The 52,973-nt window shown below is 45.3% G+C and overlaps 1 protein-coding gene across 1 annotated transcript; it reads right to left on the bottom strand.

Moving 5' to 3' along the window:
* Window positions 1-22,156: 22,156 nt before the first annotated feature.
* CALM1 (calmodulin 1) lies at window positions 22,157-32,122 on the bottom strand. Its single transcript, XM_080920515.1, has 6 exons — window positions 31,951-32,122; window positions 29,303-29,333; window positions 28,081-28,224; window positions 26,196-26,302; window positions 25,716-25,851; window positions 22,157-25,556 (listed from the first exon to the last, which is right to left on the bottom strand). The coding sequence occupies exons 1-6, from the start codon at window positions 31,951-31,953 to the stop codon at window positions 25,528-25,530; spliced, it is 450 nt and encodes a 149-aa protein (XP_080776641.1). The 5' UTR covers window positions 31,954-32,122; the 3' UTR covers window positions 22,157-25,527.
* Between the last annotated feature and the right edge of the window lie 20,851 nt (window positions 32,123-52,973).

The raw sequence follows: 52,973 nt of genomic DNA, 5'->3' as shown, positions 1-52,973 counted from the left end.
CTCACAGTGATCACAGGTGTGGGGCTCCCGGGGGAAGCTACTTGCCTAGAGTCTATGAGCTTGGCTCAACTACATGGACTGTCTCTTCTGTCCTCAGCCCACAAGGGTGGCCATACTGCTGGAAATGGAGCTTGTCACCTTCAGTTCACCACTGGGTAGTGCAGTGAGAGTGTAGCATCACACGCCAATTTGCAGTAACTGGCTACACGATTCCCGACATATCATCCAAGCTCCCTGGGATTCCATTTTTTTTTTTTTTTAAACTCTGGGAAGATAACCAAGCGTTACAACCTTGACTTTGAATAAATGGTACTGATATAAACAACACATACTTTAGGAATTCATGGACAGAGCCGTCAGAAACAGTCCGTGCCTTTATGACTTCGGGTAAATATGTGCTGGCGTAATTTGGTTTTTGGAAGGAAATGAGACCCAGCACAGTGAATACACACCAGCAGTCCTCAGCTACTTAAGAGGTGGGAGGACCAGAACTACCACTTGAGCCCAAGATTTTGAGGCCAGCCTGTGTGACAACATAGTAAGACTCCCCCCCACCTTGAAAAATTAAATAAAAATGAGGGATAAAAAAATTATCTTCATAAAAACCTGGAGTAAGCCGAGTTTGGTGGCACATGCCTTTAATCTCAGCACTTGGAAGGCAGAAGCAGGCAGATCTCTGTGAGTTTGAGGCCAGCCTGGTCTACAGAGCGAGTTCCAGTACAGCCAGGTCTACACAGAAAAACCCTGCAATGGAAAAAGAAAACAAAAACAAAACGAAATAAGAACCTGGAGTAGTTAGTAGGGAGTATGGATGGGAAGGGCTAAGAGCTGATACCGCTCCATCATTCCACACTGATCTAAGTGGTTGGTCACATGGAAGTCTAGGATTGCCACACTTACTGATAACTCTGTGTGAATGTACACATATATATGTTTAGGGGCCAGAGATCATTCCTCAATGGTATTCTACTTTGATTGCTTAAATTTTCTTCTTATGAAGCAGAGTTGGGATTTAATAAATATATATTTAAAAATTTAGTTAATTTATTTTATGTGTATGTGTGTAAGAGACTTATGTATCATATACACATGCATATGTGCCTGAGCTCACAAACATCAGAAGAGGGTGTTGGATTATTTAGATCTGGATTTTTGGCAGCTGTGAACTACTGAGTAGGTGCTGTGAACTGAGCCAGGGTTCTTACTGCAGGAGCACCAAGAGCTCTTAGCTGCTGAGCCATCTCTCTGGTCCCTCATATAGGCTGAAGCACAAGAGCTAAGAGAAACAGAGGTGCTCGGAAGGAAGCAAAACACACCCCAGAACACAGTGTGGGGTTCTCCAGCTAGAGTCTCAGAAAGGAAGATACACCCAAGTGTGGGTGCAGGTTTAAGGGGAATCACCCCATATTGTTTTCTGGAGACTGGGTCTCTTACTAAATTAAGGCTTGTATTCTAGTCTGGCTAGCCAGTGCACTCTAGGGGTCCTCCTGTCTCTGCCTCCCCAGTGCTGGTATTATATGTTACGAGGACCAGATTCAAACCCACGTGCTTGCTTGCCAAAGCCTTCCCTGACCTTCGCCTCAGCCCATTGCTCACTCTCGTCCTTCTGTTTGTCTTTCCCAGGTGTCTACTCTAAGGATAATGAATGGAAACGGACAGTTGGTTTAAAGAGTCTTGAGAACTGTAAACTGTTGCTCGATGTTTAAAAACAACCATAATGAAAAGCTTCATCAGTCTGCAGGGGACACGGACTCGCATTTCCCTTCAGAGGAGTGGATTATAATCAAAGGCCTTAAGGTCATGAATGCCTAGGCCTCTTGGGGAGGGAGAAAGCAATAGACAGAAACCGTACAATATACAGTCACATCCAAAGACTATGGGGCCCTAAAGTGAAGGAGAGCCTTCCTTTTAAGTCTAAGATGAGCCTCTTTAGGGAACAGCCACCACGTCTGGACCAACCCCAAGCTGCCTCTGTCCGAAGTCTCCACCAATCCCCAGAACAACAGAAAAGTTTGACTTTCATAACTCTTTTAGGACAGGAAGTTATGCATCAGGTAACAAGGAGCATGCAGGAGCCAGGTACCATAAATGAGGGTGGTGTGACCTGAGTCAGGTTATGGGATCTGGCCTGTGTTCTAACAGCCACCAGTTAGGGTTCAGGACCAACCTCTCCCCCATCTGATTTTTTTTTTCCTTTAGGATCATAATCCAAAGTGTACAAGCTAGAAAAGACCCATCTGGTCCTGCCTCCCATGTCCCATCTTATAAAGGAGCAAACTGAGGCCCAAGAAAGCAGTACCTAGTCTTCCTTCTCTCCTTCTACCCACCCATTAACCTCTGCTTTCCCTACCCCACCCCCATACACACATACAACTATCCCAAAGGTTGAAGCCCTGGAGTACGTGTTCTCTAGGACCTGAGGCTGGCTCTCTTCTTGCCTTCAGTTTCTGGGGTGTGTGAGGGAACCAAGAGCCCACAGACCATTTCCTCTGCTTCTCAACTCCATCTCAGGCTGGGGGGGGGGGGGGCTGTCAGTTTCCTCCCTCCCGCCTACAGCTCCATTTAGACGCGCTCAGCCTCAAAGCAGTGCAAGCTTTCTGGTATTTTTAAAGAATGCGTGCAGCCTTCCCCAGCTCACATCCCTGCTCCTTGAACATCCTCTGCCAGCCTGGATGCGGAAGAACACAGGCCTGCTGCAGGGAGAGAAAAGATTCTGGCTCAGACAGTGCAACTCAAAAACAGATCGGCGTCTGCTCCTCACGTCAGCAAACGCAGCCGTATTTCCCTCTGCATAACCAACAGGAACTTTGCAAGCAGTCTTGTTCCCGAGGCCGAGGCCGGTAATTTGCCAGACATCAGCAGTGACTAAGCCACACCAGCCTCCCTTTGTTCTAGGAGAGGGGACCAGCTTGTCTGGCTCAAGGCAACCAGGGTGAGGGGCTGATGATCTCTGCTGACTGCCAGTATCCTCTTGTCACACTCAGCCTAATGACAGCGCTGGCTTTCCATGAGGACGGTGTTCTCTGTCCTTTTGCCGTGTCCCTCTCTCTTGTCTTCCAGAACAAAAAAGAATCACAGTAGGAAGACTGAAGTCCAAATGGTCAGGTTTCTTAGAACCTGACCCTTTACCTCTAAGAACTGAAGGGAAAGACCGCTGAAGTTTGTAGACCTGTAATAGTCCCCAGCCCAGGCGTGAGACCACAAAGTGATGGATCCCACCTTGGGAAGGACCAGGCCCCAGATGTAGTTTAAGAATGGGTAACTTTGTTTCCATTTTCCAGGTATGATGGTTTGCATAGGCTCAGCCCAGGGAGTGGCACTATTAGAAGGTGTGGCTTTGTTTGAGTGGGTGTGTCACTGTGGGCGTGGGCTTTAAGACCTTCATCCTAGCTGCCTGGACGTCAGTCTTCCACTAGCCGACTTCAGGTAAAGATGTAGAACTCTCAGCTCCTCCTGCACCATGCCTGCCTGGATGCTGCCATGTTCCCACCTTGATGATAAGAGTTGCATTTGTCATGGTGTCTGTTCACAGCAGTATATCCCTAACTAAGACACCAGGGTTCATTGTTTGTCCGTGCAGATAGATGCAGTCCAAGCTGGGACCAGAAGAAACAGGACCAGGTGCAAAAAATGTCTGACAGGCAGATGTGAGTGCCTTGACCAAAAGTTATCATGAACTTCAAAGGACATTATGCTAAGTGTGGGTCCTTCTGAGTTGGATATTCAGGTTGTACACCTGTGAAATCTGCCCTGGGAGAAGGCATTCACTCATTCATTTCATTCATTAAGCAAACAGTTGTGGACCTACTTTGTGCCAGGTTCAAGTCACACAGCTGCCAAATAAATGCCAAGTGTGTCACAGACCTGGCAAAAAGTGGGTGCTCGATAAATGCTGCCATGTATATATGCGTATGTGTGTGAGTATAATGTATGCATGCATGTGTGAGGATATATGTTCATGTACAGGCATATATGCCCATGTACATGCACATGGAAGCCAGAGGAGGCACAACCCTCCTGTACTGTCCCCTGATTCACCCTTCTGAACCAGGACGCCAGAGTCGTGTAGAATGGAAAAATCTGCACAATGAGAAAGATGCTCCCTGAGTCCCCATGAGATAAAGAAAGCAGAGACTGGCAAGCCAGCTAACCAAGCTTCATGCTCAGTTCTTAAGGACTTGTCCCCTTACCACTCCGGCAGGTTCCCAGAATGGAAGATAATGGGGTTGGAGACATGTGACGCTGCCTCAACTCCCAAATCCATCAAGTCCAGCTTAAACCAACCCTGAAAGCCTGGCACGAAGGTAAGTCTTCATGTGGACCAATGTCTGGTCCCCTGAGCTGTAATTGTGGAGATGCCCAGTCAACACTAGGGTTTCTCACTACCATCATGTATACAACATTATGCAATGCTGTGGGGCAGAGATGGGATGGCGGCTTCCCTTCGGTTCCTTTGGCCTGTCCAAGATCAGACTTAAACCAAAACCTCATTAGAAGTCCTGAGTGACAAGAGGACAACATATAGTCCCAGCTTGCTAGCCTCAGCTGACTCCAGCCCACAGGGAGACATGGGAGGAGTCCATTCCCAGCTCTCCCCCATGCCCACCCTTCGGATCCTCCAAGGAGCAGAGAGCACCATCAGCTTTTCCCAAAGAAAAGAAGGTTACTTGTTGGGGGAGTCTAAATCCCAAGCCTTCTGTCCCTCCTGTTCTCTATTCACCAGCATTCTCTGGTTCTCCTGAAGCTTCCATCTTACTCAATCTCAGAGAAGCATGAGGGCTTTGGGTCAAAAGACTGCAGTCCTGGGCTAAGAAATGGCTCAGTGGAGAAAGTTCTTGTGCCTTACAAGCAAAAGTACCTGAGCTTGACCCTCATATGAGAAATCCGAATGTGGTGGTATGTCTTTATAATCCAAGGGTTGGGTGGGAGGAGCCCAGCAGATGCCTGGGCTCTCTGGCTAGCCTATTTAGCATATGTGCTGAAAAGGCTGAGGAGAAATCTTGTGTCAAAAATCAAGGTGGAGGGACTGGAAAGATGGCTCAGCGTTTAAAAGTGTACATTGTCCTTGCAAAGGACCTGACTTTGATTCCAAGCACCCACTTGGGAAGGCTCGCAACCACTTGTAACTTCATTTCCAAGGGATTCAATGCCTCTGGCCTTCAAGGGCATCCGCAGTCAATATGCGCACACCTACACACAGACCTACACATAATTAAAGATAAATTTAACAAAATAAATAGATGAAGTGTCTGAGAAACAATATGTGAGGTCGTCCTCCAACTTCAATATCCAAGGTACACACAGCACACACATATACAACTCTACAAACATACACAAGCATACACAAGCACACATGCCCACAACGCTCTTGCCTGTGCGGTTCATTATCCACCTGGGTGGCCTATGGTGAGTCACTTTATTTGACCCTCAGACCCTCTGTTCCCATCTGTAACATGGAGACGGTGCCAGCCTTCCTCACAGTCACCTGGGAGGTCTGTGGACACTCGGGGGAAACAACTTTCCATCTCTGTGTTCATCACAGAGGTGCCCTACTGTAGCCTGTGGGAACTCTCTGTGTCATTGGCTGCTATCCACAGCAGGGATGGAGGCACAAAGGTCTCCAGTGGCTGTTCCCCACAGAGAAGCCAGCCACTAATGGCTGCCACCTCCTGTTCCGGGGGAGAGGAAAGAAGAAAATGAGATGGACTGACCTACAGCTTGCACACGTGACCTGCCTCCTTCCCATGTGAGCATTCAGAACAGCCAGCTCTGTTTTTCCTCATTAAAGCAGAGTGAGAGGGGAGAATGGACAAGGGATGGTGGCACAGACAGGCAGGCAGGCAGGCAGGCAGGCAGGCAGAATCTACAGTGAAAGAGGGAGTTTCCAGGAAGGCATAGGAAGAGACATATGGTGGTCCCACAGAGCCTGGAGTAATTATAAAAATGGAGATGAAGCTGAGGCAGACGGGTTGGAGAGACAGTGTCTAGAATAAGAACAGGAAAAGAAAACAAATCTCAAAACTCCCTCTCATCAGTCCGACCAGCTTCCTCTCCAGAGCCACAAAATTACCGTGAGGAGGGTGACAGGTAATTTGCGTGGTGAAAAGGTGCAAATTAATATCAATTCAATGTATAAAAAGGACTCAGGCTACCCCTTAGATAGGACTCATCCCATATGCTGCCTTCCACAGTGGCTTTTTTTTTCTTTTGGTGATTCATTTATTCAGTGTGGAAAGGGGTCATGCCATGTCCTGACACACATGTAGAAGTCAGGGGACAGCTTATAGGAGTTGGTTCTCTTCTTCCACAAATGTGGGTCCCAAGGATGGACCTCAGGTTGTAAGGCTTGGTGGCTATTAAATGTAGTTACCGCCTGTTCCATCTCAGCAGCCTTCCTTGATGTTTGCGGAACAGGATTAAGACCTAGAGAATAGCAAGTGGGTGCCCTCAGACAGAGCTAAGTGAAACTCTGATCCTTCCTGTCTGTGCTGTTTAGTGGCTTCTGAGGGGTAGACCCAAGGCTGCATACCTTGCTGGAACAAGGGGTAGGCTCAGAAATCTAGAAACCCAGTTTTGAGCTTGTACAACTCAGAACATTTCCCTAAGGCTCTTTGAGGTTCCTGTCACGCTCACCGCTATACAATGAGTACCAGGTCAGTACCTCATTGGCCCCTGACTCCCCAACAGCCTCGACTCAAAGGTTCTGCCTGCAAATGGGAACAAGGCAGGTTCTCCTACCGAACCTGCCAACCTGCCTTTGCCTGCTCAACCCTGGCTGGACTGAGGTCATCAGCCCAGTCACCAAGCACTCACGAACCCCATGACTTCACCAGGCCACATGCTCCTTGAGAGCAGGGTCTGGATCTTCAGAGCCAGATGATCTGGAACAGGTCATTGACATCCTCAAAGCTTTGTTTTCTTCAGTTTCTTCATGGGGATGTTGTGAAAATAAACGGAAGATATAAAGGGTTAAGCACAATTTCTGGAACCAAAAAGTGCTAAATTATTATTATTATTATTATTATTATTATTATATTACTGATTTCTGTTATTTTTTATATCCTTAACACTCAACATAGTATCAGACTCAAAAATAAAAGGAAATCTAAAGAAACAAAATTGGAGAAATAGTGCCATCATCAATCATCCTGCCTCCCAAACTCCAGCTAAGTATTTGTATCAGTCAACCAATATCACAATGGACTGAGTAACAAGCTGCCTCCCAACAAAGAATTCACAAAGCCAACATCCATTCATACTCCAAGGGTTAAAGGTCAGCAGAAGTAAGTCTCTTTCCCAAACTCCCAAACTAAGGTCCAGGATAAAGAACTATACTGCCCCAAACTAACCTGTAAGCCCTACCAGACCAGGGTAACTACCTGGAATGCTGGGAATTGTAGTTTTTGGAAAAATAGCAAAGCCTTATGGGGAAGTACGGTGGCCTATAGGTTTGTTCTTATAAACCCCTACAACACTTAGCGCCATTCTGCTGGAAAATTCTAGGGAATGGTCCTGAACAAAGTCCATCTCTTCATCAGTATTTAACGTTTAATCAAGCTTGCTTTAAATTTGGCCAGAAATGATGGAGTTGGTTTTTCTCCCGCAAATCTCAGGATTAACAGGACTTCCAGAGAAAATAGCTATCATAGAGACAGCTGTAGAATGAAGGCAAAGAACCAGTATATCATCACTTTTAAGTTGTCGCTGTCGCTCAAAGCAGGTCACGTTGTTGGCAGGGGCACAAAATCTCTGCACCTGGGAGGCTGCGGCAAGAGCATGAACTACCAAAACTTCAGTCTCTCAGGTCTAGGCATAGGTCTCGCCACTTCTGCCTTCTTCCGGTCGATCCCCTCCCCCTCCCTCTCCCCAAAGAGCAGTGTTTCCAGTAGGATCTTAAGGGCGTGCGGATCTCTGACATACAAAAATATATTTTGAAGGATTCTGCAAGTATAAAACATAAAGTGCACACAAACAGAAGCCCCTCTGACTCGGCTCCCTGCAGTCGGAAATTTGCAAATCTGTCCTAACAGAGCATTTTGTTTCGAGAAGCAGAAAATTGAACTGACAATGTGTTGTTTACGAGCGAATTCCAAGATCTGGAGGTAAAAGGAAAGCAGTGTTGAAGCCCACGGACTATTTCCCCTCTGTAGCTGGAGCCTCAGTTTCAGGCTAACAGCAGCTGTTTCTATCAGCAAAGCCCCTCCCCAACTCCGCTTCTTCTGGACAGATCGGGCAGGAGACCTGGAAGCTCTTGAGGTTCCAGATGTCCTTGGGGCATCCATCATCCATCTTTGGAGCTTGGGCCCCCAGGAACCCTGCGTGTTGCAGGGAGGAAGGGCAGAGGAAACAGAGCTGTGGACTGGGGGCGTGGAGGGAAATCGGTCCTCACTCCCTTTTTGCAGCAAAGACTGTTTACCTCCAAGTCTGTGTTTTTCACGGAAATGGAGACCGGCAGAGGAAAAACGCCCTCGTGAAACATTTCCATGAATTTATGTTGTTCATCTGGAGCGTCAGAGCACTTCAAAGAGGTCTCTGGGGTTTGACATGGTCAGGGACACAAGGCTGGCCTACTATGGGCTGTTTAAGATCCCTAGCCACCTGGGAACTGGCCTGCTGGTACCTCACGGGAAACAGCAGGCAAGCAGAGTCACAGCCACCCTGGGCTTGCAGAGCCTAGGGCAAATGCACACGCTCACTCTACACACATTCAGACTCATCTTCATCAAGACGAACAAATAGAGGAAAACACAGTGGGGTGCGGGGCCAGGAGACCTTGGGCAAGCCATTGAAAATCTCTGAGGTTCAGGCTCATGCTTGTACAGTAATAAAGCCTTAGACCTTGCTGGATTGTTGTGGGGACTCTGAGAAAAGAAGGATCATTTTATTTTCTTTATACATGAGGCAAGACTGGGTCCATTGGTATGGCTTCCTGGCTGAAATGTTCCGCGGAATAAGAATAGTGCCAGGTATGGTGGTACTCAGGTAGCGGAGCTGGAGAGACCTCTGTGAGTTCAGTGCCAGCTGCGTACATGGACCACTAATGAGGTGAGGGACAGTAAGACCTGGATAGTTAGGACACATATATGATATAAGATGTCCACGAAAGAGGGAGGGGCTTGGAAGAAAAAAAAACAGTGCAGATATATGCTTACAGTACAAGTCAGTTTCCAGGAGACTGGTTCCAGGATGACCCCTCCACCCTGGTGCGTTCAGGGAGATGCTCAAATCCCCAGTATTCAACTCTCCTGAGAAGTGGTTAGTCATGGTACATGACACGCATGTGCTTGAACCATCTCAAGATGCTTTAATACAATATAAGTACGTTGTTGTTTAGGGAGTAGCAACAAAAGAATATGTGTTTGGTTCATGTGCGGTTTGTTGCACCCCTAATCCCACCCAGTTCCAAATTGGGTGGGTAATGCTGTTCACGTAGAAAGTTCAGGCCACCGCAGCCATCCTTGCAGAAGTACAACGAACATCTTATTACTAGTCGCTTGCTCTGATTGGGTCTCCTACTCAAGCAGTAAAATAGCTCCAGTCCCACCATCTGCAGCAGCCTCGGAGACTGAGACACTAGACGGGGCGGGGCTGGAATGACAGCTGAGCTCAAGAGATTGGCTCCCAGCCTTCCTCATCCCACCCCCACCCCACCCCCACGTCTTCTTTCCTTTTAATCTAGCAAAGAGCTTTCACCTTTTTTATCTTTGTTTTTTATCTTCAGTGGCAGAGAGGATTTAGTTATTTTTGCGTTCCAAATGTTTCTTCCTGCTTTAGTTTAAGCCCATAAAATGAATTCATAGGGCTTGGTGTTCTACAGAAAGCCCCAAATCCTGAATCCTCTCGGCCGCCAGGCCAAGGTCTCATCAGAATAATGCATCACAATAGGATTTGGGTGTGGGAGTGTGGAGTGAAGCAGAGAGGGGAGGGGTGTGCGTGTGAGATATTAAACTCGTAGTCTTGTAAATTTTGGATGGTTTCCATGGAAACTGACAAGTCTTTCTTCTCTTCAATTTTCTGGAGACACTGAGGCAGCCATCCTAGCTTACCGAGTAAATTTGGATCAGAGTTCCAAGGCCCGGGCTTGGAGAGGGAGCAAGCCTCATCTGGAGCTGCTTTCCCGGACTCCGCCCCGATCCCAAGGAGACATAAGCTAGAGACTGAACAAGCCCCTCGTTGGGTCCAGTCCCCTTCCTTCCCACGCCTGCCTGCGGACCCTCGGGTGGAGCTGCGGGATGGCAGGAAGTGTGCTGGAGGCTGAAGTGGACTTGCCGAGTGCTGCAGGAGGCATGAGGGCAGGAGTGGAGAACAGGCTGCCCGCCTGTGGTCTACTGCTTTCTAGGATGCCCGTCTAGGATGCTTGACGCCCCACTGCTTGCACGTTCAAAGGGTCTTGTTGGACAGCTCCCCCTGGGACGTTCTACCTTCGGGGATCGCTCTGGATTTACCTACTGTGAATCTTTCACAACGATAGAATCCTGCAGAGTGTATTTGTATGTGTGTCTGGCTTTCTTCACTATTTTTAAGGTTGTACCTATTGTTAAGTAACGTCGGATCTCTTCAGGACTAAGCGATCATCCATTGAGGGATGAACTTGTTTCCTTCATCCTCCCATCATCAGATGGGCTTCCACCTTGTGGTTTCCCCTACTTTGTGGTCAGTGAAGCATGAGCCTTAGATCCACGGGAACGGTGCACACACCAAGGGAGAAAAACTCGCTTTCCAGTACACTAAGGTCCCTGTACCTATTTCTTTGGTTTTGGGGGCAAATCCAGAGTTCAGACACAAGCCCTGTGTACCTGCTGGGAGCCCCTCAACGTAACCATCTATGGAGAACCTCATGACTCAAGCTGTTGTGCTTTTACTTGTAATGTGCAGCACTGAAAGCCCTTGCTGGGTGAAGGAAGCCATGAACAGAAGCACAGACTGTTACATTTTCCGGCAATAAAATGTTCTTAATAGGTTAGTCCACAGCAAAGAGCAGATCACGGTGTCCGCAAGGGGAGGAGTTAGGGACCAACTTCTGATGACTACAAGGTTTCCTACTGGCTGATGACAATGTTTGGAACTCGACAGAGATAGTGGCTGCTCGGCATGTGATACTAAATGCCACCGAGTTACACATGTGCTTTTCGAGACAGGGCTTTTCTATGTATTTCTGGCTGTCCTAGGGACTCCTCTAACTCACAGAGATCCTCTTGTTTCTGCTTCCCAAGTGCTAGGACTAAAGGAGTATGCTGCTGCCACCAACACCCTGAAAGTCATACACTCCTTAAAGATTTGTTTATTTATATTCCTGGGTATTAGTGTCTACACTCACAGACACACACACAGACACACACACACACACACATACACACTCACATGTCACAGACATGCCTGTTGCTCATAGAGGCCAGAAGAGGTCGAAGAACATCAGACATCTTGGAACTGGAGTTACAGATGATTGTGAGCTTCTGGGTGGGTGCTGGGAACTGAACCCAGGTCCTCTGCAAGAGGAGTAAGTGCTCCTAACTGCTGACTCATCTCTCCAGCCCCTTACTTACACATTCTATGTCTGAGCCCTGTATAAATGCAGCCAAAACAAGGGGAGAATGTCTTTGGTTCTGGTAGCTTCATCTATCACTTCAAAACAGGATGACCCTGAATGTTTAGTAGCTTAGAACAATCAGGACTTATTCACCTCATGACTTTGTGGGTGAATAATTCATACCTTGTCTAGCTAGACTTCTAAATTAGTCTAGAACCCAGCCACTTAAACTGTGGACTGTGTAACAGAATGTGGGAGTCATGAAAAAATGTCAACAACAACAAAAAAGGTTTGTAAACACACAACTACCAAAAATTAATTCAAAGTCAAAAGTTTGATGAGGGATACTGAGATGGCTCATTGGGTAAAAATAAGTGAACATTTTGTATTTTCTTACAACAAAAGGATTCCATTGCAGCCTTGGCTTTGAATATCCCACATGTGCAGTTTACGTTGTGTGTGCCATTGTACCATGCAACACTAAACCAACACATCCCAAAATGCTTCAGCTTAGGATCCTGATTATTACATGTCATAGATTGCATCATTTTTGACTGCACAGAGAGGGAGAGAGAAAGAGAGAGTTTTCTGCTCTCTTAAAAACATAACGACTCCATTATGAAAAACAAAGACAGACATGATTTTCTCGCTGTCATTCCTCAGCACATAGCACAGTTGAATATCTTTTGATTGGATTGTGTGAGGATGTTTCATTTTAAAAACATTTTTAAATTGCTGTGTGAGGCATTACAAAGACGGTTAAATGACTCTTGGCTTGGGATTAGGACAAGGTTTCCAACAGCTTCTGAAATGATTCTACATAGGCTTCTTCTATTTTGTACCATGTATTTATATGGTAGTAGAGTTTCTCAGCATTGGCAATTCTAAAATCAAACGTTACCCAATCCTGAGAAGCACGAAGATGCTTCCAAAGATAGTAGAAAAATGGGGCTGGTAATGGCAAACAGTGGTACATGCCTTCAACTCCATCACTTGGGAGGTAGAGACAGACAGATCTCTAAGCTCTAGGCCAGCCTGGTCTACAAAGTGAGTTCTGGGATAACCAATGCTATATAGAGAAATGCTGTCTCAATAGCACCCCCCAAAAGGGGAAAAATCTAACTTCTTAAGACTGGAGCATGGACCCATCCCTTCTTATAATGGATCCCAGGGGCTGAGATGAACATCCCACCTTTCAGTGGGAAACAAAAGTTTCCATTGTCATCCAAAACAAGTAGATTAATGCTTAACTCCTCATCTGTTTCTTTGAACACTGTCTTAGTCAATGTTTCATTGCTGTAAAGAGACCCGATGATCATGGCAACTCTTAGAAAGCATTTAACTGGGGCTGGCTTACAGTTTCAGAGGTTCAGTCCATTGTCCACCATGGCAGGGAGCATGGCAGCAGGCGGGCAGACATGGTGCTGGAGAAGTAACTGAGAGTTCTGCATCTGGATCCACAGGTAGCAGTTAGGAAAAAGGCACCAGGCCTCGATTGGGCTTCTTAAATCTCAAAATATACTCCTAATGATACAGCAAAGCCACAAGTACTCCAACAAGACCACACCAAGTAGAACCTCCGAATCTTTCCCAAGTAGTACCACACCCCAGTGACTAAGCATTCAAATACATGAGCCTATTGGGGGCTGTTGGTTCTCATACAACCACAAACAGCTTGCCATAACATTTCTATTTCTTTCTGGATCAGTTCTCTGGGATTTATGTACTGTCCATAGCTACTAGCATCTATCTTCTTACACTTTATTAGGAGTGGTTTATTATTATTACTATTATTATTATTATTATTATTATTATTATTATTATTGTTATTATTATTACTTTGTGTGTACTTGTACTTGTGTGTGTGTGCATGTGTGTGCCCTTGCATACATGTATGGGTCCTTATGTGCCACAGCATCACAATTTACAAGAGTCAATTCTCTCCTAGCTCGTGGGTCCTGGGGTTCAAACTCAGGTCACTGGGCTTGACAGCAAGTACCTTTATCTGCTGAGTATGAGATGAGTCAGTATATATTTCTTAGATTGCCTTTCTTGACATAGTCCATGTATCACAACATTTCAAAACTCATCCATGTCAGATCATGTGACAGGACATCTTTTCTTTTAAAGGTTGAATAACACTCAAGTGTGTACATGCTCACCCACACCTTCATCCCCAACCCCAATACATGTACAACACACATACACCACATCAGTGGACACTTGAATCCATAAAAATTGGGTTTTGGCTACTTTAAATAATATTCCTATGAACATGGGTATGCAAATATCTAAAAGTACCCACTTTTGATTCTTGGAGGCATTTACTTAGGAAAGAAATTGCTAGATAATATTGTAATTCCATTTTCAATATTTGACAAAACAATGCCCTGTTTTTTACCATTTTGAATTGTCTTTGTTGACTGTTTATTTGTATCTGGTTTTTGATCTACAGGTTTTTGTCATTTAATCTTAAACATCTTGTAGGCTTTCATTAGAATTTCTTATTGACCCATTCACTTGAGTTGAATAATTTTGTTTCTACCAAACCAAAAAACAAAGCTCCTCAAACAAAAGAAATGAGCCTTCCAGGATTTTGAAATCTGGTAATTCAGACCTTTGAACATTGTAGACTTCAGATCTGAGGACAAATCACGAGAATACAACTCCCTCCCTGCCCTCACTGTTATAGTTATTTTTTATTGCCATGACTTAGACAACCTATAAAAGGAAGCATTTAATTGGGGCTCACAGCTCCAGAGGGTAGTAAAATATATGACCATTGAGGCAGGAAACATGGCAGCAGGTAGGCAGGCATGGCTCTGAAACAGTAGCTAAGAACTTACCTTTCAGTCACAAGCACCAGCAGAGAGAGAGAGAGAGAGAGAGAGAGAGAGAGAGGAGGGAGGGAGAGAGAACTGAGGATGATGTGGGTTTTTGGAACCTCAAAGCCCACCCCTAGTAGGCCTACCTACCCCAAAAGAATATGCCTTCTAATCCTTCCCAAATATTTCCACAAAACATGTGAGCCTGGGGCCACTCTTAAACTACATTCTACTTCCTGGCGCCATAGGCTTGTGGCCATATCATAATGCAGAATGAATTTAGTCCAAGTCCAAAACTCCTTACAGTCTTTCAGTTTCAAAACTATTTAAAAGTCCAAAGTCTCTTCTGGGGCTCACAGCGATCTCTTCACTGTTGCCTCCTGTAAGATAATAATAATAATAAAAGCAACTTACACACTCCCAACATACAATGGCACTGAGTATACATCACCATACCAAAAAAGGAAGAACAGGGACACAGTGAGGAAATGGTGGATCAAAGCAAGACTAAAATCCAGCAGGGCAAACTTCAAAACCTGTGACTCCATGTTTGCCATCAAAGAGCTTAGATGGCTCAACCTTCTGGCTTTGCTGACTATAACACACTTCTCTCTCATGGGCTGTTTCCACCCCCTATCTGCAGTTCTTTCTTGCAGGCATCCTCCTTGTTCTGGAAACTCCAACATCTTGGGATCTCCAATGAAGTTTAATCGTCACCTTCACTGATTGACACAATGGCCTCTCTAGAACACACACACACACACACACACACACACACACACACACACACATGCTTGGTCCCAGATTCCACAACGCCTTTGTTCTGTATTTATCCTTCATGAGTCTAAAGCCAGAGCCAAGTGGCCAATATTGTCAACTTAATGCTGCCTGCTTAGGACAGAACCTGCACAAGCTTTGATTTGCTGATGATCTCCTTTTTTGAATAAACTTTTCTTTAAGAGCAGAATATTCCTGGAGCATTTCCTTTTAACTAGTTGAAAGCTTAGCTGGGTGGGGTCTTTTCCAGAGGGCACACCCCCTCTCTCCCATTTCATTTCACACCCAGGCCTTTCTTTGAGCGCAAGTCTTGGCTCCACCCTTACATTCTCTGGTCTTTTTTTCTCCACAAGCTGATTTTGTATTTCTTCTTGTTCTGCTTACTCTTTTTTTACTATAGATCTGCATGAGACTGATCACTAATCACCAGGTGGCTTGATCAATACTAGGCTGCCTTGGAAATAAAACCAAAACTTTTCAGTTTAGCCTCAAGCAGATTGTTAGGACAAAAACAGCCAAATTATCACAGAACTGATCTCTATCCCAGTTGTTAATATTGTTTCTCTCTGGAAACTCTTGAGCTGTGCCTCCACTTCCCATATTGTTCTCAGCACTACTGTCTTCCAGGCTCTTGCTATGTATCTTGGTTGATTTCTATTGCTCAATGAAACATCATGACCAAAAAGGAAGTTGGAGAGGAAAGGGTTTATTCAACTTACAGTTCCACATTGCTGTTCATCATTGAAGGAAGTCAGGACTGGAACTCAAACAGGACAGGATCCTAGAGGAGCTGAAGCAGAGGCCATGGAGGGATGCTGCTTACTGGCTTGCTCCCTAGGGCTTGCTCAGCCTGCTTTCTTCTAGAACCCAGAACCACCAGCCTAGGAATGGCACTACCCACAAAGAGCTGAGACCTCCCACATTGATCACCAATTAAGGAAATGCCTTAAAGCTAGATCTCATGGAGGTATTTCCTCAACTGAGGCCCTTTCCTCTCTGGTGACTCTAGCTTATGTCAAGTTGATACACAAAACCAGCCAGTACACTGTGATAGCCCTCTAAGGCCCACGTGTAGCTTTCAACCACTTTTTTAGCTCAAAGTCCCAAAGTCTTCATCGTTTATCAAAAAAAAAAAAAAAAAAAAAAAAAAAACAGCATGGTAAGGCCTATTACAGCAATATGCCCTTCCCTAGTACCAGCTTCTTAGATACTTTTCTCATGTTGTGACCAAACACCATGACCAAAGCAACTTAAAAAAAAAAGAGACCATTTAATTGGTACTCTTGGTTCCAGAGGGTTGTAGAGTCTGTGAACATCACAGCAGGGTAGCATGGCAGCAGACAAGCATGGTTATGGAGTCATTGCTGGGCACTGATCTTTGGTCCATAAGCACGAGGTAGAGAGACTCACTGAGAATGGCCCAGCCTGTTGAAACCCTAAAGTCAGTCTCCAGTGATGCACCTCCTCCAACAAGGCCACACCCCCTGGTCTTTCCCAAACAGTTCTACCAAACACATGAGCCTATGGAGGAACCATTCTCACCCAAGCTGCCACGTTCACTCTCTTCCCTTCCATCAGATGGATCTTCTACTAGAACAGAAACAGATAAGGAAGTACATGATGAATTCTCACATGGTTGCAGGTGCGAGGCTGACTGCAAAGACCCAGAAGTGTTTAGAAAGCTGAGTTAAAGTATTTACCTTGTTTGAACAGCTGTGCCTAGACCACGATTCTCCCCCCTGCAAAGCATCACAGCACTGTGATTTGGCCAACTCTTGGCTCATTGCCTACTTCTAGGCTTCCCACAAGGAGTCTGACCTTGACCTTGAAGTAGAATCTGAAGAGCTTGACTATTGAAGGGTTTCAGGTGATTTTTTTTTTTTTTTTAAAGAGCTGAAGATTCAAGACTTTGGCAGAGAAGACAGGCAGTGAGACACGAGCAGATGGCTTCACTTCCCATCGTGCTAAAGAAGTTTGGGACTCATCCAGCCACACTAGAGAATCACTTCAGGCTTGAAGCTATGAGCATCTCTCAAAAATTAGTCAATGTCTGACAGAACCACAGGAGTTACCAAAGAAAAGGAGCAGGAAGGGACTGGTCTCTGCCCTGGGGTGGGACATCTTGAATGTTCACAGAGGAAGGAAGAGCCTAAACCCCAGCCTCTTCCAGGTTTAGATGACTCTGTCATCCTAAGATGCTACCAAACCCTCACATGCCCCAAATGCTGCAGACATTACAAATGGACCCGCTGAGAAAATGAGCCAGATGTTCCCAGGCCTAGCCTAGTGCTGGAGTATCAGCAACCATAAGCCTGGCAGGGTATGTATCAGAAATACTCAAGTCCGTGTTATATCCCAAGGAGCCAACAGTAGTTAGATTAAACCAGAGCAGCTGTCAAACCACTTCATTCCTTCTATGGTGATTCACTCAGTGTGTGTGGATGGGAGCATTTCACACACCTTCCATGGGCTAGCTGTTGTGCCAGAAAATTCTATCTTCTCCTGTATTCTCACGGCCACCACTTCTCAGACAGACACACTAGATCACAGAAGTGGCACTTGGCAAAGTTTATATCTGTGGAGAAAGCAGGCCACAAAGGCAGACCTGTTTGTCTGCAGGCAGAGCCCAGAATACAGGTCATTGCTCCTTAGCTCCTCTCCTGGTGAAAATGAATAAAGTGAACAATGGTGTCTGGGGCTGAGTGGGTAAGGCAGGTATTGTCAGGCTGGACAACCTGTTCGATCCTCAAAACCACACAGTGGAGGGAGAGAACCCACTCCTACAAGTTTTTCTCTCACCCCAACGTGTGCCCTCTCTGTCTCTGTCTCTCTCTCTCTGACTGACACACACACACACGAGTCAGGGTTTCTATTCCTGCACAAACATCATGACCAAGAAGCAAGTTGAGGAGGAAAGGGTTTATTCAGCTTACACTTCCACATTGCTGTTCATCACCAGAGGAAGTCAGGACTGGAACTCAGGTTAAGTCAGGAAGCAAGAGCTGATGCAGAGGCCATGGAGGGATGTTACTAACTGGCTTGCTTCCCCTGGCTTGCTCAGCCTGCTTTCTTATAGAACCCAGGTCTACCAGCCCAGGGATGGCACCACCCACAATGGGCTGGGCCCTCCCCCCTTGATCACTAGTTGAGATCCTTACAGCTGGATCTCATGGAGGCATTTCCTCAAGGAAGGCTCCTTTCACATCAGCAAGAAAAGAAACTAAGACATTCCCCAATATGTACTCTGTACCTCTGAATTTATATGTCCAAAAATCATTCTGGAAGAAACTACAATGTACTAACTACTGTTTATAAGGCAGTAGATGATTTGATGGCACATAGTTTGAAGATAAGGTCTAATGTAGCCCAAGATAGCCTCAAAGTTGATATGAAGTCAAGGATAGCCTTGGACTCCTAAACCTCTTTGTTTCTACCTCCTGAGAACTATGATTATCAGTGTGCTATCATATCCAGCGGATATTACAAATTTTACATGATAGAATTTCTCTTAGAATCAGAAGAATACTTTTAGAAAATATGGAAGGTTAAGTTCCTCGTCATTGGAAACAATCCAAAAAGTTTGAGCACCGTCAGATACAGACATTTGTGTTATCAGGAGATTTGACCTAACAAGTACCTTTAACTGCAACATCATGTGTGTAGATGGTTGTGTCATGGCTCACCTGTGGAAGTCAGAGAACAAGTCTGAGGCCAAATCTCTCTGCCATGGCTTCCAGAGGCCAAACTCAAGGTTGCCTGGTTCCATTTCACTAGGGTCCTTCTCGTTTGAGTGTTTGAAGTGTGTGTGTGTGTGTGTGTGTGTGTGTGTGTGTGTGTGTGTGTGTGTGTAAGTAGGGTCTTTCATAGATCGTGGAGGTAACCTGAGGTTACTGATTCGACTTAGCTCATTGGCCAGCAAGCTCTAGCAATCTACCTGTCTCTGCCTCTGCAGACTCTGGTTATTGCATTGCTGTGCCTGGCTTTACACATGGGCTTTATCCAAACTCAGGTCCTCATGATCGGAAGAGCCATCCCCTAAGAGTCCCTTCTATAAAGTTCTTGGTTTATTTTAAGATCTTTTTTTTTTTTTTCTCTTCTTTGGTTTTTTTGAGACAGGGTTTCACTATGTAGCCCCACCTCTCCTGGAACTCACTTTGTAGACCAGGTTGGCCTTGAACTCACAATAATCTGCCTGCCTCTGCCTCCTAAGTGCACCCCCCCACTCTATTTTTAATTATGTGTATATGGGGGTGTGAAGGGACACTATCCCACTCAAGCATGATGCAGCTCTGGCAGGCCTTGCCCTTCTCCCCAATTCCCTCTACCTTGATGAACACTGTTGGCTTATGTATTCCTGAGGCTAGCCCCCAAGCTCTATCCCTTATTTGGCCACTTCCTCCTAAGGCTGAGTGCCAAGGTCCAGCTATCAAAGTATTGAAGTCCAGCAATCAAAAGCCCACTTTGGCTCACCAAATTAACATGCCCAGTTAAAATTAAACACCTCATCCTAATGTGGGTCCCCCTTTTCCTTTATAAACCACTTGCCTATGCGCCATGGTAGTCTCCTCTCTAACCAGAGGTGATCTTCATCTTTGCCCCTTTCTCTTGTTCCCTTCCCCTCCTCCCTTGCCCTCTGTCTCCAGTCCTGTCTCTTATTCCCTGCCCTTTGTCCCTCTGGAGTAAATAAATCTCCTCTGTACCGAGGACTTCGTCTTGAGCGTCCTGAGCGAGACTTCCTTTCAGTGGGTATGAGCATCTGAGTCTGCAGAGACATCGGATCTCCCACAGCTGCGGTGATGTGGATGCTGAGAACCAAACTCAGGTCCTCTGCAAGAGCAATGTGTGTTCACGGCCATTTCTCCTGCAGTCCCACTGGTCACTGCTTTGTGTTCGTCCAACAGGGTCCCACTGTAACCCAAGCTGTCCTCAAACTAGCTCTGTGTGGCCTGCAGCTCCTGAACCTCCTGCCTCCTCCCTCTGCATTTCGTATGCTACCATGCCACAATGTAGTGTGGAGCCTTTTCAGGGCCTCCTCGTGTGTGCTAAGCATGTGTGCCACAATGCTACATATGTCCCCCATTTCCTTCTAATGATCCACTATCTTAAATCTTGATGCTGGGGGAAGAAAACCTACATTCATTACCGAATGAGTAACTACAGAGAAATATTGCCATTTAACTGGTATACTAAAACTTCTTGAGGGAAAGAAAAACTAGTTCAAAAGCAAACTCTGCATGTTTCTACGAAACCAAGACAGACCACATTCTAATAAAATCCTCAAGAACTCATGGGGCCTGGGGGAGGGGTTGTGAAATGGCTAAGCTGGTAACGATGCTTCCTGAGCAAGCTTGGCAATCTGTTTCCATTCCTGGGACCCACATGTAGGAAGAGAAAAAAACTCATCTGACCTCTTCTTGTATGTACTGTATGAGGCATGTGCATGTACACCCGCCCCCAACAAGCACACAGATATAAATAAAACTGTTAAGGATTATCAAAGGAGACCAGGTTTTCTCTTTGGTTCTCATAAAACTGGAGATAAAATATTAAGACATGACACACAAAACACTCTCTCAAAATGTCAATTCCCACTCGTCCCCAAGGTTGCTGACACATCCAGTGAGTAATTTTTATGAGGGGAACTGGCCTCCTTCCACCCCCAGCCCCAAGTTCAGACTGTCTTGATGGAAAACTGGCCAAGCCAGCCCCAGGACTACGCAGTTCTGAGGTGTGGCTCTGCAGCATGAGCTGGCTCTTCCCACTCCCCCAGGCAGAGTGTTGAGGGCAAAGAAAAGCAGGGAACTATAAAAAGCGTTGTTTTCTTCCCTTCTAAGGCATCCTGAGTCACTGAGTGCCCAGGACAGTTCAGTTCAGATTGGTAATGTGTGTGTGTGCTTGGGTTTTTGTTTTTTTCCCCTGCTAAAGCCACCCACAAACCAATTGCAGGGTTAGTCGGACCCAGCCTCTTACAGATTCAGTGGTGACTGTTTCTTTCCTTGAAGAATGGAAGTCACTTATCCACTTCCCTGACCTTCATGGTCCTAACTGTAAGTCTAGCCACTGAGATGGAGCTGCTGAGAATGTTGACACCCGATTGCCGTCTCAAAGGACACAGCAACTCCCATGGGACTTCTCATTCTTAGGCTTCAGTTTTGATGGATTTAGACACCAAGCAATGATGCCAAACCAGCTTGGGCAGAATCCCAGAAAGCCACAGACGCAGGTACGGATCTAACCTTTTCAGGCCGAGATGATAGAGAACCTGCCCAAGACTACCCAGTGACAAATCTGAGCACAGCCCTAACATCCCAGGGTGGACCTAGGTCTACAGCCCTGTAGCCCCAGATCGTGTGCACAGGAGGGATTCCCCAGGCCTTTCTGGCCCTCCCTGTATTCTGCATCCTTAAAGAATAGGAAACTAGGGGAGGGAGTTGGATAAGATCTCTCTACAGATTAAGGAGAGAAACAAGCTTCTGGATCTTCAATTTCTGATCCTCCTGCCTCTACCTCTCCAGTGTTCAAAGTGTGTGTCATCACATCCAGCTTATGATACCCAGTGCCGAGTACGGAATCCCAGGACGTCATGTACGGTTGACAAGATCTACCACCTGAACTACACCTCCATCCTGCCACCTAAAATGTTCATCTTAGGACTTCTTTAGTTTTGTTTGCTTGCTAGGTTTGTTCCGAGTCTCCATATGTGTAGCCTTAGCTGACTTGGAACTCAAGTGGACCAGGCTGGCCTTAGACTCAAGAGGTCCATTTGCCTCTGCTTTACCACAGCCAACTTAAAAATACATTTCTCAAAGTCAAATGATATTAATCTGCTAAGAGTTTGGGTAACCCCCAAAGTGCTTAATGCTGGAGTAGGCCGCTTAGGCCCTCTGCTGTCCCTGCCATCGCTGGCTGGACATGCTCACCTGCTGCATAGCCCTGGGGAGTCCACTTGGGGCGTCTTGTAGAGGGCAAAGGGGACTGGAAGCTATGAGCGCTAAAAACCTACACAGTTCACAGTTAAGAGATGAAAGGCTGCAGAAATGTTTATTGAATACAGTGCCAGGTTTATAAATAAAACTTATTTACAATTTCCATAGAGTTGGTCCCCCATCAGAGAGGTGTTTAAATCTCCAAAACAGTTTATCTCAAGATTTACACAACGTCCAAGAACACATCCTTTTCATACAGCCACAGTGAAGGGTGACTTCAGTCACAGAAGGACCACCACCATCCTTGCTATAGGTGTTTAGTGAACATTGTAGGTCTAAGGGAAGAGCACACATCCCTGATTTCTAACTCAAGGGGATAGATAGCAAATGTCTCCTATGGACAACTTCAAGGGGCATTAAAAAAAAAAAAAAAAAAAAAAAAAAAAGTAGGTGACTGTCAGCAGAGTGGGGGTCAGTTGAGACACATCAATATAACTCCGGTCGCTGCCAAAGGGAAAGACATGTAGGACACACAATAGATCATTCAGATGGTTAAGATAACTACCAGTTGACTTGACCAAATTTACAGTCTCCATTCAAGAAGAAGTGCCCAGGACGCTGAGGGGTGAATGACAGACACTATCCCTCTTGTGTGACAGAAGCACTAGACCTACTGGGCAGCCATTCCTTACAATACAGTTACACGTTGGACATGCACTTATAAAGAGAATATAAAAATATGTACAATAGCTCATCTTCAGTGTGTTTAAGTTGCTCAAAGACACCAATTAAAGTGTGCAAAAATTTGTCAAAAAACCAGAAAAAGCCTTCCCTGGCAATAGTACATTAAAGCCTATCTGAACTATCAAGATGTTTGCCTTGTTCGACAGCTCCCCCCAACAGACAGAAAACACACGATGTAAGGTGTGCCAAGGGCTCAGCAATTTCTTACGGCAAGTCTCAGGCTAAAGCAGGATGCCAGTTAACTAGTCACTTTATATATATATATTTATATAAATATATGTATATATTTATAGAGTAGTTATAAGTGAGGGACAGTTTACAGAAAAGTGCTATCCGACTTCAAGGGTACTGCTTTGACACCCCACTCTTTCTACCTCACACTCAAACTGCCAACACCAAGTCCTGGGCTGCTTGTGCCCCAGGATGCCAGAAAGCTGAGGTGGGGGGACTCTGCCTCCTACAGTTCCAAACCCCAGCTTCACATTCCTGGGGGGTTAGAGTTTCTGGTTCCCATGCAGGATTCCTGGCCACACAAGAATCCTGTTTAGAAGGTAACCTTTTCGGACAGGCTATATTAGGCTGCTAAAGTATTGTCTACCCAGCTTCTACAGACTTGGTAAAAGGTTGAAGATAGGAGGTAAATTGTTAAAAAGCCACCTCCGACCCCCTTTGAAACTACCAAGAGGTTACAGACCACAAGCCTGAGACTGGGTCATTGACTGGGCAATTTAATCCTCTTACAAGACATATCCACCACCATTCACTTCACACCTGGAACCCTCAGTCCTCTCTGCCAGAAGGGAATACCTAATGACTCAGACACTAAAGTTAACGTACAGAGCATCAGCCTGTCTGCCAACCACCCAGTCCAAGGATGAGCAGAAGCGCTCAGACAATGTCTTCCTCTCTACTGCTCTGACCCATCCCTCTGGCAGAAAAAAAAAAAAAAAAAAAAAATCTAAGGAGCTACAAAATGCCAGAAAGACAGGGAGCAGGAGAGGGGGCAACCAGGGGCCTACAGGTTAGCCCCAAGTGCGCCCGTGTGGTTGCCAAGGGCTTCTCATTGCCTTGCTAGAAGCCTGCCAGCTCCCTACCACCCCAGATTTGGAAGCAAAACTCCTTGCTAATCAGATACAACCAGTTAACACCCTGAAAAATGTACAAGGCCCTTTGTTTCAAACGCAGCACACTTTTAAGGGGGACGTTTTAAATAGACCAGTGCCTTGGAAGGGACCAGTACCAGCGTGTCTACATTTTGGTTACAGGTTTGTAACTAGACACAAAATCAATTCTAGGATATTGTTTTGTTTCTTTGCTTTCAAGCCAGAGTGTTAAGCATTATCTCTACTTACGGGGAGAAAAAGCAGTGAACTTAAACAATAAAGAAGGCTAAAGTTAAGTATCACCAATTACAAACTGAACCAAAGGTGGTGTCTTTGACCAGCCTGCCTCCACCATACAGTGAGCACAGGATTATAGACACTAAATCATGTCTCCTGCACAGATGGCCTCATGTAGTTGAACAGGTCAGCAACCGCACAGCCAAGACATCCTAACTGCATGCTTGAGAGGGCTTCCTTCACTAGGGCTCTACTCCAAACAGCAACCCACCCTGATTTGCACATCCGTGCGTGTGCACACAGAGAACAGCTAGACTTACGTGGTCATAGATGACAAAGAATCCCGCTATCTGGTCTCAGGAGCTGATGCTAGAGAACCTGGGTGGAAAATGCAGCTTGCATTGGATGTTGGGTGTTTCTATATACGCTCATCTCCCCTCCAACGGCCTTGGCCTTGTCCCCCTTCCAACCTCAGCTTTACAAAGCATTTAACACCACTTTTAAGTTAATGGTCTTTTTATTGGAAAAAAAAAAATAAAAGACTAGCATTTACAACTTGGAATGGACGTAAATTATAATTTCCTGAACAGCAATGTTGACGGTGAGCTCAAGTCCACAGACACAGCCTACTCTGCTGGCTCCGAGTCATGGTTCACAAGGTTTTAAAACAAGAGAGTCCAAAGATGCTCCCTCAGTAAACATTTCTTATTAAAATGTGTGTGATTTGGTGACAGCCTGCTCACGTCACTCCAATGCAATGCGCACAGCGGTGAACCATCATACTCGGGCTCGCCACCAGGGTGTCACTGTCACCATGGGATTGGGGCACTTGAAGAGGACTATCCTACTTCTAGGGCTGTGTCTCAAAGTTTAGCCTTCACCCATTTCCTGCACACCATCCTGAGGTAAACCAAATTTAAATGTTTGTTTGCAGTAAACTGGCTGCTGACAAATTTATCTGAACAGATTGAACTAGAAGCCATCTGAGATTTTAAATTTGTTTTTTCCGTTTTTCAGTTTTAATACAAATGCCTGACTGTGCTCAATCATCAAGCTGCATGCATGAGAAACTGGCCAGCCCAAACAGTGTATTAATCATTAGCAAATGGAACTTTAAGGAGTCCACTAAGTGCTTCCTTATAAGGTAGTCCGAGTATTTACTGTAAAACTGATGTAGGGCCTTGATCTTTAGGGGGCAGGACCACCAGCCAATACATGCAGATTTGTGTGTGGACAGAAGGTACTTTTGACATTCAGTTTTGCTAGATACAAACAGAATGAAGAAATGAACTTTTTTCTTTTTCTTTTTTTTTTTTTTTTTGTAAGAGGTAAGTAAAAGATTTCAATTTGATTCTTCTAGAGGGGGGAAAGTAGTTGAAAGTAGGTCTTCATTTTGCAGTCATCATCTGTACGAATTCTGAAAAGACAAATAATCATAACGTTTCAGTATCTTCAAAAGAAGCTGCAATGAACACAGCTGTGTACAGCACAACCGGTGAGCATCCACAGCAGCTGCTAACCTGCTGTAACCGGCCTGACACTACTGAAAACCAGGCTCAAGAAACTTGGCCTTTACCTTCATAGTTGACCTGTCCGTCTCCATCAATATCTGCTTCTCTGATCATTTCATCTACTTCTTCATCTGTTAGCTTTTCTCCTAAGTTTGTCATGACGTGGCGGAGCTCTGCTGCGCTGATGTAACCATTTCCATCCTATGAACAGCAGTGGCGTTACCAGGGAATGGTAGACAGAGGTTTGAGGAGAGCAACTCAATCACAGCTTCCAGAGTTACTGCCGACTCTGCACATCCACCCTCCTTCCAGCCCCAGACCCCAACGGTTGTCAAACACAGAAAGCAGACAGACACCGAACATCACAAAGACAGGGACAGTCAATTCAGTGTTCTCTCTGCTGGGCCTATACTGTCACTTACAGGAGTCAGATTAAAGGGTCAGACACTCAGGCCAACTCCAACCAACCAACAGGTACAACTTCCAGCAGCGACAGCACAGGGCACCATGACTCGTGCCTCTCCAAAGCAAGTGTGCAAGATTACCTTGTCAAAGACTCGGAATGCCTCACGGATTTCTTCTTCGCTATCTGTGTCTTTCATTTTTCTAGCCATCATAGTCAAGAACTCTGGGAAGTCGATAGTGCCGTTCCCTTTAGTTAAAAAAGAAAAAGTTCATGCTGGATAAGCATCACACTGATACTCCTGTGCAATAATGATCTGAGAACCACTCACTGTATGGAATGTTCAAGTGGTAACCAGAATGATAAACTACTACTGTTTTTCTTAGGTTGATCTTCTGTAGTCAAAATGCTCAAACACTGCACAGAGCAATGGCACGTGACTCCGCTACTAGGCGGAGCCCACAGCACCTACAGGTGCAAAGGAAGCTGCACCTCTGGAAACAGACTAGGCAGGTCTAAAGAGAAAGGAAGCATCCTCGGGCCTAGCCAACAATGCTCTAATGATGCACAAATGCTTTAGGCGGAAGACGGGAGAAAACGCCCTGCTGCCCCCTGGCCAGTCTCCCTGGTCTTCTCCAGGAGCACTTCCACCTATTCTACAGGCTTTCTAGCCATGTCCCTACCCAACATGGCCTTTTTTGGTACTGGGGATCCAACCCAGGGCCTCCCAGACACTAAGCACTCATTCTTACTCCTGAACCCCTAAAGTTGGCATCTTCAGAAGCTCAGAAGCCATTTTCAGTTTAGGATCATTAGTGTTCAAGACACTGTCAGAGGGATTCACTCAACAGTCAATGTCTCCAGTGACTCCTCTAAAGCTAAGGCATAAGTATCCCCAAAGATAAATCCCAGATTAACACCAGCTTCAAATAAATGAAAATAAAATTAGGAAAAATTAGTAGTTCATTACAATTCATTTTCACTGGAACATTTAAAACAGTAACTTCCAAGGCTGGTGTATGTGGAGGGATGGCTTAGTGCCCTAGGTTCAATCCCCACATGGTATATGACATAAGCAAATACAACATCATTCTCTAAATTCTTTGACATTATTTATATGAGACAAAATCGACTAAGCGCTACCTATAAGCACCAAAGATATTCTTTGGTATCAAAACAAGGCTTTATACAACCCAACCTCTCCCACTGTGCCATATGATATGATAGTCAAATACACTCTCCCTACTGAGCCTGGCCTCCCAGGATTTACATACAACAGGAAATGCCCAACCCATGCTGCCGTTCGGTTGATTGACCAGACACTAAAAGCAGCATCGAGGGTAACAATAATCTTTCAATGCGCACGGAAAACCCGTTTTCACACTTTATGGCGCCATACTTTTCCAATGGCTCCTCTCACAGCATCTGCCTGGAAAGTACAGCTTAGATCCATATTGTACCTCCTTAGCTCCTTTAAAACTTAGCATTCCTAGATATATTTGACTTTTCAATTAGGGGAGAGGGAGCCTCCAAACCAGTCCTTGACAAAAAGTAGCAATAAGTTTGTAATCTATAGGATGAACCGCCAACTGTCATGGGGAAGCTGCTGGTTCTTGATGGCCCTGAGCCTTACACAGCTTCCCTTCTCAGACTCCACAAATTCCTTATAGTCTTCGGACACCACTGCTCCCTCTACCCACTGCCCTTGGGCTTGTCTCTGAGAAACAACAGCTCTTTACGAAGCAGGTTCTCTGGCTACTTGTTCTTACTTCTCCACAGGACTTGGGGCAGCTGATAAAGACTGGAGCCGAAAGCCCCAGTAAGCAGAAAATAGTGATCCAATCCAGAAAATGCTCTACACAGCAGCAGAGCGACCTACGTAGGCCACAATCTAATGTCAGGAGGCCGGGGCAACCAGAGAAAGCAACTCTGCACACTGCTTTGCTCTAGGGACCTTAGAAACATTCTTCAACAAGTCTGAACTTGAGTTACACAACACCAGCGCCCACTCAGTTCTAAACTCTTACCATCGGCATCCACTTCGTTGATCATATCCTGCAGTTCTGCTTCTGTTGGATTCTGACCCAGTGACCGCATGACGGTCCCCAGCTCCTTTGTTGTGATGGTGCCATCACCATCTTTATCAAATAGGGAGAAAGCTTCCTTGAATTCTGAAAAGAGAAGTTTGCTCTTTAGAATCAGGGTTTCTACCCAACACTGTTGTGACACACACTTCCCTAGGGCTTGCCAAAACAAGCTGTCCAAGTTACCAGAAGCCATCTGGTCTCTATCCAATAAAATAATGATCACAATAGAGCTGGGCCTGGTTCACACACAGGAGCCCAGGAAGCAAACACTGTCCTAGTGACCGGGCTCAATAAAGTCACAATATCTTACCTTTTAAGAAAACTAGCTTGAACATACTTAAATTGGCCATTAGGTGTAATCTGAAACCTTCGGTTTACCAGTTACAGTAAAGTCCCTTCAAACAAAGTCCTTTCATGTTGCACTTTTAGAGCCACAATGGACCTTGTCTCATAGCAACATGGTTACTAGAAACGTCATTCCCAGGCAGTCACTGCGTTCTTCTCTTCACACCCAGGGCATCTTTTAGAAGTCTAAATAGAAATGTGTTTGCTTGCATCCCCTGCGCGTGTGTCTACATGTATGCCACATTCGTACCTGCTGTCTGCAGAGGGCAGCGCTGGACCCCTTGGAACTAATTATAACCCACTGCAAATTTCTATATGGTTCCTGGGAACCCATGAGTCCTCGGCAAAGAGCAGCAACATTAAGGTGGAAACATGAAAAGGGTAATGTTGCGGGGCATAATGGCATTCTAGAGGCAAACTACAGATCTCTGTGAGTTCAATGCTAGCCTGGTCGGGACTTACATGGTAAGATATCCATTACCCAAGTTGATGTCTCATTTTCCAATTATTACAGCACTAATTTTTTACCTATTCCATATGTAGATTACTAGGAGATGTGTGCCCTAAGAACTACAATCCATTTCAGGGTAGCAGCTGCACTGGGTCTTGTTCATAGTGCAGCTCTGCACACCCGACTGTGACAGGCAGAGGGAAGTCCCTTCCATAGCATCTGTAAAATACCTGACCTCACTGCTGCTGCTTAAGAATTCTTAGAAAAACCACACAGATCGTAAATGGAGGGACGAGAGAGAAGACACAAGACCAAAGCAGAGCCCAGGTCCAGTTTCCTGGGGTCTCTCCAGAGTCTTCAACTTACCAGCAATCTGTTCTTCGGTCAGCTGATCAGCCTACACAGAGAAAGAAAAGATCTTAATTCAATCTTGACAAATTTGGTTGATAATAACTAGCTTTCCTAATTATACTTTAAAATTGTGGGTTTTTTTTCAAATCAGTATTTTTAAAAAGTGTTCTGAATTCATTAGCACTGGAATTTAGTGGCAGTTACTACAATAAAGGAAAACTGTTCAGTCTAGCTTAACAATAAAGGGTGACAAAGAAGTGACAGCCTCTGCTGGCTTTATTTCCTTGGCCTGCGGCTTGCACTAAGCTTGGCAAAGAAACCAGTCAGTCGCAATGTGGGAAATGGCGCCTCTAGTGGCTAAAGCACTCACAGCAGCAGCTGCAGCAGCAGGCAGAGAAGGAAGGGCGCCACCTACTGCGCCATAAACACTGCAGTTGCTGATTCCATCCAAGAGACCCAGCCCTGCCGCTGACAAGGCAGCCAGGACCAGGATCCTGTCCAGGGGCAGGCTTTTTAATGCACCTTGCGCTTTGGGTCCTCCAAAATCTCCACGCTGGAGTTACATAATGGCATTGGGTTGGATTAACAGGCTTTTATACCCATTTTATGAGAAACAATTAAGTGGAAAAAACATAGTAATAGGTTACCCACCCAGGTTTCATTTCAGTATAATAAATGCTTTTTAATCATTTAAATTAGGCAGTTATTTGCTAAAAAGCCTACCATTCACAATGGCTTAATGCCTTTCGGTCAAATCATCCTATGATTCTGAAGCTAGAAAAAGACTGAATCCTAGGACTGTTACAAAACTGCAAAAATGAAGCACCCAGAAAACACCTCAATTGTGAGGCGATAGGTTATCCCTTTCCTCCTGTACAGGAGTAACTATTATCATTTCCTGGTATTAATCCTGCCCACCATAAGATTGACAAAAACGCTGCTTATTGCCAATACTTGGAATGTCCATGTTCTGTGCACTAAATGGCGACAAAAGGTGATTTTCATTTGCACTACTACTTAGCTTCTGCACCTCTGAACCTGTGCCTCTAGCCAGAATGTATGTCTTAATAAAGCTAGTTACAAAATAAACCTCAAGAGATATCCGATGGTACTGAGTTCATCTCTTTTCCGTGGCAACTAGCCTTATATATCGATTTGGGAAAGAACTACTTTTTACATTTTACGTGGGTCTTTCCTTCTATCCATGACTGGAAGCTACTTTTAAGGCAAATGGAGACACGATTTATGTAATGCTCGCCTTGTCAGTCTTGCACGACAGGAAGCACTGCCACACCTCGTAGGAGAGGACCAGGGACAGGAGTTCCACCTCCTCGGGAAAAATTCTCTGACTAGAGTCCTGTCAAGTCCATCTACCTTCGGGACAACGACTCCCCCCATCTCACCCCCAAGTCATTCTGGCCTTGGGTCAAAGGCGTTCCAGAACCTGCCAGGAACGATCTAGCCGCCGTGCCAGGGCAGAAGGTGCTGCTGGTGATGTCAGCTCTGCCTGGCGAGGGAGAAGGGGGCCGCGGCACACGCACAGGGCCAACCGCACAGTCGCATCTGGCCATCCAGAGGCGGCAGAGAAAGCGGAAACGAAGGGATGGGCATCTCCCTGCTGCCCAGGGGGTAGCTTGAGACTATGGGCATGCCAGGCGAGGGGGTCGCACTAGGGTGAAGACTCAAAGGAGCCCCCAGGGCGCTAGTGCAGTCTAACCCCAGCACCTCCCACCGCTCCTGTTCCCCCAGGCACTGAGCCTGCCGCCGCCTCCTCCCTAGCAGAAACTTTGCGTCTCTAATGGAAACCGAGGAGCGCGCCAACTCTCTCCTCCCCCGCCCTGCCGCCCCAATTAGCGTGAGCCGAGCACCTCCCGCGGGAAGGGGCCTCCCCGCGGACACGAGCGAACGCGCCCGTCTCGCGCCGCACCAGGAGGGGGACCGAGGTTGCTCGGCCCAGCCACGCGCGCGGCCACCCTGCGGGGCCCCGCCCGGGCGCAGGGCGGCCGCTTCCGCCCTCTCCGCCCCCCAGCCTTCGCCTTCCTGCCCCCAACCCCACCCTTCCCCGGCTCCTTCCTTCCCAGCTCACGCCCGCGCCGCGCCCCCCGGGAGGAAGAAGGGGACCGGTGCCGAGGGAGGACGCCCCGCTGGGTGGATCAGGGGGTCTGAAGGTGGCTGAGGACACCATGAAGCCCGCGGTCCAAGCCTGTATGCCCCCGGCTCGCCCAGACCCATTCATTCTCCGCGATTGGGGACTGGCTCCCGGGACATCGCGGCCTGCCCCGCCCGGCTCCCCCGCCCCGCTGGCCCCGACCGAGGCGCTGCGCTGCAGGCAGCCCGGGTGCGGCGCGCTGGATGCAGTGGGTGCGGGGCTGGCGGAGGGGGTGGATGCGGAAGGCCCCGGTGCAGCTGTGGCAGCGGCTCCAGCCCGCGCACAGCCCACTGTAGAGTCCAGCCCTAGAGGCGTCCAAAACTCAAGAGGAGGTTCCCTGGCAGCCAAAGCGGAGATGCAAACCCGAAATACATTCCCATTCACCGCAGCTGCTGCGTAACACCTGGCAAAAAGGGGTAAGGGGTAGCCTCAGCCAGGAAAACGGGGAGACCCAAAACTCAACCACAAATCTGTTCGGAAAGCTTGGGCAGCTGCTATGCCGACCCCAACCTACCATGGTGCGAGCGAAGGAAGGAAGAGCGGAGCAGGCGAGGGTGGCTGCACCAGCGCAGGGGCTGTGACCGCCGAGGTGCCTCCGCTGCTGCTGCTAACGCGCTACCTGCGTTGTGCGCTTCTCAGCCGCCGCCCGACTGCGAGTAACGGCACCGCGGACACGAGACTCCCAGCACCTCTGCCGTAGCGCGAGCCTGTGTGCCGCGATATATATATACGGTGCGCCGTATCCCTCCGCCGCGGCAGTACCGCCTCGCGCAGGGCGGCGCTGCGGCAGCCGGACCTCACCGCAAGCCCCGCCCCCCAGGCGCGCCCGCCGCGGCGAGCCCATCGCGCGGGCAGGGGTCACTGGGGAGCCCGGGACCTGAGCGAGGGCGCTGGCCTGTTGCTGCACGAGTCTGCGTAGCGAGACCTAGGGGCCGCCTCGGGCTTCCAGCTGCGTGTCGGTCACTCAACCCCACTCCACCTGTGTGTCCCCCTCCCACCACTCCTAGTTGCAGAGCCACCACCGTCTTGGGTCCCCACTGGGGAGGACCTTCGGGGGGCGGGGGAGGGGGGCGGGCTGAGGACAGCCGCGGGGAGAGGGAATCAACCTTACAGTTTTAGCTGCAGAGGAGAGGAGGATGTGTTGAAGGCAAGGTGGTTGGCCTTGGGAAAGAAATTGGCCAGATATGTTACTTTTCTCTTTTTGGAGTTGCTAAGTCTGTGTCATGTTTACATGGTTTTACATACCTACTAAAATTTTAAGGATGCTTCAAGATTTGTTCTTTGCTGGGTCTGTTCCTTTTTTCCTGTGGCAAATTCTATTCGGCCTGCTTCTAAAATTAATGTAATGAGCAGCTTTGAGTTTTTCCTAATTGTCCTGGTTCTGAAAATTCACAAATACTAAGGAAGGGAAAAAGATTACTCAGAATCACTCTGGTTACAGCTGGAACTTACACACCCAACTGACTCTAGTATAGAGCCGGACTATCGTAATTACAATCTTAATTATAGTCCTCAAATAATGTTTTAATCTTTAAATTTACTATTCTTCATTCTTTTGTAAACTAGGGTGGGGTTGGGACGACAGAAAATTTTTTTAGATCTTAATTTGGAGCCTGGAACTTAAAAAAAAAAAAAAATCTTAACAAAATGCTGCAGTGTCTTTTCTTGCCAAGACAGAGCACAGAATTTGATCTTTTGTTTGCAAGGCCCGGACAGGCTGCAGGTTGTTTCTTCTTTCAGAATTTGTGGCAAAATGTGTGATGAGCTTGCTCCCCTCCGGAAAGACTGGTTATCTTTCTTTTCTGGCTTTGTCAAAGTTGGCAGATAGGTGTTCTGAAAGATTCAAAAATGACCCTGAGTATCACAAATGCCAGAGGACTTCTGAGGATCACCTCAGACAGTATGTCAGCAACTGTGGGACTGCGCTTAATTTCCAGTTCTTTCTAGAATGCTACAGAAAGGGTCTACGTGCTGCTTAAGGAGACGCTGTAGCAGGCAAGCCCCCGGGAAGGTTGCTGCCACCCCTCTTGCACATAGTTTAGAAACCACTCATGGACAGACACATAATATCCCTATGTTCACTGAAAAGAGACTCAATACAAAGTCGGTTTAAAGCATTATCAATAATCAGTGAATTACAGGTCCATATAGTCAAGCTGATTATTATAACTAATGATCACTAAAGGAATTTTTATTATAACTAATGATCACTAAAGGAATTTTATGGTAACTAATGACCACTAAAGGCATATGGATTTGTTTTTCTGTCAGACTTCCTAAGGTAGTTAGCTAGATGCATTTTAACATTTGGTATGCAGTGAACAAGGGAGAAGTGATGTCCTAAAAATAAGAATATGTTCAATTATCGGGGATAATTGTATCTGGTAGTCTCCCATCCCTTAGAGTTATTTTGGTTACACCATTACAATCTATGGTTTTGCAAAACCAGTCAAATAGTTCCCTGTGTCATTTAAGGATTTCACTAAATAAAGTGCTTTCAACCCTTTTCATGTGCCATTCACCTTGGAATTATTTTAATCATCGTAGAACAACTTTCTGTCGGTCTGTGCTGTAACAATGAGTGCTCTTTTGGAATTCTTTAACATATCAAAGCACATCTTAGCTTTCAAGTCTAGTGGGTTTGTAATGAGGTCATGCTTCACACAGTTTTATGGCTAGTTTCACACACTGAAATATAAGAAGGTCAAGCGACTTGCCCAGGATCTTCCCGTGAGGCGGTGATTGGGCATAAACTGGAACGTGAGTCTTTGCTCAGGGCTCTAATATTAGATTGTATATTAGTGAAATCAGTATCTGAAAATTTAAAGATACAATGTTAGGGACTTGCCTATTTCTTGTGTCAGGTTCTCTGGCTGCTGACAACTTAGGTCCACTGAATGTTCATGTCCCAATGAATTAACTTAAGCTATGAAGGGGGTCAGCAATTTTTTAAAAGCCACATTAAAATACCATAGTATACTAAGGAGCCTGTGGAACATCCTGTGATGTTAAAGAAAATGGTTCTCTGTGAAATTATTTAAATCAAATGATGCTAGATAGAAGTAGAAAGAATAGCCCCGGGCCAGGAATCCTTACCACTCTGTGCCAAGCCTCGGCTTCTCCCCATGCCGCCTTCGGTGTAGCGCTCACGCTGCCCAAACTAGTACCACGTGGCAGACTCTTAACCGATGCCAAGTTCAGCTGCCGGCTCGAGACGCAGCCTTGGCCCCTCTAGACCACAGCTTCTGTGTGCTGACACTGAAGAAATGCTTCCAGAAGACTTTTACCTCAGCAAGCCAGGTGTCTTCTAAAATCACAGCTGAGTTTTTCATCCTAGAGGAGCAGCACTCATTGTCCAAGTGAAGCAAAAAATTTCACTCCCACAGATTCTTTTTAAAATTTTTAGATTTATTTGTTTTTACTTTATATGCATATATGCATACCAGGTGCTTATCTGTTGGAGTTTCTGTAACTGAGGTTGTGGATGGGTGCTGAGAATTGAACCCAGGTCCTCTGCAAGAACATAGTGCTCCTAACTGCTGAGTCACCTCTCTGGCCCTTCTGCAGGTTCTTCATTCAAAATATGTCACATGAACAGTCCTGGTAACATCTCTTAGTGGCCAACTTTCCTCTGGAACGTCGCAGGCCAAGCCTCCATCATCTGCATTGATTTCAGTAATCTGGTCTTCCAAGTGACAGAAAATGCTGAGTGCTCAACAGCTTTTCTAGCTTAAGGTTCCAAATGTTTCTACACCTTCCCAGAAGCCAACACGGTCAGGTTCCTCACAGCACAATCCCTCTCTTAGGTAGCGATTTCTGTTCTAGTTGGTTTTCTTTTGCTTCAATAAACACCATGACCAAAATAAACTGGGGAAGGAAAGGGTTTACTTGAGCTTGCTGGTTATATAGTCCATCAGGGAAGCTCCAAGGCAGGGGCCCAAGGCAGATCTATAGTCCTGCATATGCAACACAATGGAGTCAGGGATAGAGAGCCAGAACACAGAGAAATAACTGGCTCCGCTTGGACCTCATTGTCTCTATGCTTGACCAACTGAACTCTTAAGCCACAAGCAGCCAGTGGTTATAGAGACATAGGAACTGAGTGCATGAGTTGAGAGAGCAAAATGTCCAATGGGATAAGATCTTAGTTTTATGCTTTCAGTTAAATGACTGAACTAAAATTATGCATATCCATGACTATGGACAAAAGGGTGATGTCATAGTTAACTTCAGCCTTGCATTTGATACAAACTTAGAGTCACCTGGTAAGAGGGAACTTCAACTGAATAATTGCCCAAATCAGACTGATCTGTGGCCGTGTCTATGAGGCATTTTCTTAGTTGGTAATTGATGTAGGAGGGTTTCAGCCTACTATGGGTGGCGCCATCCCTAGGCAGGGCCTGGGCCATACAGGAATCTCAGCTGAGCACTGAGCTGGCTGGAATGAGGAAGCATACCAGTAACCAGCATTCATCCTTTGCTTTCTGCTCCAAGTTCCTGCCTTGGGCCCCTGCCTTGGAGCTTCCCTGGTGGACTATATAACCAGCAAGCTCAAGTAAACCCTTTTCTTCTCCAGTTTATTTTGGTCATGGTGTTTATTGCAGCAACAGAAAACCAACTAGAACAGAAATTGGTACCTAAAAGAGGGATTGTACTGTGAAGAAGCTGATGGTGTTGGCTTCGGGGAAGGTATGGAAGCATTTGGAACTCAAATATGCTCTATTCAAGCTCCTTTAAAAAGAGGCATCTGACAGATTGTGTAATGTAGGGTTTTTTGTACTTTAGGCTGTTTTGAGAGTCTTGCTATGCAGTTCAGGCTGGCCTAGAATTCTCTATGAAGCCCAGGCAAGCTCTTGAATTTATTACCCTGCTTCTGCCTCTGGAGTGCTGGGATTATAGGGGCATGCTACCAAGATCAAACATTTAAATCATATTGTTTTGGAAATAATTATGCAACAGTTTTCCTTATTCAAAAGCCAAATGCAAAATTACCTTTAATCGGTATTCAAAGCATTGTCAGCAACTTACCGTTTCTACCAATATGCTAGGGGAGGGGGTCTCACCATAAACTAGACACCACAACAGACTTTCTCTAATTGTTTAGTCTGAGGAGGGTTGTGACACCACAGTCAACTAGCATGGTAGGGTTTTCTGTTTGGTTGGTTGGTTGGTTGATTTGGTTTGTTTTTTTGTTTGTTTGTTTGTTTGTTTGTTTTTTTGTGACTCAGTTTGCCTAAAGAGCAGAGCTAGCAATTGGCACAAGTTGAATGTCACCAAGGCCTTGGTGGGCATAAAACTGCACTGTAATGCTAGATTAGACAAATTGGTGATGATTGCAGAATATATCAATGAAAATGGCCTCGTCAACTTCAGAAGTTAAAATCCAGTTAGTAGGAGGTAGAGAAATGGCACAGTGGGTGAGAGGGCTTGATGCACAAACGTGAGAACCTGAGTCCTCAGCAGCCACATAAGAAGATCGGTGACAGACAGACTCTGGGATCTCACCAGCAAATCAGCCAACCATGTAGCCAGCATTCATCTAGCTTTCAGTTCATCTCCATTTCATTGCTGTGAACAGACACCATGACCAAGGCAATTCTTATAAAGGCCAAGATTTAATTGAGGCTGGCTTACAGTTTCAGAGGTTTAATCCATTATCATTATGGTGGGAAGCATGGCAGTGTGCAGGCAGACATAGTGCTGGAGAAGGAACTGAGAGTTTTACATCTGGATCTGAAGGCAGCCAGGAAGGTCTGGATCACACTTGAGCATATAGATGAGATCTAAAGGCCCTGCCTTCACAGTGACAGACTTCCTTTAACAAGGCTGCACCTCTTCAAGGCCACACTTCCTAATAGTGCCACTTCCCAAGGGCCAAGCACATTCAAACCACCCCAGTGAGAGACCCTTTTTTAAAGACTGTCAGAAGGTAATAGAAGACATCTGACTTATTTTCTATGCTCCTGTGTTCCACACAGACATATTCACCCTTATATGCCTTCAACACACACACACACAGACACACACACACACACACACAATAATAAACATAAAAGGATCTAGTAAAGTAATAATGTGACTGGATTTTCATTCATAGTGAACAATAGCCTTTACCCTTCCAGAACTGAGCTGTCCATTACAGTAGCCACTAACCATGTGGAGCTATTTAAAGCAAGTAATTTAAATTAAAAATACAGTTCTCCAGTTTTGCTAGCAATATATAATCCCATAAAGATGATGGTTATTGTATTGGACAGTGCAGAAGAAACTTCTGTTGGGTGGTATCATTCTTGACATTTTTAAGAAGGAAATATAGATTCATGTGTGTTTAGATCAGTGTTCCTGACACCCCCAACATCCTGAACATCATACTCATGATTCTTTGTTTAGCCTAATAAATCACTGCTTTGTTGATCCCTGAACACACAGATGCCACATTAGTTTCAACATGTCAACATATTTGGTTGACATGCTCTACATCTTTAGTGGCTTCTTTCCATTCAAACCTCAGTTACCATAGCTCCAGAAGTTACCATTTTATACTCTTTGAACTCAGTATAGTTGTCTTAGTTAGGGTTTTCCTGCTGTGAACAGACACCATGACCAAGGAAACTCTTACAAGGACAACATTTAATTGGGGCTGGCTTACAGGTTCAGAGGTTCAGTCCATTATCATCAAGGCAGGCACATGGCAGCATCCAGGCAGGCATGGTGCAGGAGGAGCTGAGGGTTCTGCATCTTCATCTGAAGGCTGCTAGTGGAAGACTGGCTTCCAGGCAGCTAGGGTGAGGGTCTTAAAGCCCATGCCTACAGTGACACATTTCTTTCAACTAGACCACACCTACTTCAAGGCCACACCTCCAAATAGTGCTACTCCCTGGGCATATTCAAACCACCACATTAGTTTTGGCTCAACGACTGTCAATAGATTATTGAATTGGATGTAGTGCAGCTACTTCTGGAACTGTAGCGGAAAGAAAAAGTGGAAATTAAATTGGACAAAGCAAAAGAAGTCTCTTGTTTTATTGATGACCTACCACCAAATCTCTCTTTCCTAATTTGGTGGCACCCCCCACATGGGGCTCTAAGAACATGCTTGACTGTCCCTGCTTTGACTCTGACCCCTGCCCTCTCCTGCCCTAATGATAGCCAAATGGCTGATCCATCTTTTTGTCTGCAGTTCTCTTCAGGAAGTTACATAACTAGCTCCATTCCTTGCTTTTTATAATGCTATATATATATATATATATATATATGCATATATATATATATATATGCATATATATATATGACTAACGGCGAATTGGACTTTGAAAAAGCAATCTTTCTACCCCAATCTAATGAAGAGGTTTCTGGAATTTTACTTTTTCTAAGTAGGGACTCTGAGCCATTGACTAATAAACCAACTCTAGGCCATCACAATAGCATGGCTGATTTACGTGATCAGTGAAAAGAAGTCCTTTGGAGTGGGTTTTCAGTTGTACAAATGAGTGTGGCTAGGCCCCATTCCTTTTCACATCCTCTCTTGTAAGCCAAAGGATATGCAGAAATTCTGCTCTGTTTTAAAGACAGGCTACTTGGGGCTTTGGTTAATTTAGTTCTGACAAAGAAGCAGTTTCTAGCAAAAGGCAGGATGGTGAAATAGCGTTGTCTACTTTACAAGGTTGCTTGCTTCCTTTGCTTCCCAGCCACAGCTATTTAATCTATGAGGCTGGTGTAATGACAACACACCTTGGGCTTGGTGCGAGGGTTAGAGGTGAGGGAAAACACGTGTGCTTGCAAACAATGAGCTCCAGAGACAAATAGAGGTTGTGCTTTTTTCTGTTGTTGAGGTTGTTCAATCTTTGAAAGATCAATCTGCCAAATACAGCAAAGTACGTCTAAGGTCAAGTCAATGCAGAACCAAAATCAAGGATCAGCAGTAGAATTAGCACCCTCAATGGGTAGGTTCCAAGGGTCAGAAGCCCTGGGCTGCCTGCTGGGTCATCTGTGTCTTCCAAAGTCCAGGAGATGTGGGACTTAAGAGAACAGATTTCTGTGCTCCAGCTCTACCTGCCAAACACAGTTTCAGGGGAGTGCTCGTTTCATACCAAATTGGAAACCGAGGGAAAATCCAGAACTCAGCCATAATATGAGATGTTCTAGGGAGTGTTTCTCATAGAAGCATTTCCAAGATTCAGACTCTAAAGGACAGGAGGTTGAACAAAGGCATCCAGCACTGTGTTTCTACTTTGTAAGGTTTGCTTGCAAATTACCACCTATACTCTGGACTAGATAGCAAGACCACAGGCCCCCACCAGGCCGTTTCTCCCCTCTGGATGTTTGCTAAGTGAGGGAGGTGGCGTGCTGCTAAAGCCAGGCGAGTACTCTGATCTGGAAAGGAGCACAATGTGCCAAACTAGCCCAGCCATGCCTTAGAACCACCTGGAATAGAATTTAAGACACAAGCTAAAAACTGCATAATGAGAAACAAAAATAAAATCATGAACTGTTGACCACCCCCCCCCCATTTATAATCCCCAATGCTGGGATTACAAGTGTGTACCACCATGGTAGGTTTAAACCAAGAGCTTCTATGTATTTGAGAAAAACACTCTTACCAACTGAACTACACATGCACACACACACACACACACACACCGCTAACACTACCTTCCCTATCTTTCATTTGTCTTCTTTTCCTTTCCCTTCTCCTCCTCTCCCTACATCCTCAGTATCTTTATGTAGCCCAGGCTGATCCCAAGCTTATCATCCTCCTGCCTCAGTGTCTTAAGGTCTAGGAATATGGGTGCATGACACCATGCCCCATTTTTGAATATTATTATTCAGCACTTTGCCATTATGTAAAAAAAAAAAAAAAAAACTTCAGAATGTTACACAAAATGTTAATTGTGTAGCAACATTCTTTTGTTAACCATCTTTTAAAAAATACACTTCTGTGTTCTTCTGGGATTGAGGAAAGGAAATAGGGCCATCCTGAAGAAGACAGAAGCAAAGAAACCATAAGGCTTTTACAAACAAGAGAGTGTCAGCAACTTAGACGAAGGTCAAAGATTTTTAAACAGCAGTATAGATAAGGCCTCACCGGGAGAGAACACGTCTGCACAGCCAGTCCCCAAGTGAAATAACAAAGTCCAAAGCAAATCATCTTAGGCTTTCCCACAATCACTGGGAGGCTCTGAGAGCCGTAACATCCCCCACTCTACTTGTTACAACGGCTCTTTGAGTACAATGTTTTCAGAGGTCCAAAGTCAAAGGAAAGAACAGTGTAGATTCTAAAGCCTTCGTGGGCCCCTGCTTCTCACTCTTTTCAGGAAAATGGGAAAGTCAGGCCAGAGAACCTCTCTCTGGTTGAGAGTATAGGATGCCAGTGTGTCTGAAAACACTTATATAAAATGCTCAGTCCAGAGTAGGCCATGTCTACTCGAGAAGTGATCCTGAGAGTTATTCCTTCAAATTACCAAAAAGAAGGAAGGGAAGAAGAGACAGTCAGAGGCTGGAAGAGAACATGGTCTCTTCACACAGGGCCAGAAAGCCAGTGACTCATATGGGTTTAGTTTGGTTTTCTTAAATAACAAAGTCATGCATTCCAAAGAAAGCAAAGATATTTAGGATCCACAATTCTTCCATAATGATATGTCTTTAATTTAAAAACCAAAAGTAGAGATAACTGAGGACGAGAAGCTGTGGTCTCTACACTGCAGTTGTTCTGTGGGTGTTGGTGGCTTTATTTTATTTTATTTTTTTAAATTCATCAGCTCAATTCTAGAATCTTCTACCACTGACCTGGGTTGGAATAGCACCATTCCTCCCCTCCTTCTGTAGACCTTCACTGGGCTAGGATGCAAAAGCAAGTTTACTACGTGTAGACAACATAAGCATGTATTGAAGAGACCCCCATCCTGAAGGAGCTCACAAGGAGATAATTCACAGATCCTGGGAACAGGCCCCAACAACTTTCCTATGTCCTGGGAGTGAAGTAACATGCTATAAGGAATACTTTATACTTAGGTAAACCCATGACAGGCTTGACAGAAGATCTAACCTTTTTTTTTTTTTTTTTTTTTTTTTTTTGTAAATGTAAACCTTCCCTTGAGAAATTTTTTGAAGGCCAGGGTTGAAAGAATTTTAAAAGCAACTTTGAAAAGTTGAAAGTACTATATACACAGGAGCAGTTCGAAATATGACACAATTAGGTTATGGCTCAGTTTCTTCAGAGCAGAATCAAATATTAGAACTGGGAGGTAATCTGAAGATCATCTAATCTGATCTTTTCATTCCGCAATCTAGAGAGATTCCAGGCATAGAGGAACTCACTCAAGAATTCTGAACTGGTAGTTAGCACTCTTGGATCTCGTTCTCACATCAGGATCTGGTTTGATAGGAGCAAGTCACAGTAGATACTTCCTACCCCAAGCACACCGCAAAAGAAATGTGATGTATTGTTTCTCTGGGCATATATCTCTGTGGTGAGATAGCCACACATTCGTGCCAAGTTGTTTGCCCACTTGGTAAACATTTTGGGAGAGGCTGCTAAAGGCCTACAAAGACACAATCGCAACTTTTCTGCTTCCTGAACAAATCTTTGAGTTTAAGGAACAGTAATAAACAACTGGTAACTAACTACCCCTTTAGATCAAAGAAGGCAATGCAGACAGACACCAGTAGGAATGTCAGAGAAACTCCACCACAGCATATGCTTCGAAGAACGACGGTTGCAGGGGAAAAAAAAAATCAGATCATCCAAACCCTCTTGTGTTAAAACCACAGATGTTCGAAGGTTGAATGGGAATTTCAAGAAATCCACAAGATTTCATTTTCTTAGCTGGGTTCCCATAGCAGTGATCATAACCAAGTAGCATTTCTCCCCTGCAGGTCCTCTGATGCCTAGGCTGTGAAGTAACTGTTCCCCAGTGCAACCTCACAACTGTTAGCCTAGCTCCAGAAAGTGAGCTATGCCCGTAGCTGAAACCCAGCTAGATCTGGTTCCGGGCTCCGCTTCTCAAATTGCTGTGAGCTAAGGCGTGACAGTTTTCACTGTGCCTAAGCAAACTATGGTGAAAGAGTTGGCCATGCGATTGTTTTTATCAAACCCTCCTTTCTAGCCAGCCCCTCGGGGAAGCTCAGCCTTGGGGAGGTGGGAAGGGACAATGGTCCTTCTAGAAACAGAAGTGCCTATGGGGGTTCTTCTCCGAGAGTCAGGGTGCTGACCCCTGCGTTCCTAAACAAGGGGTCAACCCGAGCCAGGATTTTAGGATGTGGGGAGCTTTTCTCCTTCCTTGCTGTTTTCCCTAACGCGCCTGGAGACTGCAAAGAAGCGCCACCTGCGAGGAAGGGAATCAGCCAGGGTCGCTCCACATCTTCCCTTTATGGGGACCCAGAACATATCCCAGGAACTTAATATTATTTTTAGGTCAAGTATGCATTTCTGGGGGGGGCTCCAAAGCACACACAGTGGGGAGGAAGAGCAAGCTGGACACCCCGCAACTCGGACGGGCGGGTCCGGGCGGGTCCGGGCGGGGCGGGGCGCGGGCGAAGGTACTATATCTCTCCGCGGAGGAGCACAGGGCTGTGGTCACACACCCCTCCAAACGCGCTCGCGAGCCGGTTGCTTAGTTGGCGCTGCTGAGGTTTCTTTCCTCGTTGAGTTGGACAAGGACTCTCTGATAGGCCAGAGGGACCCTGCAGTGGTTGGCCGGAAAGAGTCAAGCTGCCTGATTGGCCGCTCCGCACCTGCAATGCGTCAAGCCGCGGCGGGCGTGGAGGGCTCCGCGTGAATGATTCTGGTTGGCCGGGCAACCAGCGGATTTCCGGAGGGAGCGGCTCCGCCTATGGCCGCCATCTTTACTAGGGGCAAGGCACGCAGGCCAGGTCTGAGGTTTTTTTCCAGGCTTTGACCAGTCGAAAAAGGCGCTGCGAAAGCAGTTTTATTTGGGTTCACGCCTTTCCTTTTTCTTGGCTGTGGGTTGTTTCTGAATAGGTCCCTGAGATGTGAATAGAGTGGAAAAGAGCTAAGTGCTCCGGGCTAGCGCCTTGGGCAGAATTGGCCACTGGGGAAAGAGGGCGCCTGAGGAGGGGTTTTGGTATCGCCCTAATAAAGCTGCTTGGTTTGCGACCTGGGCTGGACACCCAGGGACATGATTCGATTCTGTCTCTGTAGGCAGAAATGAGACTCGCCGTTTGGGCATCTTGCTGGAGCTGCAGGGTCCTTCTGGAAAGCTCGCCCGAATACGTCATTTCTGTTCACGCTGTGCGCGATCCCGCGGGCTCCTAATGCGTCTTGTTTTATTAAAACTGTGCTCCAAACGGCCGTACTGGAAACTCTTTCTCCACTCCAGAGACAGTGTCCTATAGGGGCGAAACAGTTCGCCCGATGGGCGTGCTACGTGAATGAGGTTTTGATTGTATCAGCTAATTTGCCTTCTTTTAAGGCAAATGTTTACATGTATATGCATCCGGTTTTCATCCCTCTCTAATTCCCACTCCCGCTAAAAAAGAATTTAATTATTCAAAGAAGTCATAGTCCAGGACTTAGGTTCCTTTATGTGGTAAAAGAATGGGGTGGGGGGATTCCCTTGGTTGGATTAGAAATCTGGAAAACGGGGGTGGGGTGGGGAAGGTCATGGTTGTTTTAGTTCAGTGGGTGGTGATATTTTGGTTTTATTTGAAGTGCGTAGGTGCACATTCGGTGGATCCTGGATATCCAAAGGTGAATTCTGGAACGCCTTAGTGTGGGTGTTGCCATGGCTACAGGGAAAGGGACCCGCGGTGAATTATGAGACCAAAAAAGCTGACAGGGCCTGGCCTCTCTTGTTGCCTGAATCCTTGGTAATTGACTGCCCTGGTTTGTGTATCCAGGTTTTCTCCATTCCTGTACGGTCCCCTCCAAGATTCCTGGATTGATCAACATCTGCTTACATGGGTGTGTCTTTGACTAACACCATCATTGCACTCACCAAGTGTAGATTTTTCCGATTAGATAATGCATCTAGAAGCAGTTTTTTTCTTTGTAAGTTACTGCTATTGTTAATCTAACTAGTTTTGAACCATTGTTGACTCGCATACCTTTTTAAAGTACGTAAACCATCACCGGAATGGAGTTCCTATCAAGACGGCGCCAGAGCACAGAGTTCAGGGACGTTGCAAAAGAAAGAAACCTGGAGCTTTGCATAATCTCGATATAGCAGCAAGCACTCATATCTCTAACATACAGTATTTCAGTGTTTGGCAGCTGCTGCCAGGAAAGCTTCACTTGCTTCAGGAAGTAAAGCAGAGAAGTCTTCAGAGGCTAGATTCCTTCAGAGATTTTGTGATAAATTTATCTCCGAGGATTGCATGATCTGTAAATGTGTCAAGACTGCAAACTGCAGAACCCTGGGTACAAAGTCAGGCAATTACTAAGTACTAAAGTACTCTCTGACCTTTAGGGGGGGAAGACTGTCCATCTGCCTCATGGAAAGAACAGATAAAGGCAGATCTAAAATAAACCTTAAATAATACCTTTTAAGTTTTGTTTTTATTTATTTTTTCTGTGTATGAGTGTTTTGTTTGCCTGTCTATCTGTGAACCATGAGTGTGCCTGGTGCCCATGGAAGCCAGAAGAGGGCTCCAGATCTGGATCTGAGTTTCAGACAGTTGTGAGCTGCCATTTAGGTGCTGGGAATTGAACTGGATCCCCTGGAAGTGAGCCAGTTAAAAGCAAGTGCTCTTAATCCATAAGCCATCTCTCCAGTGACAACATTATCTTTCTATTTTTTTTAATTGAACAACTTTATTTTAAAAAACAAAGATAAATGTACAGATTTTATATGCATTTTTGCATAAAAATATATGAATACATTTTTGTAAGTACTTGATTTTTTTTATAGGTTTGATAGTTTGCCTTAAAATCTTACTAGTTACAATGAGCATAAAGTACATGTAAAACAAGATGTAACCTGGAAATAGTCAAAGTTTTCTTGGTGTGTAAAGATTAAGCATAATGATTTTTCAATTTTTTTTTTGACCTTTGTTTTTCTTGAACTTCATATAGTCTGTAAGTTGTTTCTGGGGTGTTCAGAGCTTTATGGGGTTAGTGTCCACTTATCAGTGACTGCATATTATGTCTGTTCTTTTGTGACTGGGTAACCTCACTCAGAATGATATTCTCTAGATGCATCCATTTTCTTAAGAATTTCATAAAGTCATTGTTTCTGTTAGCTGAGTAGTACTCTATTGTGTAAATATACCACAATTTTTGTATCCATTTATCTACTGAAGGACATCTGGGTTCTTTCCAGCTTCTGGCTATTATAAATAGAACTGCTATGAACATTGTGGTGCATGTGTCTTTGTTGTATGTTGGAACTTCTCTGGGGTATATATCCAGAAGTGGAATAACTGGGTCTTCAGGTAGTACTATGTCCAATTTTCTGAGGAACCGCCAGACTGATTTCCAGAGTGGTTGTACCAGTTTACAACCCCACCAACAGTGGAGAAGTGTTCTTCTTTCTCCACATCCTTGCCAGCATCTGTTGTCATATGAATTTTTGATCTTAGGCATTCTAACTGGTGTGAGGTGGAATCTCAGGGTTGTTTTGATTTGCATTTCCCTGATGGCTAAGGATGTCAAGCACTTCCTTAGATGCTTCTCCACCATTCGATATTCCTCAATTGAGAACTTTTTGTTTAGCTCTGTACCCTATTTTTAAATAGGGTTGTTTGATTCTCTGGTATCTAACTTCTTGAGTTCTTTGTATACCTTGGATATTAGGCCTCTGTCAGATTTGTGGTTGGTAAAGATTTTTTCCCAATCTGTTGGCTGCCGTTTTGTTTTCTTGACAGTGTCCTTAGCCTTACAGAAACTTTGCAATCTCATTATGTCCCATTTGTCGATATTTGACCTTAGAGTACGAGCCATTGGTATTCTGTTCAGGAAATTATCTCCTGTGCCTATGTGTTCTAAGGTTTTCCCTACTTTCTCTTCTAATAGTTTCAGTGCACCTGGTTTAATGTGAAGATCTTTGATCCACTTGCACTTGAGCTTTGTACAAGGAGATAAGAAAGGGTCTATTTTCATTCTTCTGCATGCTGAGTGCCAGTTGGACCAACACCATTTGTTGAAGAGACTGTAACATTATCTTTCTTAATGCAAGTATGTTTAGGATAGTCTTATATAGGGCCAGTATGATGGGCTCATAAGGCAATTAGCTTCTTACGGTGTCTCTCAAACTTTCCTGGTTTTACCATTGGCTGAGTCTGAGAAAGCCTGCCCTCTGTCTAGGTAAACCAGATAATGTTTGAACTGTTTCCACTACCTTAAGATAAATGGAAAACGTCCAGTGCCTTAAGATGGGAGAATGAGGGGCTGTAAAGATGGCTCAGTGGTTAAGAGCACTTAACCTTAGTTCACTTCCCAACAACCACATGGTGGCTCACAACCACAGCAATGGGATCTGATGCTTCCTTCTGGTGTGTCTCAGGATAGTGACAGTGTACTTGGATACCTAAAACAAATACAATCTTTACTTTAAAAGATTGGAAACAAAGACAAGAGTACTTGGAGGTGTTTTGGTTCCTTCCTGGAGTTTGGTGGGCACAAGGAAATAAATGCGTTTCCAGAGTCAAACTGATAACTTCTCTGTCTGCTAGTTTTCATTCTCAATCACTACACATAGTTTTGAGCTTTAAGACCTTATTTCTTTGGGGGCTGGAGAGATGGCTCAGCAGTTAAGAGCATTGATTGCTTTTCCAGAGGTCCTGAGTTCAATTCCCAGCAACCACATGGTAACTCACAACCATCTACCATCTGTGATGAGATCTGGTGCCCTCTTCTGTCTGAAGACAGCTACAGTGTACTTACGTATAATAAATCTTTTATTAAAAAAGACCTTATTTTTTCCTGTTAAATTTTTTTTTTTTTTTAAGATAAGGCTTTGCTGTGTAGGTTAGGCTGGCCTGAAAGTATCTGTATTAGAAAACTTACAGAACTGACTACTTCTGTGTGAGTGGATGGGATTACAGGTATAGGCTACACGCCCAACTTCTTTTAGTCGCTTCAGAATAGTGCTTTCTTAGGTTGGCCTGATACACCTCTAATGCTAGTAGGCTTTGCTGCTGAGGTCACAATTCATGCAGGTGCTTTTAGAGTTCAGTAAAAGGCAAAGTTCATTTTCTGTCCTAGTTTGGTGGACCCTCTGTGAATTTTCTCCTTGGAGTCCAGGTCCACTCCATGTTTTCTGGCCTCTCCAGCCTTTTTTTTTTTTTTTTTTAAGATTATTTATTATATATAAGTACACTGTAGGTGTCTTCAGACACACCAGAAGAGGGCATCAGATCCCATTACAGATGGTTGTGAGCCACCATGTGGTTGCTAGGATTTGAACTCAGGACCTCTGGAAGAGCAGTCAGTGCTCTTAACCGCCGAGCCATCTCCCCAGCCCGCCTTTAGTTCCACAAGCCAGTCCTGAGTTCCGTATTCCGTGCCTCTGTTGGTTTTTGCTGTAATCTGCTTGCTCTACAGCACATCGCCATGGGTTTAGTGCTTTTTAGGGACGGCAGACACTTGCTTCTCACGGTTCTGTGGCTGACAAGTCCATCATCCAGTCTGAGGGAGGCTTGTCCCTCTACGATGACGCCTTTTCGTTTTATCCTCACAGGGTGTGAGGTGGAAGGGCAGAGGGACACAGATGCTCTGCTTCATGTGGCAGAAGAGATGAAAGACCCAGGCGGCTCTGACGCTTCTTTTATGAGGAAGTTGAACCCACTCACTAGGGCACAGCCCTCGTGACTAATCACTTCCCTCCTCTTTTTATGGCATAAGTTCCAGCAAGACTTTGGAACGGATACACAGTCACGTTTCGGAACTTTCCCTTCGCTGGTTCTATCTCATGCCCTCCGTTTAATCCGCGGCCCAGTTAATCAATCACATCGACCTGGAGCATTGCTCTGCCCAAACACCTCGGGAGTTCCTCATTAAACCCAGTTTCTTCCAGAATTCTTTCGGGGCCCTTCTTTAATCTGGCCCCTTTCATCTTCAAACCGATCCTTTACCTCTTAACATTTCAGCTGAGTAAATTTTTTCTTTGAGCTTCTCTTCGGTCCTTTAGTCATGTTGCTCGCTCAGTCTCGGCTCGCCATTTCCACCATGTTTTGCTCAATGTTGTAAAACCCTTCAAGGCTCTCTTCAAATGTGAGGTCGGCTCACATAAACTCTCCCCCAACCCCACCCCACTGGGTCCCTTAACACTTCTTTTACTTTTCCTCTTCCCACATTCTACGTCGATTATGGGTAGCCGATTGCTCATTCAGGAAATATTTGTGATATTCCTATCGGGTGTGTGGCTCTGGCCTGGAGAGCAAGGGTGTGGAAATCGTAACATGCCGGACCTTGGTTTTTAAGGGGCTCTTCTTAGTTGAGAGAAAAGTTAAACGTAAGCGACACATTTTTGCAAGGCAGGAGACAATGGCCACCACTTGGGGCGTCTTTAAGGGGAATTTATTCTGTTGGAAGGGTCACAGCCTTGTGGCACTTGAGGTGGCTTGGAGGATCAATAACGCTGTCCCCGCTGTCCCTGAGGAAGGCACTCTAGAGGGAGGGAACAGTGGGAACGTAGGTGAAGAGTCTGGAAAGAACGGTGTGAGTGAAGGGGAAGAGGGAGAGCTTGTATTAAGGGCCTATCAGAGACGACAAGGCTGTGCTAGCATAGTTAGGGTACATAGTGCCTGCCAGTGTTCCTTTGAAAAGTCTGAGAAGTGACAGACACACCCTGAGGTACCGTTGTGGAGCATGCTCAGTGAACTGCACAGACAAGGTCCCTCTACATAACCCTACCTGTTCTGGAACTCACCCCGTAGATCACACTGGCCTCAAACTCTCAGAGATCCAACTGCTCCTGCTTCCCAAGTGCATGCTGGGAGTAAAGGTGTACACCACCATGCCCCGCTTCTGTACGTTTACTTCCACTGTCTCGCTTACTGCTCACTAAACTCAGCTTGCTCCTTGTCACAAATAAGGGACTTTAGGCTTGAGAGGACAAGTGGCTTGCTGAGGTTACCCCTGGCAACAGATTTTGCCTTTAAACCTTTATTAATGCTTGTGAGTTGTCTAGGAGTTGTCTAGCAGTTGTTCACAGGAACTCAAGGATGTTGATGGGGGTTGTGGTACCTGTATTGGTAAACTTAGTGTTTGAAAGTCTTAAGTTCTGGGAGCTGTAGAGATGGCTTAGAAGTCCTGAGTTCAATTCCTAGCAACCACATGGTGGTTCTTGACTCTCTGTAGAGAGATCTGGTGCCCTCTTCTGGTGCACAGGCAGAGCATTGTGTACATAATAAATAAATAAATGCATAAATACATAAATAAATCTTTTTTTTAAAAGTCTTTAAGTTTTTGTCCCATTTGTTTCAAAATTCATGATATATTTGTGAATTCGGTTAAGGACAAAAGCACTTAAGTGAGATTTTTCACAGAATAATTTTTTTCATAAATTACAAAATATAGTACTGTCAGTGTTTCAAAGTTTTCTCACTATCCCCAGCACTATTTTTCCAAAGAGAGTGAGTAGTGGGTTCTTTATCAGTGAGTTTCTTTGTCTTCCTTCCCTCCTACAGCTGTTCCCAATTGTATCAGCATTTGCTGAATTTTGTTGGAGAAAGGCTGATAAAGAGGAACACAGTCCTCCAAGCCTTTCCGTGTAAACGAGTTGTGATTTTTCTGTGCAGTGTGCATATTAAAGGGCACAGAAAAAGAACAAAATCTTTCATTTGAGAATTATTTTCTGTATAAAATAATTTGCAACCGGGGGCCAGAGAGATGGTTCAATGGTTAAAAGCACCGTACGACCCTAATAGCTTGACTTCTACCCCTGAAACCCACAATGGGACTAAAGATCTGTCTCCCTCCCTCTGACCTTCATGCATGTAAAACACACATATACAAACACACACAAACACGCATAAACAAAATACACACACATACACAAACACACATACACAAACACATACAAACACACATAAACACACACACAAACACACACAAAAGACAGTGTTACAACAAAAAATATTAAAGTATACCTCCAATTGTGTTGCATTTGCCTGCAATCTGGTACTCTGAAGCTGAGACAGGAGGATTGCCATGAGTTTAAGGCCAGCCTGGAGACCCTGTCTCCAAAAAAGAAATCATGTTCAAAGGAATAGTAGAACAAGGGGTGAAAGAAAACCAATGTAGAATTCTAGATTTATGCTCCATGCCCCCACCACATACTAACTCAGTCCTCCCAGATGAGGAAAGAGACCCAGACTTGAAGAACAAGTCCTTCCTCCACCCAGCCTCCAAGACCTCACTCTGTACGTGTGTCCATTGAGTAATCCTTAATACAAAATAGTCCTGTGAAGTTCTAAAACTAGCACCTTGGATTCATTTCACTAATTCTGTCTTCCTGTGCTTGATTTCTCCACGGTTCTGGCTAGAAGTGCCTTCTGTTACATATGCATCAGATTTACATTATCTTCTTCACGGATCACATACAGAAGCTAAAATTATCTTAGGAGCATCTGTATTGTGTTTGGAGAGCAGTATGGTTCTTTTCCCCAGGATACAGATGTAACATGATCTTGATGTGTAGATCATGGAAGACAGTGGGTGCCTGTCAACCAGGTCCTCTCTGAGCCTTGCACAGCGGCACTGATCCGACTTCCTACCACAGGCCCATGGGAGTGGCCTGACCCAGTCTTCATAAATTACACGGTTCTTTCACCCTGTTGTATTTCATGCTTAAAATTCATACACAATTATGTTTCTTCGAATTAGAGTCCCCACCCCACCCCTAAATAAGTCACTTATTCTCCCTGTTGGCCTGGTCTGCAAAGTACATGAGATTATCTAGAGAGCTGTGGAATCCCTCGACTGTAGCCCAGACAGAGGATCCGAGGTGACTCGGGCGTGGCTTCTCTGATAATTAGAAGGCAGTGGAAAGAGCACAAAGGTACTGTAGATATTGGGACGGGTGTCAACAGTGGAAGGAAGAACCCAAGATTCTGTTCCATTTCTCTACTCTTCCCTTTGCCTGCATCTTTGAACCAGGTACTGAAATTTGGGCCCCAATTTCTTCGAGCAATATCAGAGCCAAGTAGGTAATCTCAAGTTTCTCTGGCTGTGACAGTTTTTTGTTTGGGTTGGTGTTTTTTGTTTTGTTTTGTGATTCATTTTGAATAAGTTGCACTGAGTTAGTCATAGGTGATATGTTTCACGATTTACAAACGCAGCTTCGCAGATGCCCCAGAAATGACTTATCTACAGGCTGCAGAGACGCTTCAGTACCCGTGTTAGGACAAGTATACTTACAGTTTCAAACATCACCGTGGAGTCTAGGCCTGCCATCTATGGGTCCTGACCGGGGTTACTGAAACACGGACGAGAGGATCTGTTAGTTTTAAGAGGTAATTCTTACACAGACCAAGAGGGGCACCTGCGCACAAAGATGACACTCCAAAGTTTATACAGTATTTTGAATAGTATTCTCTTCAATAACTCTGTGGGACTATGCTGAGATGAAGCCAGGGTTTCAAGTTTTCAGAAAGTGTTCTTGACCATCTGAGTCATCTTCCTAGCCCTACGTCCTTATAATTCTTAATTTCAAAATCCCCGGAAAAGAAGATAAAACCCCTCCCGGCGGCAGACACATTGTACATTGATCCTCAGCTTTGTTCGTTGATCCTAATAATTATCTTGTGGACATTTCATTGTCTAATTGGTTATGGCTAGGCAGCTTCCCTTGGCTTCTGAAGTGTTTTGAACACTGCTAGGAAGTGCCTTGAAGTAACTGTGGAAGTGCTGCTTCCGACAGATCATCAAAGCTGTGATCAGTCAGTCAGTCAGCTACCCCTGTGGAAATAACGGTCTCCTTGGTTCTTTTCATATCGTTGGGACAAAAAAAAAAACGATGGGACACAGACAGCCTGCAGGTCTGGCCTGCAAGCATTCTGGGATTTTCTACCACCCCCTACTGATGCACCTGAACCTTCCTCTTTGGCTACCTGGATGACGCAAAATATAGGACGTTTGTTCATCCTGCAAATGGACGGAACTGGGCCATGGGGGGGGGGAGATTTTTTTTTCAGCTCTTTCAAATCTTGAGAGCTGGCAAGGTGGCACAGCCAGTCAAGGCTTGTGCTACTAAGCTTGACAACCGGAGTTCAATCCCTGAGACTCACATGATGGAAAAGAGAACTATCACAGGATGTCCGCAGACCACATGTTTACCCATCCCCCCCCCCCACATACCGCGAACACTAAATAAATAAATGTAATTTTAAAAACTGTGGGGGAGAAAAAGGAGTCAAGGATAAACCATCGGGAATCCCCACATGAATTTTGGAATTTGTCTCAATTATACTTTGGTCCCGGTCCAAACATTAAATATGATTATTTGTTGCTTTCTCACTCAGATGCTTTCTCACTCAGATAATTTGAGATATGCACTGTTTTTTAATACCCCTCCTCCCGGTGACCCAGATCATAGCTAGGGTCTCAGATATGCTAAGCAAGCACTCCACCACAGA

This window comes from Micromys minutus, assembly GCF_963924665.1.
Source record: "Micromys minutus genome assembly, chromosome: 1".
NCBI classification, from domain to species: Eukaryota; Metazoa; Chordata; class Mammalia; order Rodentia; family Muridae; genus Micromys; species Micromys minutus.
This window is presented reverse-complemented; position numbering and strand designations above follow the sequence as displayed.

Excerpts from the sequence above, each read along its gene's own strand:
- CALM1 (XM_080920515.1), bottom strand. Across the intron at positions 28,225-29,302 it reads GACCGAAGAACAGATTGCTG|AATTCAAGGAAGCTTTCTCC; the intron begins GTAAGTTGAAGA and ends TTCTCTTTTCAG. Across the intron at positions 25,557-25,715 it reads CGGACAGGTCAACTATGAAG|AATTCGTACAGATGATGACT; the intron begins GTAAAGGCCAAG and ends TTGTCTTTTCAG.